This window comes from Cynocephalus volans, chromosome 13 (assembly GCF_027409185.1).
Source record: "Cynocephalus volans isolate mCynVol1 chromosome 13, mCynVol1.pri, whole genome shotgun sequence".
Taxonomy (NCBI): Eukaryota; Metazoa; Chordata; class Mammalia; order Dermoptera; family Cynocephalidae; genus Cynocephalus; species Cynocephalus volans.
Window position 1 is genome coordinate 92,730,882 of NC_084472.1, and position 72,089 is coordinate 92,802,970.

Genomic DNA, 72,089 nt, shown 5'->3' on the forward strand with positions numbered 1-72,089 from the left:
CAAACATTAATAGTTGGAAGGTAACACTAGAGAAATGTTTTCTACAAAAAACTGAAAACCTCACATGTGGTGTTTCTTTTAACTTGTTGTATATATATTTAAAGTGTACAACAAGCTGTACTTATACATGGTGAAATGATGATTATCATTAAGCAAATTAACCTATTCATCACCTTACATAGTTAGCTTTTGGGGGGGCGGGTAAGAACACCTAGAATCTACTTTCAGCAAATTTTCAGTAAATACTGTATTAACTGTTATCCGCATGCCATACATTAGGTCTCTAGTCTTAGCCTACATAACTGCAATTCTGTACCCTTTGCCTACTTCTCCCTATTTCTTCCTCTACCTCCTCACCCTAGCCACTACCATTCTACTTTCTGTTGCTATGTATTTGACTTTTCTTTTTCATTTCCACATATAAGTGAAATCCTGCAGTATTTTTTTTTTCTTTGTCTGGTTTATTTCTCTTAGCATAATATCCTCCAGATTTATCTGTGTTGTTGCAAACGGTCATATCTCCTTTTTTTAAGGCTAAATAATATTCCAGCCTGTGTGTCTGACTGTGTTATGTTTTTATATATGTGTATGGTATATGCATATCACAATTTCTCCGTCTATTCATTGATGGACACTTGGGACTTGGGTTGTTTCCATATCTTGGCTGTTGTGCAAAATGTTGCAATGAACATGGGAAGGCAGATCCATGAGGTGGTGATTTCACTTCCTTTTAATATATACCCAGCAGTTAGATTGCTGGGTCATACAGTAATCTTATTTTTAGTTTTTCGAAGAAACTCCATACTGGTTTCCACAATGGCTGTAACAGTACAAGGGTTTCCTTTTCCCCAGACACATATCTTTTGTCTTTTTCATAATGGCCATCCTAACAGGTATGAGATGTTATCTCATTTTGGTTCTGATTTGCATTTCCTTGATAATTAGTTGAGCACGTTTTCATATACCTGTTGGCCATTTGTATGTCTTCTTTTGACCCACACAAAATTCTATTCAGGTCCTTTGCTAGTTTTTTAATAGGGTTATTTGTTGTTTTGCTATTGAATTGTGTATTAATTATTTATTTTTAATATTAACCCCTTATCAGATAAACGGTTTGCAAGTATTTTCTCCCTTTCATTTTTTTGATTGTTTCCTTTGCGGTGCAGAAACTTTTTAGTTTGATATAGTCCCACCTGTTAATTTTTGCTTTTATTGCCTGAGCTTTTGATGTGATATCCAAAAAGTCATTGCCAAGGCCAATGCCGAGGAGCTTTTCCTCTGTTTTTCTTCTAGGAGTTTTACTGATTCAGGTCTTAGATTTAGGTCTTTAATCCATTTTGAGTTGATCTTTGTATATGCTGTAAGATAATGGTCCAGATTCATTCTTTTGCACATTGAATTTGTAGACCACTTTGGGTAGTATGGACATTTTAGCAATATTAATTCTTCCCATCTGTGAACAAGAGATATCTTTCCATTTATTGTGTCTTCAGTTTCTTTCAACAATGTTTACAGTGTTCAGTATATAGATTTTTCACTTGCTACGTTAAATTTGTTCCTAAGTATTTTATTCTCTTTGGTGCTATTATAAACAAGATTGTTTTCTTGGTTCTTTTTCAGATAGTTATTCATGTAAAGAAATGATTAAAATTATTAAATTATTAATTATTAAAATTATTGTGTATGTTAAAAAATGATTTAAAAACCGAAAATCTTAAGGCAAAGGCCATCACGTTCTTGTTATTACTAATACATAGGTGATAGTTAGTAGGCACTTACTAATTATAGAATGAATAAATGTGTGAAAATATAGATTTGTATGCTTTTTAAAAATTAAGTTATCAAATTAAATGATATATAATTCAAAAATGTCTAATAAAGCACTACTAGTTTTTGTATAAAATCTGATTGCTCCGAAATAAAGGTGAACAACTTTGCTAGAGTAATACATACTTATTAAAAGAAAAAAAAACCACAGAAGTATGTTGTTTGTGTATAGATACATGCACACATTCACTCTTATTCCCCAAAAGTAATTATCACTCTTAAAGAGATTTTTTGATTGTTAAAAAATTTTATTAATAGTAAAAATAGTCTTAAATCCCATTATCTTTTTTTTTTTTTCTGTCTTCCTTTTCTACAAGGGACAGGAGACTGAGGGGTCTGTTACCTCCCAATGTCTTGGATAACAAAGAACTAACCTGTGTTGAGAATTATTATTATCTACCAAGACTGTGATTAAATAGTTAAAAATGTCATACCACTTACATTCCACTTTAAATCAGTTTATCTTCTTCTCTGTGATAGGAGCACAGGTCTCCCAAGTTCTCTGACTTGTGTAGTTCACCGTAGCTACAATATACATTGGTGGACACAGGATTTTCATAATTGTATCCCAAAGCAGATTTGTCAGTTTCTTCTGTTTCTTCCTTGCTGGGTATGTGCATGTGCAGAAATTGGTGTATGCTTGTGTTTTAATTAATGCACTGGCTCTGACTGAATAAATTGCATGATTATATCCTACGCTGGACACAGAACAGTGCAAATTATATTAAAAAGCTGTTATATTTGCAACTCTGAGCAAGAGACTGTAATTAAAAGGCAATTGAATGAAATTAGCTTTGAGAGTACAAGAGTTTAAGCAAGATTTGGTCAATGAACATTAATAGTTAACGTGGTTTTTATTAGGTCTTTTGCTTCTTCTCTCCCTGACCCTGGAGTTGAATTTCTTAAGATGTCGGTGGGCCAGATTTGAGAAAATCAGTACAAAGCTATGCTTTACCATGTGGCTAAAGTTATATCAGACAAGCTAACATAACTTTTGTGACTTCAGTAAATCAAAAGTAATAGGTAGGTTAGAATGATACCCTGGACATTAATAAACTATTCTTAATACTCCTAAGATCTTAGTTACATGTCATAAAAAGCATATATGTGCTCCCTGCAACTCAAAATGTTGGCTGTAAAATACACATACACAAATCAAAGAAGTCATAAATTGAGGATTTTGATTATCATCACCATTAAATCTAAAAAAAGTTATTAAAGTTAGAAATGGTATGTATAATTGCACCTCAATCTTACCTAAGATGACCAATATGTTTGCTAGTTACTGAGGAGTCAGCTTGGTACTGATATTTTTGTGTGGGGTAAAGCTTTGTGTTTATCAAGTGTATTTGCTTAATAGGTCTTTCACCTGTGGCTGCAAATTCTTTGCTACTCTTCCCATTAAGAGATTGGGTCTATTTACCTTCTCCTTGAATAGAAGGCTGGTCTGTGACTGCTTTGATCAATAGAATATGATGTAAATGATGCTGTAATAGTTATGCCATTACCAGGCCTAGTGTGGAGGGGGCTTTTTGGCAGCAGGCCGGTACAGGGATCAAACCCTGGACCTTGGTGTTATCAGCACCAGGCCTAGTTTTTAAGAGAACCAGCAGCTACTGCCTTGCTCTCTTGAAAACCAACTTCCATTTAAGAAGTATGACTACCTTAAAACCACTATTCTGGGTAAAATTCAAGCCACATGCAAAAGCCCTTAGGATTAAGACACCACGTGGAGAGAGAGAGGCCAAGGGGTAGTAAGGTACCAGACCTGTGAGTAAAAGAGCCATCCTGGAAAGGCCATCTAGCCCTAGTCACCCCATGTGACACCACGTGAATTGGAGAAAAGCTGACTGAATGATCCCTTCCCAAGTTTCCAACCCACACGATGAACTATATAAAATGACTGTTTTAAGCCACTTAAGTTTGGTGGTCAGTCTGGCATGCTGCGATAGATAACAAAAACCCCTCTTAAGACTTATTTGAATGTTATTGTCTATGCTTTGTATTTGTGTATAAGTATACGTGTGTATATCGATAGATAAATAGATTTTATCATGTAACTAGTTTATGTCCAAATTCAAAAGGAAATCTTTGGTTGTGTTTCCCAATTTAAATACTAGATTTATTTTCAGAGCCACGTAACAGTGAGGCAGCAATTTCTCTCTTCCTAGACCAGTGGAGACTGATCTATTCAGTGGGATATGTAAGGAAACTGCAGCTGCCTTTAATGAAGCAAAAACCCAGTATTCTCACAGTTGGTGAAGGGAGACTCTCCACCTGGGGGGAACACTTTCTCTTTACAGAACTGCCCTTACCCCGCATGCGTCACTTCTCCCTTGGAGAAATCCCATTAATTACTGCTACCTCCACCTATCTTTTTAAGGAGCCATGCTCTGCATTAACACTCTGACCCAAGCCTGAGCACATAACTCTTCCTTTATTACTTGGCAGTAAAACCGAGATGAGGTTGGAACATTTAAAGACCCTATTCAGGGCAAGAAAATAACACAATACAGCTTGTTTTCTCAGGTCACAGGGTTAAGAGAGCCACCTGTTTCGGGATCCAGAGTTAAGAGGAAAAGCTCCAGTGTTTTATTTTTACCTAAGACCTGATTCAGGCTCCTGACTGAGGACCCATGTATTCCCCCAGCTTACTCAGGATGTCTCTTCCCTTCAGGAAAATTTGTACCCACACATCATGTGACTTCACATTTCTCTTAACACTCTAACAGTATAAACTCAACAGCCCCACAATGTATATAACAATGTACATATATATTCTTTATGGATTTTTTTCTCTAGAATCCCTCTGGAGGGATTAAAGTATTAGGGTATTCAATTAGAAGACCCCTAAAGTTATCCAGGATGGGAGTGTAGCATAAACAAGATAATTTTGTAGAGACTGGCAAGGAGTCAATCTTGAAGGCTTTATCAACCATCTTAAAGAGTTAGAACTTTGTCTAGTAGTCAATAAAAGAAGCATAGAAGGGATTAAGCAAGTAAATGATATGATCAGATTCACTCTTTAGAAAAGTCCTTTGGGATGCAGGGTTGAAGATGGATTGGAGAGAAGGAATACAGACAGCTGTTGCAATAATCCAGAGGAAAGATGGATGCCTTATTGGACTTTATATTCCAGCACAGGCAAAGAACACAATAAATGATTAATGGGGTTTGAATAAATGCTTGACTAGACATAACTAAAAGGATTTCTAAGCAGTAGCTAAAATAGAAAAGCGACAGGTGCACTAAACCTAAAGTCAGTGATACACAGCAATCAAATGACAAGCCAATTTAAAAATAGGTATAGGGCTTGAATAGACATTTCTCCAAAGAATATATATAAATGGTCAATAAGCACATGAAAAGATACTTCACATTATCAGTCATTAGGGAAATGCAGATCAAAACCACAATCAGATACCATTTCACACTCACTGTGATAGTGCAATCAAACCAAACACAAGTGTTGGCCAGAATATGAAGAAATTCAAATACTCATTAACTGCTAGTGAGAATGTAAAATGGCAAAGCCATTTAAGAAAACAGTATAGCAGTTTGTTGAAATGTTAAGTGTGGTTGTCATATAACCCAGCAATTTCATTCCTGGGAATATACCCAAGAGAAATTAAAAAATCTGTCCACACAAAGATTTATATGTGAATGCTTAAAACAGCATAATTAATAATAGCCCAAAAGTGGAAAACAACTCAAATGTTTAGCAATTTATGAACAGATAAGCAAGATGTGGTATATTCATATGATGAAATATTATTTCAGACATTAAGAGGGAGTACTAATACATGTTATAACATGGATGAACCTTGAAGAAATGATAAGCGAAAGAAGCTAGACACAAAAGCACCCCTATTGTAAGATCCCATTTATGTGCAATGTCCAGAATAGACAAACCCAAAGAAACTGAAAGAATAGAGAGTTTGTGGGGTGATAAAATGTGCTAAATTAGATAGTGTTGATAACTGCAGAACTCTGTGAATGTACCAAAAACCAGAGCTGTATATTTTAAAAGGGTCAATTTTACAGTATGTGAATTATAAATAATTCATATAATTGTTTTGAAAGCTGTTTTTTAATGTTTATTGATTTAATGTTGCCTCATTTCTGTTAATCTAATAAAAGATGTTTTTTTTAGAAAAAATTACTTATGCAAACTTATACAGTCTTCTTAACTATTTTACAGTCACTTTCATCAAAAGTAATAATGCAAAAATTAAACACCCAGGAAGTTATATAGTCTCTGGTAAGAACATAGACTCTGAAATCAGGCAAACTGAGTAGAGACCCAGTTTCATCACACAGAAACAATGTGACTTTGGACAAATCATAGCTTCTCTGAACTTTTTAGCCATCTCTAAAATAGGAATAATACTTATCATAGTTGCTATAAAGGTTAAATAGGATAATAGAAAAAAAAAAAAAAACTCCTTAGCTAAAGTGACTGACATGAATGTTAGGTATTATTCTTTGTATTATTAATATTATTGGTGGCTAATAATATTGTTTCCTACTAATAATATTAATACTATGATCAAGACCATGGCCCAGTCCCCTGAAGGTCTTACAATCTCGTAGCACATTCTAGGTGGTTGGTATAAATTACCCTTACGTTTTCTTAGTGCACTTATTAACTTGAAAAGTGTGTTGAAGATGAAAATATTTAAAGTCAGTATGTTGTAGTTTTGTTTGCTTGCTAAAATTAAAACACACACACACAAATGCTCTTACACACTTAAAGATTTTTCCAAGGACAGCTCTCAAATTTGTAGGTCTGATATTTACAAAGCCAAGTTCACTTCTGTCACTTACACCCTCCAGCCTCCATGGACACTTTGTTATAAAAGGAAAAAGGCAGCTCAGGGATATTTCTCTCAGTAGCACAGTCCTCTCTACTGCCCCTAGCAGTGTCCTAGGATTCTGTCATCAAAAAGAAGCAATGACATCCCTCTAGGTTTTCCCCAGATAAAGTTTTCCTTACAAATGTTAGCAGTCTTCTATTGCCAGATATTTTTGCAATAAAACTAACATGCAAAGAATATTTGTAAATTTTAAGAATTTTACCAAGTTCTCGATTTTTGCTTCATTTCTGAGGTAGTAAGTGAGTGTGGGACTCAGTGAATAACCCCTTGTCTGGATCTGCATTGTGAAGACCTTCAAGATGGCCCATCTTCCTGGTCTGTAGATGTGATTCAGGTCCAACAATAGGTGTCTTCTGACCTCTAGACTGGGTGATACCTCAGACCACTAGGTACATCTTTTACAAGTACGAATTGAGACACATAAATACACACGCTGAGTACTATAACCAAAAGCATCTTGAATGACAAGATAGAAGCAAATTTTTAAAATTATTTTTTTATTTGACAAAAATTATATATATATTTATCATGTACTACATGTTTTTGAAATACATATAAACTGGAATGACTAAATCAAGCTAATTAACATACATTACCTCGCATATTTTTTTGAGGCAAGAACACTTAAAACCTACTCACAGCAATTTTCAAGAATGCAATACTTGTTATATACTTGTTATATTGGTGACTATAGTCATCACAAGATCTTTTGAATGTATTGCTCTTATTTCTGAAACTTTGTGTCCTTTGTCCAACATCTTTGAAACCCACCCCTCCTCCATCACCCCTCCACCCTTGCCAAGTCCCTGGTAACCACCATTCTACTCTCTGCTTCCATGAGTTCAACTTTTTTAGATTCTGCATAAAAGTGAGGTCATGTGGTATTTATCATTCTGTGCCTGGCTTATTCACTAAGCATAATGTCCTCCAGATTCATCCGTGTTGTCACAAATGACAGGATTTCCTTCTTTCCTTTTGAAGGCTGAATAGTGTTCCATTGTGTACATATTCCACATATTCTTTATCCATTTATCCCTTTCTGGACACTTAGGTGGATTCCATGTCTTGGTTATTGCAAATAATGCTGCAGTGAACATGAGAGTGCAGATGTCTCTTCTACATACTGATTTAATTTCCCTTGGACATATACCTAGAAGTAGGATTGCTGAATCATATGGTAGTTCTAGTTTTAATTTTTTAAGGAACCTCCATACTGTTTTCCATAAGGGCTGTACTAATTTATATTCCCACTAACAGTGTAAAGGGTTCCCTTTTCTCCAAACCCTCACCATCATTTATTATCTCTTGTCTTTTTGATAATAGCCATTCTAACAGGTGTGAAGTGATATCTCATTGCATTTCTCTGATGATTAGCGATTTTGAGTATATTTTCATATACTTGTGATCATTTGTAGGTCTTCTCTTGAGGAATGTCTATTCAGATCTTTTGCCCATTTTTTCATCAGGTTATTTATTTTCTTACTACTGACTTATTTGAGTTCCTTATACATTTTGGATATTAACCCCTTATTAGATGTATGGTTTGCAAAAATGGTTTGTAAATATTTAACCAGTGACATCTTGAATTATAAGATTGCAAGATGCAAATTTAAAGGGTACCTTCTTAGAATATAATTCTAGGACACTTTTTAGTTCCAAAAGTCTATTCAAATTGAATGGTGCTGGCAAGTGATAAATGGATCATTTTGAGATAATATAGTAAAAGATAACAGAGAGATACATTATCTATTAATTTATTGTTTTGATTGCTATTGTTATTACTATCACTAGTGACTTTAGGACACTATTGCTAAAACCATAGCCTTGACTTTCAAGAGGATTATAGGTGGTTATTTTAGCTGTTGTTTAGATAATAAAGAAATATGGGGCAGGCTGGTTAGCTCAGTTGATTACAGTGCAGTGTTATAACACCAAGGTCAAGGGTTCAGATCCCCTTACCAGCCAGTCACCAAAAAAAAAAAAAAGAAAGAAAGAAAGAAAGAAAAGAAATACATTCACATTTTCAGACTGCTTTGAAAAAGAAATTGCTATGGGAGCATAAAAGAGCATATTATGGACTGAATTGTATCCCCTAAAATTCATATGCAGAAGTCCTAACTCTGAGTATCTCAGAATGTGACTATATTTGGAGATAGGGCTTTTAAAGAGGTGATTAAGTTAAAATGAGGTAGTTAGAAGCCCTATACCAATCTAACTGGTGTCCTCTTAAGAAGAGGAAAATTAGATGCACACAGGAGACACCAGGGATGCATATACATGCACACAGGAAAGGCCATGTGAGGACACAGAGAGAAGGCAGCCATCTGCAAGCCAAAGAGAAAGGACTCAGGAGAAACCAAACCTTCTGGCATCTTGATCTTACTCTTCCAGCTTTCAGTACTGCAAGAAATTAAATTTCTGTTGTTTAAGGCACCCAGTCTTTGGTATTTTATGTTAGCCTGAGAAAACAATACACTTTGTGGAATTCCAGTTAGAGGAAATAGCGAGAACACCATCCTGGAAGCATGAAAGCACGTTGAACAGGCCGGGAATAGCCTGTCAGGCAAGAGCTGGAGGAGAAAAGACTGGAGATGTGGGTAGGGACCTTGTATTACAGGAACTTGTATACTGTTCCTTTTAGGAGCTTTGATTTCTCGTATTTAGAACCTAAGGCCATTAAATGTAGAACTCTAGGTGGTTTTTTTTTTTAAATTGCTTATTGTTTTTATTACAAGAACTGAGCTCATTTTCAAGAAACACGGTGAAGTAAAAAGCATAAATAAAACAAATATACTAAATATGCATTAAAGATCAATGAGTTTATCAGAAGAGCAATAAATTCAGATTTGCCTGTTACATCAAAACACTGTTATCTGACTAACATATGGGAAACAGGGGAGAGGAAAAGACTGGAGAAAGGTCAATTTGCAAGCAAGAAACATCAGAAGCAGAAGAAGGCACAATTGGAGAGAGAAGAATAAGGAAATGTTGAGATAAAATGATCAGACAATGGTGATGTGCGGGGAGAGGAAGAGGAGGAAACATCTAGCAGGATCCTCGGGGTTTCAGCTTGGTGGAGTGAATGGATTGTGATGTGACTGAGAGAGATGGGAACCAGGAATGGAGGAAGAGTAGCCAGAAGAAGAAACTACATGATGATTCAGTTTAAGATAAGAATTATTTTGAAATGGCAGTTGTGCATATTGGGGGGGAAAAAAATGAAAAGTGAGCTTAATCAAATTTCACTGGGGAAGCTAAGAGTTGTACAGAACTCACATTCCAAAATGTTAATGATTTCTTAAAATAAATTAACTCTATGTTGCAAAATAAGTCAACATACACAGAGAGGAGGACAGAATTTTAACAGGTTAATGTAAAATGATTTCATTATATTTTCCACTTCCCAAATTGACTAGTAAGCTTATGACAAAATCAAAATATACAGACATATGAAAGCTATTTTCTATCTAGCAGTCAAGTATTTATTTGCACAGAAGATTGATGGTGATCAAGAATGTCCAGCCTAATCTTTGAAATAATTAGGGATTCAGAGGCCTGCTATGTAGAAATTTCTCTAGCCAAAGAAATAATCATAGTTGTAAAATAGCTGACAAGCCATTTATTAAAACAGCAGTCGACTAATGCTTCTCCTTGTTTCAAGGTTACATTATAAATCAATTTAGAGAGGCAAAAACCTTTGTAGGAGACCTGTAGGAGGATGAGCAGAACAATTTAAACTATAAAAAAAAGTTCTAAAGTGCATACCTTACTTACAGAAAGAATGAGATTTAAAAGGATGATAATGAACAGAAATTAACGCAGCTGGCATCCAGTGAGTTTCAATTGCAAAGATCATATAAATTGATTTATAGTGTTCCCATGTGACTAATGAAAGTAAATTGGTGACCATATTGTTCTAAATGATTGCATTAGAGAACATTATTACTTTAGAGAAGCCCACATTAATAATAAAATCATTATCACCAAAGAATTAACAAAACACTAATTTTCAGTATCAACATTTGAGATTCTAATACTCATATTTTATTATTAACTATCTTTCAAAGTGAGTTTTCTTAACAAAGAAAACTCTAAAGAAGCATCCGTTCTGCTCTTCATTTTATTTTTCCCCTGGAAGAAAAGGGGGACTCAAAACCTTTTGATGTCAGCACTTAGAAAGGTTAATTATTCATACAGAACAATGAAGAGGAAGCACTAGATATAATTGGACATATGCTTCTCACATTTAAAGATAGGGGAGTAGATAATGATGTCCCTTTTGTGTCCTTCCAAGAGAAATACAGAGAACCAATAATGCCTCACATAAGTCTTAAGGAAGAAAACGTACAGCATGCACTTTTGCAAATCACTCACTAATCAACAAACAGGCTCAGAAGAAATGTGGTTTCAATAAAATGTTATCCTTTCACAGAGCTTAGATGTGGTCAAAGTTAGATAACTTAGAATCCAGTAAATTTGACATTCTTAATATCTAGAGATTAACAGGAAATTCTTACATATAAATTCTTACATGTGAAGTCCCTGGATACAGAGACTTCCTGATCAAGGAAACAGTTGAAAGGAATACACACAAAAAAATGAATCACAGAACATTTCTTCAATGAATTATGGTCCAGACTTGTTTGGAAATGATGACATTAATGTTCTTTTGCTCAAAACAAAGAAACTACATTGTAAACTGTGCAAAGAGAGAGAGAACTATACCTTTTTTGTTTACCTCTGTATTCCCAGTGCCTTGTGCAGTGTCCAGCACATAGCAGGTAGATGGGACATCACTATATGTTGAGTGAATGAACTTTGGAAAGGTCAATTCTAAGCCATGTATAAATAAGAAGTAATAGATATTCTTCAAATAAAGAACTCATCCATTTGTCAAATTGGTTTTATTTAATGCAAATTCTTTATTGAAGTATTAGATACAAAAAAAGTGTCTATCATAATGTACTTGCATGCTTCTTACCCACTTCCAGATTTACCTACCCTTGCTCCAAAAGTAACCACTCTACTGACCTCTAGTACCATTTCTACTGTTGATAACATGTAAGCAGTTTCCAGATTTGGGCTATTACTAATAGTGCTGCAATGAATATTCTTGTTATATCTTTTGGAGAACAAATATGCTCAGGTCTTCCATATATAACTAGAAGTAGAATTGCTCATTCTTTGGATATGTATATGATCAGTTTTAAAAGATATTTCAAACAGCTTTCCAAAGTGAAAGAGAAAACTCAAAAAAAAATTTTTTTTAGAGAGAAAATTAGAAAATTGGAGTTCTTTCTCAGATTGGGGTGGATGGGCAATATACTGTCTTCTACTTGGTGGCTTTGATTTTCACTCTGTTAATGGTATTGGGATGAACAGAAGTTCTTAATGTACTTCAACGATTGTTGATAAAATTTTGTTGGTACCTAGTAGTAAGCAGAATTGTGTTGGATGCTGACAATGAATAGGTAAGAAAAGTGGTTTTTTCCTGCAAGTAGTTCATATTTTAAGAAATGAATACATCATGGGAGTTGCCACCATGTGCCCCGAGACACCTGTGCACCAGAGCAGGTAGGCACCGCTGCTGGTCTCCCATCCCAGCCCAGTCCCCACGGCCCAGAGAAGCCCAAGCCTCCCTCCCACAGGCACTGAGGCAGCCATACCAAATTGGCAGTCCCAGCAGGATCCTAGCCAAACAATAGAATTGAGCAAGTGGACCTTGAAATCCCCTGCCACAGTGACTAAACACCAAAGGAAAGATACCAGAAATATGAAAAATCAAGAAAATACACCACCAAAGCGTAGTAATAACTCTCAAGCTCTAGATCCTATACAACAAGAAGCCCTTGAAATGACTGACAAAGAATTTCGAGTGATAATTCTAAGGAAACTAAATGAGATCCAGGAAAACTCAGCTAGACAACACGATGAAATGAGGAAAAGTATGCAGGATCTGAAAGAAGAAATGTACAAGGAAATCAATGCCCTGAAAAAAAAAATAGCAGAGCTTGTGGAGCTGAAGAATTCTTTCAACAAAATAAAAAAAAAAACAACTGAGAGTCTAACCAGCAGGCTTGAAGAAGAAGAAGAGAGAATTTCTGACCTTGAAGATGGGCTGTTTGAAATAGCACAGGCAGACAAAAAAAAAAAAAAAAAGAAGAAGAAAGAAAGAAAAAAGAATTAAAAACATTGAGGAAAATCAAAGAGAAATCAGACAGCCTTAAATACTCAAAGATCCAAGTCACGGATATTCCAGAAGGGAAGGAAAAAGGAGATTGCATTGAAAACATATTCAACCAACCAGTAGAAGAAAACTCCCCAGGTATAGGGAAAGACACAGATCTTCAGATTCAGGAAGCTCAAAGATCCTGAAATGTATTCAACCCAAAAAGGTCCTCTCCAAGACATGTTATACTCAAATTGGCAAAACTCAAAGACAGAGAGAGAATCTTAAAAGCTGCAAGAGAGAAGCATCAAGTCACCAATAAGGGAACCCCAATCAGACTAACATCAGACTTTTCATCACAAACTCTAAAAGCCAGAAAGAAATGCGATGATATATTCAAAATACTAAAAGACAGAGATTGCCAGCCAAGAATACTTTACCCAGCAAGGCTATCCTTCTGAAATGAAGGGCAAATAGTATATTTCTCAGACAAACAAAAACTGTGGGAATTCATCACATGACCACCCTAACAAGAAATTTTCAAGGGAGTACTGGGTTTGGTACATGAAGAATAACCACCACTGCCACAAAATCTCAAGAAAACCCAAAACCCACTATTAAAATTAAAATGCTAGCAGTGAAGAGAAAAAAAGAAAAAGAAAAAGTTTATCTACCACCCCAAGAAACCAACATATACAGAAGACAAACAGTAAATCAGAAAGAAAGTAACAAAAGACACTTAAGACATCCAAACAAAAATCAATAAAATGCTAGGAGTAAATCAACACTTTTCAGTAACAACTCTTAATGTAAAAGGATTAAATTCCCCACTCAAAAGACCCAGACTGACTGACTGGATTGAAAAGGTGGACCCAACTATATGCGGCCTTCTAGAGACTCACCTCACCTGAACAGACACACATAGACTAAGAGTGAAAGGATAGAAAAAGATATACCATGCAAATAGAAATTAAAAACGAGCTGGAGTGGCTATTCTTATACCTGATAAAATAGACTTTAAACCAAAAACCATAAAAAGAGATAATGAGGGCCACTACATAATGATAAAAGGATTGATCCATCAAGAAGACATAACAATCATAAATATGTATGCACCCAATTTTGGAGCAGCCAGATTTATAAAACAAACTCTATTAGACCTAAAGAAGGAAATAGACACTAATACCATAATAATAGCAGGGGACCTGAACACCCCACTGTCAATATTGAACAGATCATCTAGGCAAAGAATCAGCAGAGAAACACAAGATCTAAACAATACTCTAGACCAATTGAACTTGGCAGATATCTACAGAACATTCCATCCAACAACCTCAGAATATTTATTCTTCTCATCAGCACATGGATAATTCTCCAGGATAGATCACATATTAGGTCACAAATCAAGTCTCAACAAATTCAAAAAAATTGGAATTATCCCATGTATTTTCTCAGATCACAGTGGATTAAAACTAGAAATGAATAACAAATGAAATTCTGGAAACTATACAAACACATGGAAATTAAACAGCATTCTACCTAATGACATATGAGTCCAAGAAGAAATTAAAAAGAAAATCAAAAAATTTATTGAAACTAATGAAAACAACGATACATCATACCAAAACCTGTGGAATACTGCAAGAGCACTATTAAGGCGGAAAATTATCACATTGAATGCTTACTTCAGAAGAAAGGAAAGATGGCAAGTAAACAACCTAGTACTTCACCTTAAAAAACTAGAAAAACAAGAATAATCCAAACCCAAAGTTAGTGATGGAAAGAAATCATTAAGACCAGAGCAGAACTTAATGAAATAGAAGCCCAAAAAACAATACAAAAGATCAATGAATCAAAAAGTTGGTTTTTTGAAAAGATAAATAAAATTGACAAACCAATAGCAAGGCTAACTAAAAAAAAGAAGAGAGAAGACCCAAGTAACAAAAATTAGAAATGAAAAAGATGATATCAGAAATACAAGAAATCATTACTGACTACTATAAACAACTATATGCCAACAAATTTGAAAATCTGAAGGAAATGGATAAATTTCTGGATGCACACAAACTACCAAAACTGAGCCAAGAAGATGTAGAAAATCTGAACAGACAAATAACAATAAAAGAGATTGAAGCTGTTATCAGAAGGCTCCCAACAAAGAAAAGCCCAGGACCAGATGGGTTCACTGCAGAATTCTACCAAACCTTCAAAGAGGAATTGATACCAATTCTCTACAAACTATTCCATAAGATTGAAATGGACGCAAATCTCCCAAACTCATTCTATGAAGCAAACATCATCCTGATACCAAAACCAGGTAAAGATATAACCAAAAAAGAAAACTACAGGCCAATATCCTTGAAGAATATAGATGCAAAAATCCTCACTAAAATACTAGCAAACAGAATACAGCAACACATACGTAAAATTATTCATCACGATCAAGTGGGATTCATCCCAGGGATGCAAGGTTGGTTCAACATGTGCAAATCAATAAATGTGATACACCATATTAATAAACTCAAATACAAGGACCATATGATCATCTCTATAGATGCTGAAAAAGCATTTGATAAAGTTCAGCACTCATTCATGACAAAGACCCTCTATAAGTTAAGTATAGAGGGAAAGTATCTCAACATAATTAAAGCCATATATGACAAACCCACTGCCAATATCATCCTGAATGGGGAAAAGCTGAAAGCTTTTCCTTTAAGAACAGGAACTAGACAAGGATGCCCACTCTCACCACTCCTATTCAACATAGTGTTGGAAGTACTAGCCAGAGCAATCAGAGAAGAGAAGGAAATAAAGGGCATCCAGATTGGAAAAGATGAAGTCAAACCATCTCTGTTTGCAGATGACATGATCCTGTATATCAAAAAGCCTTAATTCTCTACAAGAAAACTGTTAGAGTTGATAAATGATTTCAGCAAAGTTGCAGGATACAAAATCAACACACAAAAATCAGTAGCATTTCTATACTCCAGCAATGAACGTGCAGAAAAAGTCAAGAAAGCTAGTCCATTTACAATAGCCACCAAAAGAATAAAATACTTAGGAATAAAGTTAACCAAGGATGTGAAAAATCTCTGTGGTATATCTACACAATGGAGTACTACTCTTCTATAAAATATAATGAAATACTCCCCTTCGCAACAACATGGATGGACTTAGCGAAAATTATATTAAGTGAAACAAGTCAGGCACAGAAAGAGAAATACCACATGTTCTCACTTATCTCTAGGAGCCAAAAATAGATAAATAAATACACAAACAAATGGGGGATGGGAGGTTAGGCCAGGAAGAAGACACAAAAACCACAATTCCTTGAAGTTGTTAAGACAAGTGAACAGATATGAGGTTGATGGGAGGGAAGAGAGAGAGGGAGGATTTGGTAAAGGGACACAAAAATCAATCACATTGTATATTGATAAAATTAAATTAAATTACAAAAAAGAAAGAAAGAAATAAGTCAACCCAAACAAATAGAGTTGGTTAATATACAGATCAGCGATCCATAACATGACTTAGAATTTAAGTGAGCTGATCCATAAATACACATTATTTTTTAAAAGTTATGGTATACAGAACAGTTGTGGAATGAAATTTGTAAAAGTGAAGCTCATGGTTGTGAAGTCTGTCAACAGGAGAGACAAGTACAGTTCTGATTTGCTGCAGCAGCAGACTGCGTATGGTAGCATGTCCGTGCAGTGAGTGGAATTTCATCAGAGTTAACACTGTGGGGAGCAGACTTACAAAATAAGAAAGTGACCTGGAGACGGAAGGTCAGTAGTAAGGGCTGAGTGAAGTCCCTTTGCTTCACATTTTCTTGCAACTACCACTCCATTTTTCCTCTCCCTCTTCTTGCCACTTCCATTTCTGGTTTCTCCTGCACCCACTTCAATTATTCTTTTCTCTTCACACCTCCACAGAAACTATTCTTGTCGAGGTTATCGCTGATATTCAGTTTGCCAAATTAAATCAGTTCTAAGTTCATGTATTATTCACTTCTTGGGAGAGTTCACAATAGTTGATTACTATTTCCTTAAAATTCTTCATTTGGTTTTCAGGATAACATGGTTTCCTGTTTTTTTCCCAACTAACTGGCTAATTCCCTTGCTCTGTTTTTTGGATCTGATTTATTTTCCCCACCTCTAAATTTTGAAGAAATTTCAAAATCTCAGTTTTTAAACCTTTCTTAAAACTTTTCTATTGATTCACTCTTTAGCTGTTCTCATCCAATCCTACGGCTTTAAATAATAGCTCTATGCTGACGAGGTGCAAAAAGCATTATCTCCTACTTTGAGTTTGCTGTTGGACTGTAATCATGCATATCCTAATGCCTATTGAATATATTCACTTGGATGTATAATAAGCATTTCAGACTAATATGTTCAAAAAATAAAATATTAATTTTTTGTTCTAAAACCTATTCCCTGCCCAAGTGTCCCTTGTAAATGGCATCAGTTGCTCAGGTCAACACCTTTGAAGGTGTCATTAACTCTTTTTCTTTTATGTTCCACATCCAATCCATCTTGGAAAAATCCACCCTGGCCTGGCTGATTGTTTATTTCTCTTTCCATCCTGGCCCCTCATTGTCTCTTCCCCACAGAATAGCGTGTTTAAGACATAAATCATGTCTGCTTGGCTGAACATTTTCTTTGGGCATCCCAACACATTTAAAATAGAATCTGAAGTCCTTTGCATGGGGTAGCAGGTCTTGTGTGACTTGGTGACTGTCCACCCTCCTCACCCCTTCTGCTCCAGCCCACTGGCCTCTGGCCTTGCCATCGTCTGCCTGAAATGCTCTCCCATCAGGTCTCTGCAGTGCTCCCCACCTCCTCACTTCCTTCTGTCCTCTGCTCATGCTCTGCCCCCTCATTTCCCTTACTCCCCATTACTTGATGAAAAATCGCAACCTCATCCCTGTCAACATCATTCTCTTCACCTTTCTTGTCACTATTTCACATGATGTATCTATTTGTGTCTTTGTATATTGTCTGTCTGCTTCTGCTGGAACATTATCTCTAAAAAGGCATCATTTTTTTCTGCCCCCCCCCCCACTTTTTTTTACTGCATACACAACACGGAAAACAGTACCTAGCACAGGATAGGCTTTCAGTACATAGTGTTCCATGAATAAGACACGACAATTACTCACAAACCGTGAGTCAGTATGAGCCAGTTACTTCACATTCATAAAAATAAGAGCAGGAGAAAACTCAGCCACTATAGGTTTTTGTTGTTGTTTAACAGCAATTTATATTTTTTGCCAAGAAATTAGCTCAGTGGCTGAATCAGGTGTCGCTGCAGGGTAGAGTGGTTTTAGCTTTGCCCCCACCTATCTGACCCCCACTGTCGTTGCAGCCAGGTTGGGGCTGGCACTGCTGTACTCTGGGGTCTTCAAAGCCTTCTGGGCCTACGCCCTGGTCGTGGGACTCTCCTACACCATTTTTGACTTAGGTTTCCGCTTTGGTGTGGCATCGTTCCTGACCCTGGGCGCTGGCCTGGCTATCTCCCTGTCTGTGGTTGGGGCAGCCAGGGGCTTCTATGTCACTGGCTCGTCAGTCACTGGAGGAGGGGTGAGGGCCTGCAGGATCAAGACCAAGAACCTGGTCAGCATCATCTTCTGGGAGGCTGTGGCCATCTATGGCATCATCATGGCAATTGTCATTAGCAACATGGCTGAGCCTTTCAGTGCCACTGACCCTCATGCCATCGGACAGTGAAACTACCATGCAGGCTACTCCATGTTTGGGGCTGGCCTCACAGTGGGCCTGTCCTACCTCTTCTGTGGTGTCTGCATGGGCATCGTGGGCAGTGGGGCTGCCCTGGCTGATGCTCAGAAGCCCAGCCTCTGGCAAGATTCTCATTGTGGAGATCTTTGGCAGCACCATTGGCCTCTTTGAAGTCTTCATCTCAGTCCTCAGACTTCCAGTGTGAAGATGGGTGATTAGATGATCAGAGTGGGTGGGGCTGTGCTCCACTATTATTTATTGCTGGTTTTCCTGGGACAGCTGGAGCTTTCAGGGGGCTTGGTGTTCAGGGCCCTCCCTGCACTCACCTCTCACTGCCTGTTGACTTGGAGGCTCTGCAGTCCAGGCTGAATCCTCAGCGTGGGGAGTGGGCCAATGATGGCGACTGTGTGTGCAGCTGTGCACCTATGATCCCACCTCCACCCCCAACCCATCTTCCCTGTATTTGTGAAATAAACGTGGTATCTGTCCAGGTCAGTGAAAAAAAAAAATTAGTTCAAATTGGCTGCCTGCTTAGCTCAGTTGGTTAGAGTGCTGCCTTGTAACACCAAGGTCAAGTGTTTGGATCCCCATGCCGAAGAAATAGCTCAAATTAAGTACAATGAAATTTTTAACTCTTTCGTGTCAACCGAAGGTGGTCCTTCATTGGCAGATACAGTGAGAGCTATTTTCTTTAATCTCAAGCCTTTTTCTCACATTGTGTATGATAAGCTTTGTTATAGACTTTCACATTAAGATAACTGCTTTGACATTTCATGTACAATGTACATTGTCTTAAAATTTTGGAATTATTAAGCAAATTTTCAAAAGGTAACAAATTTTTAAATGGCTCAGTAAGTTTTTAAAAACTTTTAGAGTGTTTTTAGTAGTATTGTTAGTTTTCATCTCAATCCAAAATGTTTTTTGCAAATTTATTTTGTCCTCTAAACTCTGAAATAGTTAATCCCTTCCTCTTCTTTGAAACACTCTGTTCACTTGACTTCCAGAATGAGAAACTCTCCTGGTTTCCTCCCACCCACAAGCCAATCCTTCTCAATCTCCTTGGCTCATTTCCCTGTCCCAGGACTCAATTTTGGGACATTCTCTTCTAGGTCTACTCTTATTCCTTTGGTGATCTCGTCCAGTTTCGTGCCTTTAAATACCTTCTGAGTGATGATATAACTCCTCAGATTCACAATGTGTACTCATCTCCCCTGAAATGTCTTACGTGCACCTCAAACTCTACGTGTCCATGTCTCCCCACCTCAGCTTCCCTCTTTCCACAATCTTATCTTGCTCTTTCTCCAAAGCTGTCATCACCATCTAACATACAATATATTTTACTTATTTATTTGGTTTATTGTCTCTCTCCTCTCAAATGTAAGTTCCAGGAGAAGCTCCACAAGGACAGAAATTTTTGTTCACTTTTGTATGCTCCATGCTTTCAGTAACTTTGTCTGCTTTTTACTGTATCCCAAGACCAAGGAGAGAGCACATTAGGCACACAGTAAAGATGTGCCAAGTCGGTAAATGAACATACTGAAGTTTTATCTGACAGTCTGTCACTGAATAGCCTAGAATTAGATAAGATACTACAAATGCAGTCTTATAAGTAGCCCACAGAAAGAAATTATAATCTCCTGTTTATATAAGGTGATGACACAAAACAGATTAGAACATTGGTTTCTGTAGTAGACTTTCATTATCTTTTGAGTTTTTACATACTTCGACCTTTCTTGGTGTTTTTCTTGAATCAAAATACTCACTGAACAACTTTGCCTACTCACTACACTATGATCAAACCAAAATTCCAGTTTTAGACTCTTTCCGTATTTTAGTAAACTCTAGTTAGTACCAGATATGAGATATTTTCCATGTCCTAAGAATTTTAAAAATCTAAAGAAAGAAATAACAAGGAAGAGTTTATTTATCACAAAATAACAAACAAACAAAAGCGCATATAGAGTGGTAAGTAAATGAGTGGTTAAGTTATCTATCTTAGCTTTCAATAAAATTCTAACTTCTCCTTCTTCTGTTGTAATATAGAGGAAAAGAGCTACCAGTTAAATTATCTCACTCTTAAAATTCTTTCCAGCAAACAATATTTAATTCATCAGTTGGATAAAACTCTGTGAGTACTAACTTGCTATTTGTTAAAATTTTAATACCAAAAGTAATAAATGACTATTACTCATTAAGAAAAAACATACAGAATGAAGAATTAGTCTTATCACTTCCATCCCCACTTCTTTTCTCATACGTCCGCGTTGTTAAGTTTGTGGTATGTTTCCTGTCCTTATACTGTGCATTTGTGTGTGTATAGGTGTCTGTGAAAGTATCTACGTTTGTAATACATTTTATAACAGGCATGATATGATCTTATTTCTCTGATAAAAGTCTTGTTATATGTGTCTAGATATATTTGGAATTTTTTAAATGGGATGATGTAAATACCGTGTGACGATGTTTTTCTAGCAGCACTATACAAATGCTCCTCAGTTTATGACAGAGTTGCATCCCCATAAACCCATCATAAGTTGAAAATATTGCAGGTTGAAAATGCATGTGATATACCTAACCTACCAAACATCACAGCTTAGCCTAGCCTACCTTAAACGTGCTCAGAACACTTAATATTTATCTACAGTTGGGCAAAATCATCTAATAAAAAGCCTATTTGATAATAAAGTGTTGAATATCCCATGTAATTTATTGATGTTCTACTGAATGCATATCACTTTAGCCATCATAAAGCTGAAAAATCATAAGTCAAACTATCATAAGTTGGGGGCCATCTGTATTCTAGACAGTCATCTCCCAACATAAAAGTCTACACATTCTTTTTGATGGCTGTGTAGTATCCCTTAATATAAACGCATTGTATTTTGTTTAGTAATTCCCTATTGAAAGTTATTTAAGTTGTTCACTTCTTGTTATTATAGGAAATATTACAGTAAACATTCTGACACATGACTTGTTCATAAGATGTAAATATTTCTCTAGGTCAGTGGTTCTCAGAGTGCACATATGGGTTATTTTAATTTTCCGTGTCAACATTTACATTTAAAGTGCAAAAGCAATAATGGATAAACTAGTTGGTGCCTTAGAACAAATCTAGGCAGTGTCACCAAACTGTACTAATAGTCATTTTTTTCACCATACATCAAAGAAAACAAAGCCACTTTTATTTTAAAATGTCTTGATGAAGCACTAAAAATGATCAACTTTATTAAATATCAACCCTTGAGTTTACATTACTTTAATACACTGTCTGATGAAACAAACTTATGCATAAAGCACATCTTTAAGACAGCCAAGTACAATGGTTGTCTTGAAGAAAAGCATCTACAGAATTGGTTAATTTGAGAGCTGAACTAGTTGGAATTTTCATGCAACACAAATGTTACTTGAAAAAACAAGTCAAATACAAAGTATGGTTGTTTAGACGTGGGTATTTCTAAAAAAGTAAATACATGGCATACTCTCAAAAACAAATGAAGTGAGCCTGTCATCTCAAAGAAAAAAATTATTTTTGGTCAGTGATAAAATTTGAGTTTCATATGAAAATTATAATTTTGGAAAACTTAAATCCGCCACTGTGACGTGGCAGCTTGCACCAACTTCTAGACTTTCTGATGAGATTAATGCTACTATTCATGAATATGATTTTTTTTTAACATTGTCTAATGAAATGTGTCAACATTTGGAAAGTCTGCATAACTCAGTGAACCAATATTTTTAGTGCATTATATTACAAAATTATGCATGAGAAAAGATCCATTCAAAGTGCAAGACGTGACAATGGATTTAATGTAATGAAGCACAAAAAAGCTTATCAACACTTTTAGATTACACAATACAAACAACCTTAACAAAACTACACTTGTAGAGTTTTAGTGTAAATTAAAAGAATACCTACAATTGTCTGAAATAGCTGTTAAACTATTTCTTTCTGAGCTGGCCAGTTAGCTCACTTGGTAGAGCATGGTGCTGACAGCACCAAAGTCAAAGGTTCGGATCCCCATACTGGCCACCCGCCAAAGAAAAGGAACTACTCCCTTTTCTAACGAGGTGTTTGTGTAAGGCTGGATTTTCTTAGTATACTTCACTCAAATCAACATATTAATACAGATTGAATGCAGATGCAAATAGGAGAATCCAGCTGTCTTCTATAAATCCTATTAAGTGACACTTCCATTTTCAAAAAGAGGACACATACAATAATCTTTCTAGAAACCACAAGGGCAAAACTTACATTTTAAATGTGTCTAACATTTTTTTTAAATAAGAGTTCTTTAATTAGTCCAATCAGAAACAAAATTTCATTGAGATTCAAATATGGTATAATGAAATACATTAAAAATTATTTTTTTTTCTGGAAGCTGGCTGGATCCAAACCCTTAACCTTGGTATCTGACTAATGTCGGCTTGGAATCCTCACAGCACCAATTATCTAGCTCTTAATCCTATTTGTGATGCCAATTGCTAGTTGTCGGGCTCTTTTACTTGCCGGTAATCCTGCACTGACTGTGCCAATTGCTGAGCTAGGGCTGGGTCTGGTGCTCCCAGACCCTTCAAGCCCATTGTCCAGACTGGGTCACAAACCCTTCACATGCCAGGCTGGGTCCCCAGACCCTTTACACGCAGGTCTATGAGCTAGGTAACTGGCCAAAAGATCCTTGGAGCCATAGGTTGGAAAGCATGGCTGCACGGGGAGGACTCCTGAGGCCAACGCCTGCCCACCTGCTTCACCAAACTCCTCTCTCTCTCTCTCTCTCTCTCCAAAGAACACACAAATAGCAACAAAACTAAAAAAATACATTGGCACACATGCGCACTAACTCCACAGACGCACACACACACAATTTATTTACAAAGGATGTGCTAAAACCACACCCAACCGGACCCAAGGCAAGGGCCCTGACCAAACTATTCTATTTTCCCAACACTCGGTGTTATAACATCGTGCTCTAACCAACTGAGCTAACCAACCAGCCCTGATACATAAAAATTTTAAAAGCATAGCCAATTATTTATTTCACCTGTAACATTATACAGTGTTCCAAGTAATTTGTTAAAGATCTTTAGAGTTGGTGTCTGCAGGAATCAGATTATAGCTGAAAGATTGTAGTTGAAAGAAGGATACAGCAGGAGAATATGAGATGATAGAAATACAGAGTTGTAGAATCAATCAGTAATAAAAATGTCACAAGAAAAACTTCAAGATCTCACTTTACCTGTTAACCTTTTCGAAGTCAGGGTCCCCTATGGTAATGTAGTGGACATTAATGTAAGGTTTGTTGACTGACTGATTAATTTTGATTATCATTCTCATTTACACATACAGTCACAAAAAACAATTACACATTGCCTCCACTTCGCTCTTCTGGCACCCTGTCACCACTGCACAGTTCCCACTTATGCAGTGATTCCCAGCCTTTTGAGTCTAACTAACTACTCTTAAAACCCTCTCTTAAAAAAAAAAACTTGGGTCCAGGGAAAGATATTAAAGAACACTACAGGAGGCAGTCAGCCAAATTATCAACTGTGAATTTAAAGAAATTTTTTTAGGTTTGCCAGTTTATTATGTAATAAAGGATATGATAAAAGATGCACATGAACAGCCAGGTGAAGAGATAGACAGGGGGAGGTCCGGAAGGGTCCCAAGCACAGGAGCTTCTGTACCCAGGAAGTTGGGGGGGGCATCCTCCTGGCATTCTGATATGTTCAGCAACCTGGAAGCTCCCTGAACCCTAGTTCGGGATGTTTACAGAGGCTTCATCAAATAGGCATGATCGCTTATTAACTCAATATCCATCCCCTCTTTCTCTCCTGGAGGATGGGGGGCGGGGTGGCAGGGAGCCGAAATTTCCAAGCTTCTTGGATTGCAAAAATTGAATAGGCATTATCAGCTAAATGCGGTATGTGAACTTGTTTGGATTTAGATTGAAAAAAACAACTGTGAAAAGATATTTCTGAGATTATCAGAGAAATTCGAACACTGACTAGATATCAGATGATCTTAAGATTGTTATTAATTGCTCAAGGTACAAAAATAGTATTATAGTTAAAATGTTTTAAAAGTCTTTATCTCTAAATGATACTTACTAAGGTTTTTAGAGACAAAATTATGATGCCTGGAATTTGCTTTTTAAAAAATCCAACAGATGTCTGCTTAAGGGTAAGTGAAGATGTAGAAATAAAAAATGATTTGTCATAAGTTGATGATTGTTGCTGCTGGTGATGGGTACATAAGGAATGTTATACTTTTTTTTCTACTTTTCTGTACATTTTACATTTTTCATAATAAGAGATATTGAAACAAAAACAAAAAATAGGACTCCTAGAATGAAAAAAGAGATGTCATTCACATTTTTGACATTTGTGAGCATTCTGTAGTATTTACGGTTGATGGAAAACTTAAATAAAATAAAATGCAATACTACCATTGCATGGAACTTAAAGATCTTTAGAATGTGGTTTCAGCCGGTTTATATACAATGTTTCTGAGTTGAGAAGGCAGACATTATAAAAAAAATTACAGGTTTCAACAGGTCCAGTGACAGAATGATAAAGATTTAGCAGTACACTGTTTATCAGTCGCAGCTGTAGTTAGGGTGGCTGCAATGACAGGCACACATTACATGGATAATTCTAATAGCTTGATTCTGAGGGAAAATTGAATGAATTCTTCCACACAGGTCCATGTGGCCGGAGCAATGGAACCGTACCTGAGGCAGAGACGGTATGATCCACCAACCTCCATTCTCCCCATGAGCCTGCACGCTCCTTTTTCTCTTTTATTCAAAAGTCCATTTTACCAATGGTCTTCCAGTAGCTGACAACAAAACAAGTTTAAATCCTAAGAAATGGCTCAAGCCAGGACACCCTATCTGATGCTTTTATAATGAACAAGTAATTTATAGTAAACTGCACCTAAACTGCAATTATAAATGATGGTTCTGAACCCATATACATAAGAAATTATGTTAATTTCCTTTCAAATTAAAATTCTTTTGACATTTCATATGCTAATATATCTGAATTATACTCTTAAAGAGGTATGTTCAAAGCCATCTAAATGATTTGAGTTTAGCTTTGAGGTAGATAACCTTAAAGTATGGCTGCCAACAATTCTTCCCATTCCTGGGAAGCCACTTAAAGAAACAGCAGGTTTCATTTTCTCTCCACCTGAATCTGGGCTGGACTGTGACTTGCTTCTAACAATATGAGGAATCTTCATGGAAAGATTTGTATTATCTTTTAATTTTATTTTTCCATGAACTCTTTGAAGTACCCTGGTAGAATGCCATGGAAGAGACATTCTAGGACTTCTGAACCCAGGCTTTAAGGGACAGGCAGTTTTTGCTTTTCCCTATTGGTGTCATCTTCTATCTGTAAAGAAGCTCGAGCTAAACTACTAAATAAAGAGAAGCCCTAGGAATGAATGCCCATTGTGGATGTTTCAGCTATTGTTGAGCTTCCAGTTATATGCAGCAGAATGAATACCCCTAGCTTGTGCATTGTGGAGCAGAAGAACTGCCCAGCAGAACTCAGTCCACCCTCAGGATCACAAAAAAATAAATAAATTTTGGCATTTTATGCTATTAAGTTGGAATTTTTTATTACTCAGCAACTGATAGAGGCTTTAATTTTTCAAGATAACTAATGAATAATTGATCACTCAACCATTATATTTGAGTGTCTAACACCAAACTGCATAAAGTTTATTTCAGAGGAGGGTAGTTTGGGGGTAATTATTTATTTTGATATAATTTAAAACTCACAGAAAATTTGTGAGAACAGAGCGAACTCTCATATACTTTTTATATTTTGTTATCTTTGTTCACTCATGCTCTCTCTCTCTCTCCCCTCTCTGCTTCTCTGTCACTTTTCCCTTACCATTTGAGAGTAGCTTAGAAATATCATATCCCTTTACCCCTGAATATTTGTGGTTATTTCCTAAGAACAAGGATATGTGCTTACATATACATAGTATGGCTATCAAATTTTATTCATACAGTAAAAAAAACTATGATCTGATTCATAATCTACATTTCAAATTCTGTGAACTTTCCCAGAAATGTCCTTTATAGCTACAACCTTCCCTCTTCCCTGGGTTGAGGATCTAATCCAGGACCATGTATTACATTACATAGCGATTGTCATGTCTTTTTGGTGTCTCTCTCTCTCTTTCTCTCTCTTTTTTTTTAACAAGGGAAATCTTTTAGCTATGTGCAATTTCAAAATGCAGATTATTATCAAATACAAAGAACAATTAAAAATAGTAGTACTTAACCTTTTTTTTTGCCATGAATTCGGGATTTAGGATTTAGTCTGTTAATACAGAAAAGTTTCTTAGCCTTTCTTTGTGTTTCTTGACCTTGACATTTTTGAAGAGTACAGGCCAGTTATTTTATAGAATGTCTCTCAATTTGTCTGATGTTTTCTGATAATTAGATTCAGGCTGTGCTTTTTGACAGAAATACAACTATCACAATGTTGTGACCTTAACCTTTCTTCATATGAAAAGGCACACGATGTTGGTTCGTTCCAAGATATACTATCTTTAAGCACTTTGTTAAGGTGCCTTTGCTGTTTTTTGACTGGCAAGTTTATTTTTCCTTTGTTATTGGTAAGTAATTTGTAGCAAAATACTTAGAGACTATGCACACATCTTGCTCTCTATCATACTTTCACCCAGTAGTTTTAGTATCCACTGATGAAAGAGACATATTATGTATGTTTGTGTGTATATATATACATATACATAAAATAATAATTAACTATTAAGATATGTCTTGAAGCAGAATGTTAGTTGTACCTTAAATATAAATGAACCAGAAATGTATGGGCTCAATTTTCTGTAAAACATGTTTACTTAGAAAATAGTGAAAAACGTGCTTTTCAAAATGAGTTTTGGGTTTTTATTGAACAAAATGTATTTGAAAAAAAACAGTTTAAGACATTCAAAAATTAAAAGAGCAGCCAAAGTCACCCAAACCTACTAAAAAAAATTCTAACTTTTCAGCAAATTTTCCAATTCATTCAAGAGATAGATAGATAGATAGATAGATAGATAGATAGATAGATAGATAGATAAATAAATAAATAATGAACTGACCATGTAAAGAGTAAAAGGAATGTTAGTGTATAATATATGTGGACAGAAAATAGTAGTTTGAACTGAATCTACAACAAAATTAAAAAGCTGTCATATTGTGACTCTGAGAAAGTTCAGATTTCATATTCAACTAACATTTATTGAATGTCTGTTGCCTGCTAAGCATTTTGATATATAAGCATATTCATACACATCATTTTATTTTACTATTACAATTGTAATATACCTATATTTAGTTGTACTATGCCTTTATTTCACATTAAGAAAATCTTTAAGAGGTTTATTTACTTAGCAAATATTACTACCATGTGCCAGGTATTAATCACTGGAAATACAATCTGGAACAAGATAGATATGATTTCTCTTACAATCTTGGCAAAAGAGACACATAAATAGCCAATTATAACACACTGTGCTCCATATTTAATATACGGGAAGACTGAGGTCTGTGCAATGTGCTGAGAGAGGCATATAAACCAGACTTGATATTTTAGGGAGAACTTTGCTGATGGATCTTCTGATCAGCTGAGAAATGAAAGCTGACTAGGAGCTAAGTGTAGAGGAGGGAATTGTGTTGGTGGAGAAAGGACCCAAACATTCCTAGCAGAGGGAACATTTTCAAAGATCCTAAGGCTATTCAGCATTTTCATTAAAATTGGAACATTGAAAGCCAGATGAGGTGGCTAGCGATGGGGTTAGCAGAGATAAGCAGGGTAAGTGAAGTCAGAGCGCTTGGACAGCTGCACCCTCTCTACCCACAGCTTGATTAACATTGCCCAAAGATTGCTCTTATCACCCCGAGATGCTTTTGACGTAGTTTACATTGATTTTAGTTTGTTCACTTCAAGATCAAAGTGTCTGTTGCATCCAGGATGATATGAATCATTAAAATGCTGAAACCACTTTTATCAGTTTATTCTGGTCCTGGCCAGAAGTCACTAACCTAGCTGAAACTTCAAATACAATGCTAATTTGGTCTGTAAATAAATAATAGATGACATTCATACAGACAGAGATTAGGTAATGAGAAACGGCTTCTTAGCACAGTGGCATATTGAGTAGTTTGTTTATGAATCAAAATGAAGCAAGAAGAAAGACTGATCCTAAAATCACTCTGTTAGGTGTTCATAATATACTATAAATTATAAATTAAGATAAATGAGACAAAAACTCTATATTACAAAGAGTTCATTTTGTAATCATATCTTTTTCTCATTTCCTGCCACAGTACACAAATATTATTAGCCAACACTTATTGAACACTTACTATAGGCAGTTACTCAATTCTAAATATTTAACATCCATACGTATACTAACTCAAACATCTTTACCATGCTAAAATGTAGGTACCACTTGGACAGATAGGGAAACTGAGGCACAGACTGGTTTAATATTCTGCCCAAGGAAACACAACTGGTAGGTTAAGGACTTGGGACTAAAACTTTTCTGACCTCATTCGGTGACAAAATGTGTGTGAAGCTTTTTACAATCGTAATTTATCCCATTAAGTGTGGACATTTATATATTTTCCTGCACAAATGTTTATAATTATAAAATACTGCCTCACATACCCCTTAGGAGAACTGATAATATGGTGCGTATATTGTCTTATGTTCTTAAAAACCATTGTACTCTGAACCATATCTGGCTTCAAGGGTTTTGGAAAAGGGATTTTTGTACCTGTACAATTTATATACAAATTAATAGTTACTGTATGTAGTAACATATTAGTAACTAACTTAGTATACCCAGTAAAATTAAAATTTGCACTTTCTAGGTATCGATGTAAAGAAATTGGAGAATCTCAAATTTGACTCAGTTGGCACATGGTTTAGAGATAATTATATTACTCCTATCAGACTCTGGCTGAAACCTAGGTGTCTGCCCTCTGGGTGTCAACAGTGTCTATGGATTATAGTCTAGAGTTTAGTGTACCTGGAAATGTGAAACACCAAACTAAGCAAGGTCATGACAAGGGATCCAGTTTGAATCTTTTTCTACAATTGAATGAATTATGTGACTCTGAGCAATTTACCAAGCATCCCAAGCCCTAATTCCTTTTTTTGTAATATTGTGATAACAGTTTATATCTCCAGGTTATTGTTAGATTGAATAATAAGATAATGTGAGGCTTTATACCTGACCCCTTAGTAGGCATGTAGCAAATGGCAGCTTAAGCCACATAATTATACATAGTGGTAACACTTTTCTATCAAAACAAATGAGATAGACTAGATAAATATCTCCATTTAAGTATACTTAAATATATAAGAAGCATACCTCACATGAGAAGTACCCTTAGTGCTTTATAAGATAACAAGCCCCGAAATTGTGGAGCTTACCTTCTGGAAGGGCGGGAGTTGGAGAATGACTTTTTGTTATGTAGCTTTGAAACGATTCTAAACATGTAATTTGAGTAACCAATGTTTTCTATGATAGGAACATAGAGTGCAACCCCCTTCCCTGCAAGAATGTTATATCACGCCTTATCCAACCACATACGAGTACGTGAGTTATTGGTCTCAACTACTGGATTCCAAAAGACATACACCCAAGATTTTGGCAAACACATTGAGAACTTACACTGAGGCAGTGCTAATCTCCGCCAGCCTTTGAGCGATTTTCTGAAGCTTTGCCCTCTAACTACAGTACCACATGCTAGCTCAGAGGGACCTTGTGTATCATTGTGGATCTTTGCTGTGTTGGTCAAACCACCTCTGATGAGAACCACTCATGGAAAGGTACATTTCAAACTTCAATTTGACTTTACATCCAGGGACCTGCTTCCATCCTAATTGAGGAACTAGACTTTAATAATTGGACTCTACGTGAAACTGGAACTCACTCACTACGTGGTGACTGTATCTCTTTGATGGAGTCTATTTCCTGCGAGTTTTGCTCCTGTGATTCTGCACCTCTCTGAGGACAGAAAAAAGAATCTCTTTGGCAATAACCATGTGATTTGTGATATTATACTTGGTTATCTCCTTATTTTAACCATACAAAACACTTTCTAAAAACTAAATTAATTTCTGTACTGGCAAGCTGTCACAAAAGAAAAAAGAAAAACCTAAATTAAAATGTATGTTGAAATATAAGTGCTATGGAGAAAGACAAAAAGAAAAAGGTAGAATTGGCTTAAAGTCGGTTTTGAAGTAGTGAGCAGGCATTAGTTACAAAGTTACAAAGGTAGTAAATATAGGTGCATTAAGAAAGTGGCATTTGATTTGAGATTTTAAGTAAGGGCAAGTGCATATCTGTAAAGACTATTCCAGACAAAGAACATCCAGGGTAAAAGCCCTAAGACAAGAACTGCCTGCTACATTAGATAACCATCTAAAGCATGCCTGGAGTCCTGAGATGAGGGGAATGGGAGATATAGTAGGGTAGATGGATTCAGAGAGGGGGAGTGGTAAAGATTCACAAAGACTATGTAAGATATTACAGGCTCTTCAAACACCTCCTCTGAATGTTATGTGTCTTTGCTTCCATTTAAAATATTTGTGGCCCAGGTGTCAGCAAACTTTTTTTTTTACACAGGGCCAGGTAGTGAATATTTAAAACTTTATGGTCTATATGATCTCTTTTGCACTATTCAACTCAGCTCCTGTAGCATGAAAGCCATAGGTAATATGTCAATGAATGAGTATGGCTGTGTTCCAATAAAATTTTATTTACAAATACAGGCATTTGGCCACATTTTGCCCACTGGCCGTAGTTTGTTAACCCCTGCTTTGGCCTAATTAATAAATACAAAGATGTTTTCCCTCTGTTTTCTTCTAGAAGTTTTATAGTTTTATTTCATATTTGGGTCTATGACCCATTTTGATTTTATTTGTGTCTATGGTGTTAGCTAGAAATTGAGTTTATCTATATCTACAGATACGCATGTGTTTTACTTTAACATATTTCTAGCCAATGAATATCTGATTGTTCAGCACTATTTGTTGAAATGATTATCCTTTCCCTTTCCCTTGGCATTTCTGTCAAAAATCAATTGAATGTGTGTGCATCTATTTTGGACTCTATTCTTTTCCATTGATTTCTATGTCTAGTCTTACACAAATACAACAGTCTTGATTACTGTAGCTTTCTATATAGTAAATCTTGACATCAGGTAATCTAACTTCTTCAATTTTATTCTTATTCAGAATTGTTTTGGCTATTCTATGTCCTTTGTGTTTATATGTATGTTTTAGGACCAGCTTATCAATTTCCACAAAAAAAAAAAAAAAAAAGCCTGTTAGGGTATTGATCTGGATTTCATTGACCCTATGGATCAATTTGGGCTGAATTTACTTCTTAACAATGTTTCTTAGATTGGATAGCAGAAGTACAAAACATAAAAGAAAAATACTGATAAACTGCACTTTGCCAAAATTCAAAAGGCATAAAATCCAAGAAAGACATGCTATAATCTGGGAGAAAATATATGCAAAACATATATCTAATAAATATATGTATCCAGAATGTATAAAGCATTTTTACAACTCAATAACAAAATAACAATCAACCTAATTAAAAACTGGGCAAAAGATTTGAATAGACAATTCACCAATGAATATGTACAAATGGCAAATAAGTACATAAAAATATGCTGAATATCATTAGTTATTGGGAAAATGCAAATTAAATTCTCAATGAGATACCACTGCACAGCCACTGCAATGGCTGAATTTAAAAAGACTGGAAATACCAAGCTTTGACAAGGGTATGAAGAAATTGGAACTCACAAAATTTGCTAATGGTAATGTCAAATGAAAAGAGCAGTTTCTTAAAAAGTTTACCATGTCCTCATATAAGACTCAACCAACTCAGTCCTAAGTACTCACCCAACTGAAATGGAAATATATTCACACAAAGACTTGCATTGGGATATTCATAGAGGCTTTATTCAAAATTGCTGAAAACTGTAAATAACCAAATGCCAATCAACTGATGAATGGATAAACAAATTTTGGTATATTCCTACAATGGAATATTTCTGAGCAATCCAAAGAAATGAGTCACTGATATGTATAACAACCTAAATGAATCTCAAAAACAGTTGCTGAGTGAAAGAAGCCATACACAAAAGGGTACATGCTGTATGATCCCATCTAAATAAAATGGATTCTAGAAAAGGCAGATCAGTGGTTTCCAGGTGCTGATGGTGGGAGTGGTAGGAGGATTTACTGACAAGGAGCAGGAAGAAAGTTTCTGGGGTGATGGAACTGTTCTACTTGGTGATTCCTATTGTTGCAGGCAAGCTTTGATGGAGGCTTGGACCTGGATGGTAGAAGAAGTTGGTGGTGAAAAGTGTTGAGATTCTATATTTATTTTGGAGGTAGAGTCACAGGATCTTTTGATGGATTGGGCATGGAATTTGAGAAAAAGAAAGGAGATCAAAAGGGGGAAATAACCTCCAATGACATAAGACTCTCTTTTCTCAACCTGAGTTGGAGACTACACTCTTACAGGGAAAATCCATTTGGCAACACTCCAGTTCAGGAGTGTATAAACCACATATTGCTCTGGTTTGCAGAGAGCCCTGCAAATCACTTAACCCCTCTCAGCCTCCTCTTTTTCATTTGTAAAATGGGGTTAATCCAGTGCCTACCTCATGGAGTATTAGGAGTATGAAGTGAGTTAATACATGAAATGTTTGCAAAATGGGCTTGGTACCCAGAAAGCCTTCAATCACCATTATCTCTTCTTTCTGAAAATCAGGTTCGAGAAACTCTGATCTAAAGGAGCTATGAAAAAAAAGAAATTTTTAAAGGAAAACAATGCTTACTCCACCTAAAGCTGTTCATCTTGGGGGAACAGAATTCTCTGTGCTTGACCAACTACTGGACCTTCCCATCTTGAACATCAGTCTGCAAGTTCTGATTGCTCTTGAACCTGGTCCAGCCTACCTTTAACACCTGCCCAGCCTGGCTGACTGGCTTAGGCATGGCTCAAACTAGTTCTTTTCCTTCCTATCATTTACTGTAATTGACCCCAATTACTGTAAGCAGGCCAGGATATTTTTTTAAAAATAGACTATTTTCATAACAGTTTTAGATTTAGAGAAAAATTGAGAAATAGTACAGATATTTCTCATATGACAGCAGCCAAAAAAAAAAAAAAAAGAGTACATAGTATGTCTTACCACAGTTAATATTAGCCTTGACTGCTGGCTGAGGTAATGTTTGTCAGGTTTCTTCATCATAAAGGTACTTTTTTCATACTCTACTCTTTGGGAAGAAATTGGTCTGTGTAGCCCATACTTGAGGAATATGGAGTTATACTCTCTCTATTCATGATATTTTTAAAACTGAAGATTTCAGTCATTTGAAATCAACTAAAAATTCTCTTTTCTTACATAATTTTATTCCATTGGTTCCTCTTGAAGTTAGATGATATTATAAACTCATGATTCCAGTCCAGAGCTCTGATTCAATAGGTCTGGGGTGCAGCCCAAGAAGTTTAACAAGTGCCCGTACATGATTCAGATGCAAATATTCTATCAGGCCACTTTAAAAAGCTAATCACTTACTAATGATAATTACTCTGAACCGAGAGACCTTTTTACTGACTCTGAAGCTATTTTTCTCTTGGTTAAAGGTTTTTGTCATTAGTTTCCTGTCAGAGTGGGGGGACACCTTTCTGCTCTCGTCTACCTGTTTAACATTCAAACTAACTTGGCAACCACATAATTATTATTCATCGTCCGTGTGGAAATTCGGATGAGGCACACTTGTGTTGCTCCACTGCACCAAAACATCCCAAATATATGCACACGATTGCATAAACTATTAAGAATGCACTTTAAATTAGTCCCACAACTCCTAGAAATAGCCAAATCAAGGCTATTGGCAAGGATTCTCCCCCCAAAAAAGAAAAGAAAAACAACAGAAGATGCTCAGCCAGGACAGTACTTTCCTCAAAGGACAATAAGGGAAAGAGTCTGATGCTCAGAGAATTGGGTTCCTGAATGGCCTTTCCCTCCAACTAGCTGTGTGACCTTGGGCAATACACTTAACTGTTGTGCTTCCATTTCTCATCTGTAAAACACAAACAATAACACCTGCCTTACTTTGTTTGGGTTTAAGGTAAAATGGGACACCGTGTGAGGATCAGAGAATTAAAGTTATCACCCATGTGAAATTTTTTTCTAAAATGCACTATTTTTTTACAAACTGTTTATGGGATCAAAAAATTTGACCTTTAATTTTTAATATCATCATGATTGCATGTCCATATCTAGGTTAAAAAAACAAAGTTGGAGAAACAAATTGTTTCTCCCAGTAGATAATGAAACAAGTCAAGGTGTATAATATATAAAACTATGCACACTTAAAACTTATAGATAATAGGAGTATTCTTATTATATTTAGTTGCTTGAAATAATTATTTTAGCATTAAAAAAATCTGTAAAATAGCATTTCTGAAAATTTAACATTGACCAATTGCCATTTCATTTGAGAAGCTGTAAACCTGTAAAGGCTTTTGCCTCAGACTTTGTGGTTTTAAATCCTGATTCTGCCACTTACTGGCTGGTGATCGTGGGCAAGTTTCTCAACTATCAAGTTTTCTTACTGGCAAAATGAAGATAAGAACAGTACCTATATCGTGGGTTATTTGTGAATGACAAGTGTCAACATGTGTAAAAGTCTTTAGAACGGTGCTATACGTGTTTGCTATATTTTTTATTACTATTAGTTTTAGAGGAGTAAGAATTTATGGAAACCAATGAGAGTAATCTTTAATACAAAGCAAAAAACCTGGAGAAATGTTTGCATTCAAATAATTTGTTTCTACTTTATGTAAGAACTGAAAATTATTTGGATTTTATCAAAATGGTAAATTTGAAATAAAAATACCTATGCCTACTTCCTCAAGCCTCTCAGGCTAAGCACCAAATGGAAAATGGATATTTGATAGAAAGAGAATTAATTGAATTACCAATGGACAGCAGGTGACCCCAAATACTTTTGTTTATTAATTATAGCAAAGTCTGAACCATGAAATTGGAAAGATTTTCCTGCAATGAGAAATTTAGCTCATCACTGAGCTACACAATTCTACATTTTCATTTCAACTGGAACAGAAGGTCTTGGTCTCATATGATAGTATATCATAACAACCATGTGATATGATACAGAGCCACTCAGCTCCTGGCTTGCTTGCCAAAATTTATTACCCCAGGGCATTCAGCTCCTGGCTTGGCTTGTCAAAAATTTGTTACTGGGCATACTCAGCTCCCTGGCTGAGGCGCTCCAAAATCTGTTACCCATCCCAGGTCCAGCTGCCTGCCCCCAGACAAATAAACAGACTCAACTCAAAAGTCAAATGTTGGTGAAAACGGAAGTCAGCTTTTATTCAGGAATACCAGTGTTCTGAGGAGAGATGTTAGGCGAACGCATTTTTCAGGTAAACCTGAAGGAGAACGGGCAGACGAAAGCCATCTCAAAGATCCAGATTTACAAAGGTGTTTCTAAAGAGGGGGTTGAGGAAATGAAACAAGGGTAATGAAAAGCAGGAGGGAGGGAGACATGAGTTGTGGAGGGCTCCGTGTAAGGAACCAGGTGCAAGGTCTCACCAAGATTCTGTTCCCATCTTTTCTGTTATCAAAAGGCCTGCATAAGTACATGCCTCCTAGCAATTCTGCAAGTTTGCAGCTTCAGACTGGCTAGAAAACAATGTTATGCCACAACCAAGGTTAAAAATATCAAATAACCATGGGAAAAGAGGGAAATCATAGAAATACATGACCAGCAAAAAACTGTGTTCTTTTAAAATGTTTTAGAACCCATACGGTTTTAGGTCCCAATTTGGCTTTCAGTCCTGCTCACTCCAACAAAATATACTATCCTATTGACTAATATTTGAAATTGCAAATCAGTTGTCAAAATCTAATTTTTTAAAGATTAAATTCATATCTGAATGCTTGACAAAGATGCCTTTACTACCCCATGGAGAAATGAGTTATCCCTCCCTATGCTCAGATGCAGATGGGGTATTTGTAATTCACATGATGATGAAATTTATTATAACCACTGGTTTAATCTCATATGGCATCTACAAAAAAGGACTTTGTCTTGTATATTTTTGTGAGTCCCCACTCCTCTGAGCACAGAAGAATAATGGGATCTGTCCACAGGTAAACAGGTAGACACTGTTAAAAGATAAATTTAGGCATATTAAAATTTTAAAGATTATCTGAGCAAATAGCGCATGAATCGGGCAGCACCAGACAGCAAGAAATTGGACATCACCGAAAGGGGTGGTGGGTGATGGGAAAACTTTTGTAAGATGTTTGCAGAAGCAAGATAAGTAAAATATTTGATTGGTTAAAGCAGAGAGTCACTAGTTAGAGATTAATTGGCAGCATCTGATTGGTTAAGCTTAAGTTTCAGTTTACTGTGTACATCGAGTTGGGTTTTGGTTTCCTTACATAGGGACCCCAGGTGCTGGGGCATCTCAGCCTAATGGCCTCCCAATTAATTTTTAACAACACCTACATAGGACTACAACCCAAATCTGGCACTATTTCAAATATGCTTTTCCCCACATTTTTACAGCTGTCCTGAAATTCCATGGTTTGGTTGGAATTCCAGTGAGAAGCTAATTTATTTAATAATATTAATAAAAAAGAAAAGACGCTTTTTCTTTTTTCTTTTTCTTTTAAAGATGACTGGTAAGGGAATCTTAACCCTTGACTTGGTGTTGTCAGCACCACGCTCTTCCATTGAGCTAACCAGACATCCCTATATAGGGATCCAAACCCATGGCCTTGGCGTTATCAGCACCACACTCTCCCAAGTGAGCCACGGGCTGGCCCAGACATTTTTTCATTTGTTCAGATTCTTTTTTGTACATGACTACACAATCATGGTACAAGTGAGGTGACAATATCCATCATCTCCAATAATGAAATACATTGCACAATATAAAATCCGTAAGTCTTAACCGGGGGTTCATTAAAAATTCAAGTATTTAATTCTACTATGGCCGATGTGTATATGAATTTAATTTCAGTTTGATATTAAACACATAAAGGTGATTTGTATGAAGAGAATATATTTTTATATTCAGGGATTCTGCTGAATTCCTGATTTTGAGATCCATTAATGGTACATTAGCATTCTGGTTCTCAAAGGTATTCTCCTCTTTACCTTTCATATCTCATTTATGCACTGAATTATCCATGCTCAAAAGTTCAAGTCTACCTAACATCAGACACTTACTGCTAACTACCACAGCTATCTTTATTTCATTTAAATTTGTATATCAGTTTGATTTTTGCTGTATTTACCTTAAGATCTTTATTAGTCCCATGCTTTAATTTTAAATAGTTTATGATGTAAAGAAATGCTTTAGTTAATCTTTCTGTTAATGTAGGTAATATTTTTGAAAAGCAAAAAATCCTTTTGTAATACAAATTATCTTCTCCAAATAGTCTTTTTTTTATTACACCTTTGTTTTGTTTTCATTTATTTATCAAATTCTTAAAAGGTAGGAGAAATGGATGGATCATTTAGATTTTTGTATCATGCATTCATATTTTCAAGTCACATATGTACTTTTAGGTCAAGCTCCTCTGTTTATGCCAACACTAAGTAAAAAAGGAAAAAAAAGATTTGTTTTATCATAAAGTGAAAAAAAATGTCATGCGCATTGCTTTGTGTTTACTGTGCAACTTTCAGTGTTGTCTGACTGCAAGTATGAATATTTACCTGGGTTTTGTTTTGTTTAACAAAGCTTTTCTCCAAGATACAGCAAAGCCAAGGGCAAAGCCATGTACTTTTTTCATGAGGTAAAGAAAGAAAAGTGCATGTTTATACAATGGGAGTGTTTACTGATTGGAGGAAATGAAGTTTTAAGAGGTGTATTCAATATGTTGAGAAAAAAAAATATGCTCAAACTACTTCTATTCACTTTCTAACAAAGTAGTTTGGGAATTCCAGATTAGTCTTCCTGTATTTATGAAGTATGACCTTCCATTCAGGTAAAAATTTACATATACAGGAAAATGTGCCATCATTTGCCACACATTGAAACTTATTTAAATATTTGTGGTATGGGCTGAATGTTTGTGTCTCCCTAAAATTCTTATGTTGGAGCCTTATTCCCCCGTGTGGCTCTATTTGACCTCCACAGAAGTAATAAAGGTTCAGCAAGGTCACAAGGGTGAGCCCTGATCCAATAGGATTAGTCTCTCCCTGTGGGTACACACAGAGAAATAGCAATGTGTTAACATAGCTAGAAGGCAGCTGTCTACAAGCCAGATAGAGTTCTCACCAGAAACTGAATTTGCTAGTGATTTGATCTTGGACTTCCAGTTTCCAGAACTGTGAGATAATAAATTTCTGTGGCTTAAGGAAACTGTCTGTGGTATTTTGTTATGGCAGCCTAACACAATTTGAGATCTAAAATGTGTTTACTCTCTGTAAATGCATGTGTAGCTCTTAGAGGAAACAGTAAGTATACATAATAGCACAAAGTTCCTTAAATGCTGTTTTATTTTTAAAGGATTCAAGAACTTATATGAGTATCTTACATGACACTTAGACTTTGATGGGTAAAAATATATTTGCAATTTCTTAATAGAACAGGTCATAGTGCAATTTTTATACCCAAGGATATGAAGGAACCATATTCTATGTTATTTTTATCATATATGTAATGAATATTAATTTTATTAGAAAATAGAGATTTCTTACGAAAAACATTTCTTCAAGATTGGGAAGTGAGGTATAAATATTCAAAGAGTTTGAGGTAGAGCAAAACTACTAATTTATGAAAGTTCAGATTATTCACTGCTCTGGGCCTATGGACATATGGATATTGTAACTTCAGGGATAGAAAAAAAATGAAAAATTCATGAGAGAGAGAAGATTTTTAAAAAAGAGAAAGCAGCATGCTAGGTTTTTTGTTTGTTTGTCTTTGTTTTTTGTTTTCTTTCTGTGTTTGGAAGTGATTATGCTACCATAGGCTATTCTTTTTTCTTTTGTTGTTACTTATTTATTAAACAATGTTTATAATAAACATAAGGTCCAAATATCAAGAAACCTATTGTCAAAAGTTAAAAGCATGTCTTTCATAAACATAAATGGGCATGTGCCAAAAATTTATTTAACTCAATGAGGGAATCAATAAGATCGTTTAGCTTGTTCTGAAGGCATTTAAGAAACTTGGCATTTATAGGCATTTAGAAAAAAAAAAAAAAGAAATGTTAGAATAAGATTGGCAGTTGAGGTTTTTCAAAAGTCTGGTTAATGTCTTACAGGGCAATAAATTATAATCTTTGCATCATATTTTTTACGAGACAGAAATCATTTGCATCTGTAGGGGAGAGAAAAATATATTTTCATTACTTATCCTAGGTTCATGGCTGAGGCCTTTATAACAAAAGACAGATTAACAAGAGAAAAACATACAAATTTATTTAATATAAGTTTGATATGACTTGGGGAACTTCATAAGGAAATGAAGACCTAAAGAAATGATTAAATTTGTGTATTTTTATGCTAGGTTTGATAAAGAGCAGGCAGATACAGAGAAATATGATTGGACAATGAGTAGGATCTAATAGTAATAAACTCTCGGAACTTAGCAAGGTCTGTTTGTTCAGAGTCTTCTTTGTGTCCCTGTGTCTTCAGAGATAACAATGTCCCTTTCCTTGGGGTATATAGAGGGTACCTTTCATATAAGGTCATATGATGACCTGCTTTTAGCAAAGGTCAGAAAATCTTTCTAAGATTTTATGACCTGCTTCAGGGGATAAAGCAGGGGGAAGGTGAGCGTGACCTTCTTAATTGTGCTGTTCACTCAGATGCCGAGGTGCCGTATTTTGGAGTAGTATGTTCTGAACCCCCTCACATATCTACCAGAAACGAATCCATGAAGTAACATTAAATGTTGCAGAGATTGAACCCTTAATAGTAAGTAGCAAAGGTGAAAAATGGCATGTCCTGCTGGTAAATTAGCATCATGGCATAATACTAATTTTATGAAGCCATATATTGGTCAACTGACCTCCAGAAAGACTACTAGTTTATCTTTCTTCCAGGAGTGAATGGGATGCCTTGTCTTTGAAATATTTAATATTACTTATATTTCTTTGACAATCTTATCAGCCAAAACACAGAAAATTAAAAGTTATGAAGTTTTCCGAAGCCATATGTATTATAAAGCCAAGACTAGGATTCATGCCAGTGCTGTATTCCACATGACCGTGGATTCCAAATAGGTTGTTGGTCTTTGACATCTTTCATTCATCAGCTTTCTTCCAACTCCGAACATCCCTGGAATAATCCTGATGCTCTCCAATTACCCAGTGTCAAACCTTGCCGCAGCTTACCTTCTCCTGGTAATATTTTTCTCTTTCATTAAATTTTATGGAAATTTTGTTGTTCCTACCTGACTTAGTACATTGAAACTTTTAAGTCTATAATTTTAAACCCAAGGGGGAAAAAAAATATCAAACAAGTAGGAGGTTTTAGAAAGGAAGGGCTGTGTTGGGAAGAATGCAAGACTGGGGACTGAAAGACTTTCCCCAAATCCTTTAAATAACATCATATAAGCCAGAAAATTATCCTTTTCATATTCACTAGACTGGCTGAAACTCTTTTATTTCCGATTATAGAAACCCATAAGGCATTACAAGGATAACTGCTCTAGTTTATATATGACATGATTTTCAATTGTTAATAAGAAAATACCAATCCCACAGTTGAGCAAGACAAATCTCTGTACTGCTACACCGAATTTGAAAGCTGCTTGTAGAACCATCTGCTCCTAAACTCGCCTTGCTACCTGTTCCTACAATCTTCAGAATTTTTACCAATCTTCATTCACCAATTCACCATTTCACCATGATGGTCCCAAGTCCATTTGAAGGATGTGTTTTTGGACAGCACCATTTAATATCTCTGGGACTCATTTTGTGGTTTAAAAAAAAAAAAAAAAAAAAAAAACACAGTTGCTCTGACCCTAGAGCCTACCATCCTGTGGGTAAATGAGGAGTGTAGGGGAAAATCAATATCTTTTCTTTCCACCTTAGGTTCATGGCTGAGGCCCCACAACAAAAAACAGATTAACAAAAGAAAAGCATGCAAACTTATTCAATGGAAGTTTTATGTGACATGAGAGCCTTCAGAAGCAAAAACCCAAAGAAACTGGGAAACCTGTGTATTGCCTCTGCAACATTTGATGAAAAAGTGTATAGCTGTGGAGAAGTATGATTGGACAAAGTGGTGTGATCTAATGGTAGGTAATAACCAGGAGGGAGCAGGGGAGAGGATTTACCAAGGCCAATTTGTTCAGATTCTTCTCTGTGTCCCTGTGTCTTCAGACACAAGGATGTTCCTTTTCTCCAGGTACAGAGAAGGCACCTCTCGAAGAGGGTATTATGACCTACTTTAGGTAGGTCACAAGTGTAGAATAGTCAGAGATCTTCCCTTCTCTGTAGTTTTCTCAAATCCCATATGGGGCAGTGTGACCTGAATGCCATCAGGTGTCGTTAGCATGTATAGCTACCTACTTTTTGTCACCTCATCTTGCCCAATCTCCTCAACCTCTTCACTGGGACCTAAGCCTGTGTAGATTCATTTTTAAGTGGTTTTTTGGGAGTTTTTTTTTGCAACTGGCAGTATGGGGATCTGAACCTGTGACCTTGGGGTTATAAGGCTGTGCTCTAACAAATTTAGCTAACCAGCCACCCTTGAAAGTGTTTTAGAAATTTCCCAATCAAGTAATCAGATGGTCTAAAACAGAAAAAGAAATAAGAAAAAATTCTTACACATTTGAATAGTAAAATTTTTAAGGGCATGTGATGTTATGAAATATTGATACCCCTCTGTGCTATATTATACAGTAGACTGCACAGTGTTTATGATGTCCCATCATAACATAATGAGAATTACTTAATTTGAGGAGGAAAAATGTATATGCCTAATCTTTTTTAACTGAACAGAAATCCCCATGGAATATTTTCTTTGTGTTCAAGAGTAACCCCACATGCATGCTCTCTCTCCCTGCCTCATCTGGCCTCCACCATTTTCCCAGTTGCTGTTTTTCGGAGATAACACTTTCCTACCCAGGATGGAACGCCCTAAAGCTATAAAACCCTCATGATACCAAAACTGTGCTTGGCTCCCTTTCATCCTCAGTGTGTTGACCCACACTGGGTTTCTTACAGAAATGGGAGAATGCACACTTTCTGATACATAGATCAGAGGTCTCTCATCTATTTCATTCTGCTTCTCTCTTTGCATCATAAAAGGATGAGAAACAGCCACATTGATAAACTCAGGCAAACATTGTAGGGTGAAGAATAGCAAGTCATAAGACAGACAAGTTTGAAACCTTTTTGAGACATTTTAAATAGTTTGAAACGTTTTATATACAGTCAAGGCTCTCAGCCTCTTTGCCCCCCAATACATTTGTATCCCAACTCCACTATGTACTATCTGTAAGTCTTTATTCAGTTATTATACTTTTATTCAGTTACATTATACTTCATTTTCATTATCTGGAAAATGAGGATAATAGTATCTACCTAATAGGGTTCTTAAGAAGATTAAGTATTTGATAAGTACCCTATAAGTAATTCATTCCATTGTTTAACAGTCTTACTTTTGAGAGGAAGGTTATCATATTTTAGTGAGACCATTCCTATTCACCCTCCTTTTTTTTAAAGTTAAAATAGAGGTAAATATATTTTATAAATCTTCAATGTACATGCATTGCTTTTTAATTTAAAAAATCAATTCATATTTAAAAATGTTACTCCAAAGGTAAAATAAGTACTGAATTAGAAATAAAAGTAAACATTGGGAAAATACTTTGTTTTTTGTGGTTTATGGAAATAGGAGTCTTATGGTAAATAGAAAGTTAAAAAAATAAGTTGAAGTAAAAAAGCATGTAGGTCCTTCTCCAAACCCTAGTTTTGGTAGCTTTTACTAAATTAGTATTTTCTCTTCTGTCCAGCACTAACTGAAAAATCCTAGGTGGTAATAAAAATGTAGAGTCCTAGGCTCTACCCATGTTGGATTAAATTAAAATATCTAGAATTACATGCAATTGGTGGTAATTTGAAATTTCAATAGGCTCTCCAGTTGATACTTCAAGTTTAGAACTATTGTCTTAAAAAGATGATCACACAAGTGTGAAAAGTTAGTCATTGGAGTCATTGTTTATAACAGTGCAATATTGGGTACTATGTACCAGTCCAACAAAATGACATTAATTTTAACACAACCTGGGAAATATCTTTATTAAAATTTTTATCATGAATCTAATCCTGAGGAAACAGTTAAACAAACACAGATTGGGGATATTCTATAGGACAATGGCCTCAATTCTTTATGGCAATGTCATTAAAAAAAAGAAAGAAAAAGAAAAAGTTAGTCATGTAAACTATTCTTGCCCACAGAAATGCTAATTGTGTCCAGTGGAATGCAACTGATTACTGGTGTATGGATATCAACCAATTCTGCCAGTTTCTACATCTACTTGTAAGTTTGTTACGACATTCCTTATTTGACATATATGTGTGACACTTTGAATTCTTCTTTGAACTGCTTCTAATATCTTACAATTTACTGTTGCTTCATAAATTAATAAGTTAAATGAAATTTCCCATGCTTATTTTGGATGTGTATTAGAGTCATGATTTTATTATCTTTTGAGATTTATCTTTTGACACATTTTTTAGAATGAGCATGTATAAATTAAAAAGTAATATCTTTATTTTTAAACAGAAAGACTATTGCACAAAAATTTTAAATACTTGAAATATGATTACAGTTTTCTTTCTTTTTTCCTAAAAATAAGTTTTTACTGCAAGATAAACACATAGACAAACACGCGTACACAACGGTACTTCAAAAAGTTCATGGAAAAATTCATATTTTCTTTCGATTCTATTTTTCCACAAACTTTTTGAAGTACCCTCATATGTTATTAAGATATAAAATGAATTCATAAAATAACTTAAATATAAAATGTAACATATATAAGATAAAATACATAAAATGTAAAGTAAGATTATAAAACCAGGAGTCTATGTTACGTGTCTAGGGCTGTTAAAACAAAGCCCAAAGCTAGAGTTCCTTAAGCAGAAAGCACTGATAAGTAGATTCTGGAAAGAAACACACCCCATTAAAGGTAAAAGAGTAGCTTAGATATTTTGCAGTCCTTACTGCCTAGCACAGTGACAACTCGTATTATGAGGAGTGTATTGGTTATTTATTGCTGCATAATAAATTGCACCAAAATTGGCTTAAGATAACAATAATTGTTTATTATCTCCCAGTTTCTGTTGGTCAGGAATTCAGACAGGGCCCAGTGGCGGTGGGTTCTCTTTGCTCCACAACATCAGGGTCTCAGCTGGAAGACTGAAAGGTTGGGATGCTGAAGGCTTAGTTGAGGCTGGAGGATCTGCTTCCCAGTTGGCTCAGTCCCATGGCTTGGTGCTGGAAAGTTGGCTGCTCTCCACATGGGACCTCTCTATAGGGCTGCTTGATTATCCTCATGACAAGGTTCCTGGCTTTGTCCACCGCCACGCAAGAAAGAGAGCTAAGTGGACATTATCCTTTCTATGACCTACCCTTCAACATCCCACAGCATCACTTCCACTATATTCTAATAATTAGAAGTGAGTCACTAAGTGCACATTCAAGCAAAGGGGAATCGGGTTCTGCTTGTCAAAGGGCAGTGTGTCAAAAAGTTTGAGGACGTGTTTTAAAATCATTACAAGGATATTGAGCAAATACTTAAGTCTACCAACAAACTGAACTCAGATGGTAAGCAAGGAAAGGAAAAGAAGCTAGGTTTCAGCTCCATAAAAGCCATTGCTTTCAATTCCTTTAACCAACGCCCCCCATCTGGATGATACATTCTTGTTTCAGTAGCCCAACCTTTCAAAACCCTGTTACAGTTATTAGAAAGGGCTGTTGAAAGGTTTAGTGTCAGACAATGACATGATGAAAGTGGAATTTTAGAAAGACAAATTTGTGGAGAATGAATTGGATTGAGGAGAAGCTTGAGGTAAAAACAGCCAGTTGTACGACTCTGGTAATAGTTGAAATGGGAGATGTTTAGGTAAAAATTAATATGACAATGATAAATTATAAACTGTAAGATTTTTAAAATTTGAGTTTTGGTATTAAAATTTTTTATGAACAAGAATGACTCAAAGTCGTCTGAAATTCTTCAGTACAAGTCAATCATCTTAACCAGGCCAAGTGTAGATTACTGAAGAAAAATTTGACTTCTTTTTTTATTGTGACTGGCTAGAAATAGCAATTATTTTTATTTAGGCAAATTAGAAAAATGTTAATACCTAGAAGCAAAACCCAACTAGCAATCTTTAACAAATAATCAAGTGAGATACTACCTGAGTAATCAAATTCCTTTGTGGAAAAAAATAAAAACAGAAGCTTGGCAAAAAATTTATGCCACAGAAAGTGTTAAAATAGCCTCAAAATAGGTGCTATAACAATCCTATTTTCTTGCATGCATTGAGTGAATAAAAATGGGTAGAATATATCTGTCAAGATAAATAACGACTCTTTTCTCAAGTGTCTTTGATTCTAAATTGAATATGGTTATATCTAATAATCTGAGAAGTCAGTTGGACACTGCAAAGAAAAGGACAGGTTTCTCCAGGAAGATGTAACACAACAGTTGAAAGATTGCACAGCTCTCTCAGTCTAGCTTCCTGCTTAATCTCTTCCAGTAGGGACAGAAAGAATTACTTTGACTTGAAAAATGTCCTGGTAGGTGAACATGATACTCTTTCTCTTTCAAATCCCACTAGATAAAAAGCAAATGAGAGGAATGGTAAAAACAGAAATCATAAGAGAGGTTAATAAAGTGCTGGAAGCCAAATTCATCTTGATAAATGATCATTTTGAAACCTGTGAATGATATAATTGTACTCCACAAATAAGTACAACTATCATGGGTCAATTAAGAAAAAATAAATTAAATAGGAAAAAAAAATTCAGAGATGGAAGCAGATTAGAGGTTACCAGAAATGGTGGGGAAGTAATAATGAAAAGTTTCTGCTTAGAGGGTGTAGAGTTTACATACAGGAAGACAGAAACACACACCTGTGAGTGCATAGGTGTGTCGCTGAGGATAGCAGTGCAAGTGAGTTCTTAAAGACTAGGCAGCTTCTGAAGTATTATTTTTAGAAACGTTTACTAGGATACTGTAAGCTTGATTCCTTTTTGTCTTCCTCCATCTTTTCATTCCTTTAAATTTCAATTAATTGCATTCATTTTTACTTACATGATGACCTGTGGTAAACTGAATTGAGAAGCTATTGCTGAAATGAGTCTTGTTTTTTAATGTTTGTCTTAGCATAGGTCTTAGCAAATTTCTTATTTTAAAAAATTATTTTTATAACTATATAATAATTCAAATACTTCAAAAATCAGAAAAAATATCCTCTTCATTTTTTTTGTTTATGCATATGCAACATATTACATGCTGTCCTTTTACATCTTGATTTTTCATCTAATGATGTGTCCTGGAGTTCTTTGGAGTCCCTTGACAGCATTCTTATACTCTGTGCAGGTACCTCCTGTGACTTTTTACAGACATACCATAATTTGGATTTAGAAACTATTTCTCCCAATAACCACAAAATAATATTTGTGACTTCTCAAATTACTTTATTCAGAGATCACAGGAAAAAGAGATTTAGCATGTTTTATATTGTTTTATATTTAATTTTTTCTTAGCTAAATATACTGAACAGTTTCATTCAGTAAAACATTCTTCTCTATTCAAAATTTTGTCCTCTATTCAGGATAGATTATCACTTGAATCCAGTGTGATACAATAAACTTTTTCATAGTAGGATCAAGATAGAATCAACTAGAAATGCCTTAATACAAATTTAAAAGGATTTTTCAAATAGATGTTGTAAGGCTAATCAGTTAGAATCTCCCACTGAAATCATATTTTAGTTGAACTTTTTTCCTTCTTCTAAATCATTCTTTCTCTGTGACTATTCACTGTAGCAGAAAACACGTCAAGTATTCGTTTGATTATTTGCTCAATATAAGCTTGTATATACTTTTGTAGGTTTCACAAAGTTAAAAAGTTTTTACTTAAAAAAGCTTATATCTTTCTTTAGAATTTCAAATTAGATTTATTAAAACATAAAGTATGTGTAACTCAATTTCTAAGCTCAATTACAGTGTTGAAAGATTGAAAGTTTACTAAATTTAGTGATATCAGAGTAACATTACCAAAGTATTATTACAAAGAAATTTTTTAAAAATTTGCTATGCATTAAAATGTCTTTAGAAGCAGATATGGAAATGTATGCATAAAAATAACATGTAATTTACAGACTTTAAATATTAATATTTGACTTCTCTATATAAGCACTCAAATATGTAGGTATACATAAAAATAATTTTAGTTCCCTTTGTACTAAAGATTGTGGTGAGGGTTTTTGTAGAAGTATGTTTATGTACACTGATGTTCTTATATAGGAATAGATACATAAAAAGGTGATATTTTAAAAAGTACCTTTCCACTGGCTTAAATAAAATGTGAAGCTTTATTTCTCTTTTCTACAGTCTCCAGGTAAACTGTCCAGATTATTGTGGTAGCTCTGCTCCATGAGGCCATTAAGGGTTTCAAGATTCTTCAGTTCTTTTGTTCCTATCACCTATATAGCTAAGGCTGACATATTAGTCAGGGTTCTCTAGAGAAACAGAACCAATAGAATATGAATATACAGAGATAAATATAAGAGATTTTTATGGAAATTGGCTCATGTGAACCAAGAAGTCCCAGGGTGTGCCTTCTGCAAGCCAGAGAAGCAGGAAAGCCAGTGGTGTAATTCAGTCTGAGTCCAAGGGACTGAGACTCAGGGTGAGCCAATGGAGTAATTCCCAGTCTAAGTCCAAAGGCCTGAGAACTGGGAGGGTGGGGGCGGGGGTGTGATCTGCTGGTATAAGTCCTGGAGTCCGAAGAATCAGGAATGCTGATGTAAGAGTGCGAGAAAACACAGACTGCCCAGCTCAAGGAGAGAGAGTAAATTCACCCTTCCTTTCCCTTTATGTTCTATCCAAGACCTCAATGGATTGGATGATGACCACCCACATTTGAGGGTGATCTTCTTTACTTAGAATACTGATTCAAATGCTAATCTCTTCTGACAACGCCCTCACAGACATACCCAGAAATGTCTTACCAGCTATCGGAGCACTCTTTCAACCCAGTCAAGCTGACACATAAAATTAATCATCACAACTGGGTTGCTACCACTTCTCTGCTGTAGCTATTGTTAAGGGAAAATGAGTCTGAAAACTCAGTCCCACAGGTGGCAGTAAGTACTTCCCCTCACACTGCATTGTGAAGTACTTAGTAATGTGGCCATACCTAACAGCGAGACAGGGTCTCCATCACTAATGAAGAAAGAGAAAATGAATTTCAGTAATCAGTTAGTAATCTTCACAATTCCTTGCATGCTTTTTTATTTCATATTGTTGCTGTGTACATATGTATACATAAATAATATGTGAAAAATAGAGAATCAGCACAGGCCACTGGTTTCCTTCCACAGCTAAATGCTACTACAGATGCCGAAGTAACTGATGGAAGGCATCCTATTTTTGGTCCTAAATTTAATCTTGCATATAGGTGTCACATTTGCGTCAGGTTTTTTTGGTGTGTGTGTGCATGTGTGTGTGTGTGTTTACTATGGAAAAATTTAAAAATATAGAAAAGTTAAAAGAAGAGTAATCTCCCTGCACCTATACCCTGCTTAATTAATGATGAGCATTCTGCTCTTTTATTTCATCTAATGTAGCAAAAATCTTTTTTTTTTTGAGGGAGTATATTGAAGAAAATTTTAGATCATACCATCTGTAACTATTTTAATATGTATCTCTAACAGATAAGGAATATTTAAAAACACAATCACAATTTCATTATCACAGGACACAAAATTAAAATAATTCACTCCAAGTGATCTTTTCTAGAAATATTTTTATCACTTAAAATTTTTTTTTCTATGTAGTACTCTCAAATACTCTTGGTGAGAAAACAAATTAGTCATTTTCCTGGAGATATAAACCTACGAAACAAGCAAGTCGAGAGAGGAAGGGTTGAAAATCACTTCACTACAAAGCCTTCTCTTCTGCTCGAGCCCTCAGTGCCTTGAACTCACACCATTCCCAGTCCCTGCAACACAACTTAGCTCTTAATAATGAATTACCTTTAATTCTTATGTTAGGTTTGTTCCCCAATTATGTGGCAAATTTCCTAAAGATAATGACTTTTTTATAAAGCCTTGTTTTACACAGAGCTAAACTCAAGCTCCCAACATTGTTTCCTTCTTTCCAAATGTTCCTCGAAATCTCTCATCTCCTTTATTTGTAATTCTTTTTAGTCATTTTAGAATGCATAGAAAACAAAAAAGCAAAATCAAGTATTCATGTTTTACTGAGATATTTCTGTTTATTTTTATAAGCAGGGGAAAAATAAAGCTGTTTATTTTGGAAGGAGAAGTTGTTTGCTTTTCAGAGTGGAAATGAACATATAAAAATGATAGCATCAAAATACCTATATCAAAATGTCAAGTGCCCTCTGTAGGACACTAGAGTAGTGAATTACTGAAATATTGTCAGTTGCATTTCTCTCACCCCCACTGATGTAAACAGCAAGGGCAACAAGGAAATCTGGAAAGATCTTATTCCTTAAAAGAAAAAAAAAAAAAAATCCCAAACAAATACCACAGAGGTCCTTAGTAAGCATCTTTCATTCAGAAATCACTATTATCCTATTATTAGTAGAATGCATGATTTCCATTTTTGAATCCAAAGCCCAAGAATAATTCTGCATAATAAATAATAACTGAGGCCATCTAGTTAAGGATGACTGTGGCAAGACCGCATTGGGGAAAAGTAGTTTACAAATACTGTTAATACCTACAGATAGTAAAGAATTGTTTTAGCCAAAGCTAATACATAAAAACAAATTATTCCAGGTATGGCAATGCACCAGGGAAAATAGGATTTGTTGGACTGAAGTTCTTAACCTAAGGTCTGAATATTGGTGTCCCCCAAAATTCAAATGTTGAAGCCTAATAGTATTAAGAGGTGGGCCCTTTCAGAAGGTAATTAATTGGTATTGCCTGGGTTCTTGTTTATCATAGCTTTCCTTATCACCGTCATCCCTAGAATTGGCTACTGATACTCTCAGCTCCAGCTTCATGCCCCTTTTCCTTGGTTTCCAAACTTGATCTCTCCAACCAGTGTTGATATAAGTGGAAACATGGATAAAATTAGCTTGAATCAGGAAACATCTCCAAAATGTTATAGTCTATGGTCAATGTTCGGATAGGGATACTTCATTGGGAATGTTGACTCATAGAATATACTATGGGAGGAAAATTGTCATGGAATCAAGGGGTAGAGACTTGTTTTTTAAGATGGTAGATAGGCATCGTCTCTCTCCTTTGATTAATTCCAGTTTCTTTCTCTTAAGACTCAAAACTTCTCCCATGACTTCATTTGTATTAAATTGGTTCACTTCCCTCAGACCTCTTTTCTACCTCTGTATTTTTATATCAAGGTCTGTACTGAGAATATAAGTGAATGACAAATGTGTATTTAATGATAGGTATATATACATTCCTTGCAAGGCAATCTGTTAAGAAACTTGGATGCTAGTTCTGTTTACCAAGTATGTGCTGGGTGATCATGAACAGGTTATCTAACTTCTATGGCTCTTAGATTTTTTCATCTGTGAAATAAAGGGACTTAACTAAGTTATTCCTAAAATCTATTTCTATTCTAAAATCCTACAAGTTCTTGGAAACTTTCAAATTTTGAGGGGTTACAGGATTTTCTTATTTTGGTCATATTCCAATAGTCATGAGAGAGTAGAGGTTTCCTTGTTACTATTATCACAAGGAATTAATAAACTATGGAGATACAGCAACCATGCAGTTAGCAACTGCTCAAGAATAGAACTAAACCTATACATGTTAGTAAATTTTCTGGAGTCTTGGAAAACATTTGTGTAAATAAGATCACACTTTGAGTAATTTAGAAAAGCTTTCAGTTTATAACATTCCTTGTTAATCTACAAGCTAATGAAAATTTCCAAACCTTATGATTATAAAGCACAAGAAGACTGAGTGTATGTCAATCTGGTGTTCAGAGACCACCATCATTAAGGTGATATTTTTGGATAGGCGCTGTCTTGGGAATATAAAAGTACATTTTAAAGTTTTAGTTAATTGCTAAAGGTCCACGCTAATTAATACCATCAAATTGCATTTTTATTCTGCTAATATTTAATTTTCATGATAGAAAATTATCTGGCATGAGTCAGATGTTGTGGTAGGGTCAATTTTGAAATTCTGCCAGGCATAAAAAAGCATTCTGCTCTCTAGCTTAATTTGCCTGGCCAGTGTTTGTATAGCTTACCAGGATTAATCTTGTCATTTTTGGCTGAAAGAGCAGATTTTCACCCACATACAGAGTCTTAGCTATATTTGTTTTTTTCCAAACAGGGCCAACTGTTAATTTTTTAAGAGCGGGTAATACGTGCATGCACATAATACAGAATTTGAAAGACGAAATATCTAGCAAAGATAGCTCCTGGAAAAAAATAAAATAAAATAAAATAAAGGAAGACAAAATAATTTACAATAAAAAATAATCTCTCTCTCATACCAATCCCTAGCTACCCAGTCTCCCTCCAGTTCACATAACTTTGGCAAACTGAGATCAGTTTACAACTCTTTATTGTTTTTGTAACCTCTTGGAAAATCATAAAAACTGAAAAATGTGGCAGCATTTTTAACCCCGATCTGTTTTCCTAAATAAGTCACATTCTCTGAAGTTTCTATGACTTTTCTTAATTTAAGATCGGCTTATATCTCACTTTATAAATAAATCTCAAGGTGCCATTTATTCTTTTAATAATCACTTCTTGTCACTTCAGGAAATCATCTGCTTCAGAACTTAAAGTGAATATATTCCTTTTTTCTTGTTTGTAAGCTATGGTAGTTTCTAAGTTTTAAATAAATTTTCTATTTTAGAATAGTTTTAGGTTTACAGCAAAGTTGGAAATATAGTAGAGAGACCCTATATACCCACACCCAGTTTTCCCTATTGTTTTCATCTTACATGATGATGATGTATTTGTCACAACTAAAGACCAACATTAATATGTCACTATTTACTGAATTCCACACTTTATTCCATTTCACTCGTTTTTCCCTATGTTTTTTTTTCTGTTCTGGGATGTTATCAGGATACAACATTACATTTAGTGGTCACGTATCCTTAGATGAATGTGGTTTGGGATGATTTGTCAGACTTGCCACGCTTTTGATAACCTTGGTGGTTTTCAGGAGTAATGGCTATGCATTTTGTACAAAGTTTTTCTTGATTTGATGTTTTTCTCATGACTACACTGAAGTTATGGGTTGTGGGGTAGAGTATCACAAAGATGAAAGAAATATCATTCTTATATCATATCCAGGGTACAGCTATCAATAAGAATGATCACTAATGATGCTAACCTTGATCACCTGGATGAGAAAGTGTTTATTAGGTTTCTCCACTGTCAAATTACCACTATTCCTACCTTTTCATACACTGACATTGAGAACAAGTCACTAAACACAACCCACACTCAAGAGGGAAAAGAATTTGGGTCCACCTCACAGAGGCGGGATTATTTACATAAATTATTTGGAATTTTCTAGGGAGGTTTGTCTCTTCTCCACCTTCGTATACTTCATTAATAGGGTCTTTTTTATATATGTTAGGAAAAACTGCCTACATCTAAACATTTTAATCTGAAGTATTTCCATTAACATTTTAGATAAAATTAAACGAATTTAATTAAATAAGTTAAAATGAAAGTAAATGCTAACAGCTGTTAACTGTTCCTTCGTTTAACTAGTTTGCATTGAACATTCTTATATGAGCTCCGCTGTTAGTTACCTCATATACACAACATGGCACACTGAATGCTCATGACGGAGCTTATGGTCTAATAGACAATCACAATATGGTGTGATTGATGACCAGCTGAATGTGTGTGTGTGTGTGTGTGTGTGTGTGTGTGTGTGTGTGTGTGTGTGTGTGTGTGTGTGTGTGTGTGTGTGTGTGTGTGTGTGTGTGTGTGTGTGTGTGTGTGTGTGTGTGTGTGTGTGTGTGCGCGCGCGCGCGCGCGCACAAAGCAGCCTACAGGACTTCTACACAGGAGGAGCTTAGGGTCAGCAAACATCTCAAAAGGAAGGAAATACCAGGCAGTTTAAATTGTGTTTGTGTAGATCTTTACATGATATTGCACAAATGTCTACTGATATTTGAATAGGGAGAGAATAGGTCCCTCCTAGCACTATAACTTTGTGGATTGGCAATTTGGCCAAAAAACAAACAAACAAACAAACAAAATACAAATAGTCTTTGGGAACTGATATAAATTGTTTGACACCAATGCCACCGCCAGGTGCCATCTGATCTTAGATGAATAACTTTTACTCCCTGAGCTTGACTTTCCTTATTTTCTCAGGGTTTTTATGAATTTCAAGCTAAGTCAGCAATAATGGATACATATTTTTCGCATTCCTTGTGCATGCACCTTTGCAATGTGGTTTTACATCTTCTCCCATCAATAGATGAAGTCCATTTTTCTATCCCTTCAACCCAGGCTTGACCACATGTGACTTGCCTTTTGATAATGGGAAATTCAGGATGAAGAGGCTTAAAGAGAATTTGTGTTGGGGTTTGCTTTCTCAGTGTTTCTGTAACCCTGCTGGCATGTGAACAGAGTTGAGTCTTTTTGCTGGAGGATGAGACTAGGGGAGGAAAACTTAGCTACCCTAGCCAATAGATAGCCACTTCTGGATAGGTGAGTGAGACCATCTGGGTAAACCAGTGCCCAGCAAGTCCACTGACTGACCACAGAATTGACAACTGACAACAAATACACGAGTGAGCCTTGCCAAAAGCAGCAGAAAAAGTGTCTTGATGAGCCCATCTCAAAATGATCATCTATGGAATCATTAGCTCAATAAATGATTGTTGTGTTGGGACACTGAGTTTTGGAATGGTTTATCACACAACAATGGATAACAGATAAAGACACATATACATCTAGGATGGTGGCGGGAACACAGTAAATGTTCCTAGTTCATGGATAATGCTGTGGTTTTGTTTTTCTTTGAGAAGTTAGATAGCTGTACCCACCTAAGTCTAAAATGATAAGGATATTCCTAAACAGCCACTAGTTTGTCCCCAAAAGTCTCTTTCATGTTCATCTGGTCTCCTACAAAACCTTGACTAGTGGGGTTCACAGTCTGATGATTACCCCATGTAACCTATTTTCCTATCATCAAACAATTGCATATGTGCGTGTTTGGGGTAGGGAGTGCTTTCACACTCTAAAACCCTTTTTCTATGGTGAAATTGATCTGGTTGTTTTCCTCCAAAGATGAAATATGTTTTTGTTGATCCCGGTCTAGAGTTCAACAAGTGACTCTGATCACGAACGTATCATAGTTGGTCACTGTGATTAGAACAAGAAAATGCTGTGATTTTTCTCTGCAACAGTAAGGCTGACTTTTCCTGAAAATCAAAGTTCTTCCCAATGAAAGGAAAAGGTGCACTGGGTGATTCCTATTACTAAGAATAACATGGATCCAGAAGGTAAATATATCATTCAATAATTCAGTACACATCATTGGGTCACCATTGGGGATATAATAACAAATGCCCTACTCTGAATCCTCTGGAGTTAAATTGAGGGTTTAGGATACAAAACCCATAAAAAATTGGCAGTTGTATCATGACATGCCATGGTGATAAGTCTATGAACAGAACAGATGGGAACCCGTATATCAAGTAAAATTTCAAAGGTTCCCCAGTACACGCCTCCTGCTTGTTCTAACATGATTGCCATTGCTTGGAATGTTGTTAGTGTTCTTCATGGGGACACCATGAGGAAGATGTCAGATCATGTTACAGCCTGACCTTGTGGTGGGAAGCATATCCAAGATGCAATGAGAAAGTCAGCCCTATAAAGATCAGTGGCAGAGAAAAGAGATGGGCTTTTTGTTTTCTGTTTTTCCCAAAATGAGAGGATTTGACAACTATCCCCTCTCTGGTAAACTTGGAAGATAAATACCAGGAACTCTAGTTTTCCTGGCAACTACACTGTCTTTTGGTACACAGTTACTTAAAATATTTTGCATGTCTTGTTGCAGGTGCTACTTGAGCAAACCTTAAAGGAAATAGTTCTACTTCTCAAGCTAATTGCTTATATACATTCTCTCTCACCTCTGCCCAAACCAAAAAATACAGAAATACCCAACAACCAATCACAAGTAAACATTATTAAAATAATAGATTATAAGTTAGACTGAAGGAATCAACAGGCTCATAGGATTTAAATATCACTCTTCCTAGGTTTACACTTTCAATTTTTAAATCCTGGTACTTTCTCCTTTTGCTGGGTTCTTCTGCTTTGCTGTGATGAAAGGCAAATCCCATGGGAAAATCCATGTGGAGCAGACAATAAAGGTGGCTGCATTCAACTGGATTCCGAGGACCGAGAAGTTCTGCAGTGCCCTGCAGGTGCTAAACTCTCAGGACATGAATGTTTATTAAGTTGTTTGTATGTAGCTCCTTAATATACAGGACTGTTAGGTGTTTCTTTTATGTAAGAGTGCTTCAAAGAAAAAACTACTGAGACACTAAAGGCACCCGGACGTGAGAAAATTTAGGAGATACACCTGTTAAGGATTTTGGGCTTATTTCAAGTGTTACAGGAAGCTATGAAAAGATTTTAAACAGAGACAGTGACATGGACGCTTTAATATTTTCTAGTAAAATGGTATTTTAAAAATCTAAACATTTTATCTGAAGTGATTTTTGTTTTCATTTACTTGTTCAGTTATCACAGTGTGTTAGGTTTAAATTTTAAAACTTTAATTAAGGGCTTGTATGGTCCATTTCAGTTGCTTATAACAAAATGCCTGGAACTGGGCAATTTATAAAAAAATGAAATTTATTGCTTACAGTTTTGGAGGCTGGGAAGTCCAAAGTCCAGGAAACACACCTGGTGAGGGTCTTCTTTGGTGGCGTCTTTATAGCAGTGGAGGGTCTCACATGGCAGGGGATGGCAGAGCAAAGAGAGAGAGACTCTCACCTGCTCTCCTTTTGGGGCCCTCGGTACCATGCCTCTGACCACCATTATTAATCTATTCACTACAAAAAAATAAAAATAAATAAATAAATAAATAAATATCACTCTTCTTCAGAAATCTAGATATTCATTTATTCTCATCCTGTTATGTGTCTGTGTTTTGCATGAGTTTACTAGCTAAAATTCAACTTATTTTAATGAAAAGGGAGCAGGATCTCCCCTCACTCCTGCAACAGTTAGTTAAGAACTAGTTAAAATTCATTACATGCCCAAGAAATTAGTGAAAGTGATAAAGTAATTGAGATCTAAGCAGCTGCAAAAGCTAATAAGCTAGAATACAGAGGGTGGGGATATAAGAGGTATAGATTAAGAACAGATATGAAGTTTACCCTATCCTGTCTGCGATGATGTCCATAAATTATACACAAAGTTGAGTATTTTTTTTTAACTTGTCTAAATCTACTTTTATTTAAATATAAAACCGAAATACTTCTCAGGTTGTATTTTAAAGGTGAGTTTAAAATTTAAGCAAACAAACATAAAAAAAATCCTCAAAAATAATGCTTGAAATATTAGCTACAGAAAGAATTTTACACCCACTGATCAGAAAAAAACACATTAATTTTTCAAGCACACATGGAATATTAAAACAAAATATGTCCATGTGCCAGGACACCAAGAAAATTCTGAAGATTCATATTATACAAATGATGATCTGCTGATGGAACTGCAAATTTAAAATCATTAACAGATGATTGATTTAAAATATTATGTCTGGGAAATTAACAACATGCTATTGAAAAACACCTGAAAGCCTCTGCCCAGACACGAGGGCACCCCATCGGCCTGGACAGAGGCCGGGTGTGCGCATAACTCGTGTCTGTGGGTGCGAAGGGCGTGTCCCTGCAGCCAGGCTTGGAAGGGGACACCCTGTCCTCAGGGCCACAGCCCTGGCTTCCTCAGACACTGTCCCCCCGTAGGTGCCCTGCGACTGGAGCGATGAGCGCCAATGAAGACCAGGAGATGGACTGGAAGTGTTATGTTCTATCTATGAAGGAGATGCAAGTTTCTGGGAATGAAGTCCTGTTTCATTTTTAATATAGGGTGAAAACGGAGATCCCAACACCTTCTTATTAGAGATTACATATCCCCAAACACCTCCAATTATAAGTATGAATGCTTTTTTTTTTTTTTTAAGTCACCACATCATCAGCTGTAAAGCAGAGTATATTTGCCAAGTTTCAGGGAGCAGCAGAAGTTAATCTTGGAACCACTGTGACCTGTACATGGTTTGAATAGGCCAAGGACAGTAAAGAGCAGTTCATAGAGAATCACCATCCTGTTAATTCTACAACTTCCTTAAGCAATATCATCTCGGTTGAAACTCCTAGTACAACTTCGTCAAGTAAGGAAAAAGACAATGTTCAAAAGCCCAGAAATGTAAGCTGGCAGATAAAACAGATCACAAAGGGGAGCTTCCTCGAGGCTGGAACTGGGTTGATGTCGTGAATTGTTTAAGCAAAACTGGCTCTAAAGATGGTGAATAGCGTTTGGAATTTAAGACAAGGAAAGTGCATCCTTTAAGAAGTAAACTGGGTTCAAAATCTGACGTTACCATTTTCTGTTACTAAGGTGGCTTTTTATAAAACACAATTTTTGTATGTTTCTTACATAAAATTTTGTTAGTTGAAAGTTCATGAAGAGATCTGGTGTATTAAATTATTTTCGTTTGCCTTAGTAAAAGGTGAAAAGGCTACTGTTTCGTATACTTTAGGAAGCCTGTTGAACTTTGTAAGTGGACAAATATGGAGAAAAATAAATAATCAGTGTCAATTTATATGAACAAAATTTAAAAAACACAAAACACCTGAGCAAAATAAGAATCGTTTTGAAGAATTTTTTTTCCCCCCCTGGGTGGCTGGCTGGTTCAGGGAATCCAAACCCTTGACCTTGGTGTTACAAGGTTGTGTGTGCTGTAACCAATTTAGCTAACTGGCCAGAACATAACTAATGCAGTATCTAGAGGGAAATAAATAACTTTAAATATATGAATCAAGGAATAAGAAAGATTGACAACAAATAAGTTCAAAGATTTGACCCAGAATTAATATTTTAGTTATCTTGATGTACAGTTCATATAAGAAAGATGGAATGTATGCTTAATTCTTTTATTTACTAGACATTAGAATAATACATTGATTAAACACTGAATATGATGTGTAAGGGTTCACTTCACTTATATTTTTATTTCTGAAAATTTTTTAACAGAAAAGTCTAACTTTATAATCTGAAAAAAATACTTTTGAAAACACAATCAAGTAATAAAGATATATTTGCAACTAAGTAAAATTCCTGTGATCTTCTGAAGTATTAAAACTTTTGTATGCATGTGAAAAAAAAATTTAAGACAGCTCATGAAATCTGAAACTGGGTGATTTCTGGATGTTTTAAATGAAAGAGTCTCATACTAAAGTTAAGGTCTCTGTTTTATGTCATTTTCAAAAAGATAGCACCTCTTGTGCTGGGGCACTGGTTCAATACTCCCTGAGAGGAATGAACATCACTTCCTGAGTCACCAATACCTTTTTCTACAGAGCCTAAGTTTTCTCTCGAGGTTTCACATCCGCGCAGAGGCAACACTGACAATACTCAGAGATTATAAAACTTGACAAATCACAGCTTGAGGTGAAAAAGCTCTACGACTGAAAACTATCAAGAAGAATGGGAAATGAAAGGTGTTGCAATGATAATCCTTTAATTTATAGCTAAATTATAATAGTAAAAACCTCAAAATAGAAACATTACAAAATCTGAAGACTGTGATTGTAACAATTAACAGTATCATAATGTTGACATACTTTGAATATCCTTTCTCAGTGAGACATGAAATTTAATATGTTAATAAAGAAGCTATGACTTTTTGGAAAATAATGGGGGAGTTTTCAATGTTGCATTTCAAAACGGAGCTTCAGTTTCCAGGATATTTTTAGTGTGTGTGTGTGTGTGTGTGTGTGTGTGTGTGTGTGTGTGTGTGTGTGTGTGTGTGTGTGTGTGTGTGTGTGTGTGTGTGTGTGTGTGTGTGTGTGTGTGTGTGTGTGTGTGTGTGTGTGTGTGTGTGTGTGTGTGTGTGTGTGTGTGTGTAGGGGGATTGTTGATATGAGATATTTTCCTTTCCCTTTCCAGACCAGGCTGACAGATAGAAATTGACTAACACAGTCCAGCTTCTGTTCTTTTTCTTTCAAAAAGAATAAGAAAATTTTCCCTATAATGTAATACACAGCTTGTCTAAGTAATTTAGCCTCCAGCACGTGCTGAAATATTTCTGATTCTCAAAATGATTTGATTTTTAGAGAGTTAGATAGGGATCAGCCAGGTCCTTAATTTTTTTCTCCCAATTCTTATTTTGAAAATGTTCAAACCTACAGAAAAGCTGCAAATAGTCCAATGAATATCCATTGTTACAGGTTGAACTGTGTCACTTCAAAATTCATATGTGGCAGTTCTAAATGCAATACCTCAGAATGTGACTGTTTTTGAAGATAAGGTCTTTGAAAAAGTGATGAAATTAAAACAAGGCCATTCGTATGGGGTCCTACTCCAATCTGACTGTTGTCCTTATGAGAAGAGGAAATCTGGACACACACAAAGACACTAAGGGACATATGCCCAATGGGATGACCATGTGAAGAGGCAGCAAGAGCTGGAGAGAAGCCTCGGAGAAAACAAAACCTGCTGACACCTTGATCTTGGACTTCCATCCTCCAGAACTGTAAGAAAATAAATGTCTCTCATTAAAGCCACCCAGTCTATGGTAGTTTATTATGGCAGCCAAAGCAAACTGATACACCCATATACCTTTCATATAGATACACAAACTGTTAACATTTTGACATACTTGTACAGTCTCTCTCTCCACACACAAACAAACACACATATAGTAACATATAGAGTATACACACACAGATTCACACACATTACGCATACATGCATACATGCACACGCGTATGTATAGCACACTTTTGGCAAGGGCAGGGGGAAAGGGTGAACCATCTGAATGTTAGCTGTAGGCACCATACCATTCTTCCTCTAACTACTTCAGTGGGCACCTCCCAAGGGTCAGTACACTGTCTTATAAAACCACATTTCTAGTTTCACATTTAGGAAATATAAAGAGTGATATAATACATTTATCAAACATATAGTCATAATTAAACTTTCCCATTAGTCCTAATATAGCTAGATTTTTTGTTGTTTTTCCTCAAACCCAAAATTTAATCAAGGCACACACATTGCATTTAATTGCCAAGTCTCTTTAATCTTTTGTAATCTAGATAGTTATCCAGGTGTTTTTAAAGTCTTTCATGACATTAATCTTTTTAAAGAGCAATTGTTTTGCAAAACGTTTCTCAGTTTGAATTGTCTGATGGTTGCTTCTTCATTAGATTCAGGTACAACATTTCTGGCAGGAATATCACATAGATGATGCTGTGTCCTTCTCGTCGTTGTCATATCGGGAAGTGTACAATATTTGTCCTATTATTGAGGATGTCAAATTTGACTATTTGGTTAAAATGGTGTCTTCCACATCTCACCATTAAAAAATACTCTTTTATTTTTTCAATTAATAAGTTATTGTTTCGTTGATAATTTGATACTGTGTGAATATTGTATTCTCTGACAATCTTTTACTCAATGGTTTTAGGTCACTGATGATTCTTGTCAGAATCAATTATTATGGTGATGACTGTAATATGGTGATTTTATAGAAAAAAATTACTATTTGGAATTTTTCTTCAAAAAAGAACTTTCCCTATTCTCCCTTCCCTTTTTATTTTTCTGGCAATGTGGACTCATGGATTTATTTTATTAAGATTTTCTAATATGCCCCTATCATTATCCATTTGGATGCTCAAATTGTCCCAAATTTCACAAGTGGGCATGCTTTTAAGTTGACTCCCATATCCTTGTGACATGTCCCTATAGGTTTTTGAGCCACGTTCTTGATTCCTGGCACAAGAAGATGTTTGTTCAAAACAGTATACAATAAATAGCAAGTTTTTCATTTTGTTGTTATGTCTGTTAAGTACACTTTAACTTAGAAGAGTAGTCCCTCTTTATTTTAAAATCATATTGACATATTAAAGAGATGGGCCTGGGGCTGACCTGTTAGCTCAGCTGGTTAGAGACTATGTTATAACACCAAGGTCAAGGGTTCAGATCTCCACGCTGGCCAGCCACTGTAAAAAATAAAAAATAAAAAAATAATTTAAAAAGAAGCAGGTCCAGTTCTGATAAGGTTCCAACTTCTAGATTTGCCTGATTGTTTCCTCATAATATCATTTAGCTTTCTTTATCACCTGTGAAAGTGAAACCTAAAGGTTTCATTAGTTACAGGGTAAGTGATTTGGGCAAGAACAGGTCATAAGTTGTACTATACTTTATATCAAATCACATTAGAATATAATATTTAGATGCCCTACTGTTAAATTGAGATGTAATTTCATCATATGTGTGTATAATAAAATGTTTTTTTAACCACAGTCACGAAGCTCATTTATTTTTTTATTCAAATGAAATATTATTACCTAGTGATTCACCAATTTCAATGAACATTTTTCATGGCTTCTTGTGAGAACACACCTTTAAATATTGGGAAATTGCAAGTAAGAAATGAAGTACCAAAACATTTTGAAATTAGATTCTAAAACTCCGGCATTTTCCTTTGCCCCACCAACTTCACATCTAGAAATATTCTACCGACACTTGTCAAGCTAATAATTATAATATATGAAGTCATTCAAGACAGAAATATTTGTAGTCATAAAAATGTAGAAACAGCCAAAGGTTTATCAGGAAGAGACTTAATAAACCTAATGTGGAACATTTGTCATATAACTATTATGTAACCATTAGAGACAAGTAGATCTCTGTGTAAGGATACTGAATACTAATCAAAATTTTAATGAGGAAGGCAAGTTTCAGAACCTTATATATAGTAAAATTCCATTTATGTTTAAAAATAAAATAACTGAATAAATGATAAGAGAATATCTGGAAACATATACGGGAAACTTTTATAAGAAAATGTTAGAGAATAACTATGACAAAGTTAGACAAGGTTTTCTTTTTAAAGTTTCCATTTTGAATAAACATTCATTCAGGTTAAGGCCTATTTCTGAATCTTTACATTCATTTTGACTACTTTTCAAGTATATTTTGCATGATGTGTCCACATCTGACATCTTCAAAAATTTAAGAATAAGGAACTAGCTTTTGCAGCATTCAGATTATTCATTTGCTATAAGAAAAGCAAACAAGGTATCCTAAGTTTCCATCTAAGTGGGTCACCCTTAAGGCATCCTCTGGTCAATCTGAACACAAATATGACTTCAAAATTAAAGACTGACCAAAGTTACCTAATCTTGTTACAGAAATATTGAAGTGCAGAAATCAGAAAACTTCATAAATCAGAGAACATGTATAACACAGAGATGAAAATTACAACAGCAAAAACAAATAAAAGGAGAATAAACAAGCAAACAATAACAAGAAAATGAACTTCGCTTTATTAGAAGAATCGTCTATACTGAATAACCATGATCATTACCAAAATAATAATAATTAAACTAATAGCACACCGCTGGCTAAAGGTTCTTATTTCCCAAAACAATATTATCTGGAGAGAGCGCCTCTTGCATACACTTTTTTTAAAGTATATTCTATTTTGGAGACTCCCCAATTTAAGATCAGACATATATTGGCAGCTGTTGAATTTCAGGAGAACACTCTTTCCTGTTCGTATATTCTTGTATATGATACATTCTGTTAGCCTGAGGATCTGCTCGCTCCTTGTATTTCCCAGCAATGTTTTGTGCCTTTCCCTTTGGGAAGCACTTAAGGAGCCACAGACTCCTGGAAGTGGAAAGAGAGCACAAAAATGCCTCTGGACCTGCAGACAGAATAATTTCCACTGTGCCTGGTGGTTTTTGATTTTCACATTGGATTCACTTTACCTTTCATCAAAGAAAGTGAGATTGGTTCGTTTTCATATGATTTTGGTCATCTTCTCCAAATTAACCTAAAGTTTTGTCTGTCAAACAGAAAATTAACATTTACTCACATTAGAAACATGGGAGCTAGTTTTCCCTTTCTCACAGATATTCTTGAGATATTTGGCAAAAGCTGCCACTACATTCCAAGACTTCTGGTTTGATTATATAGTTTAAACAAACTGAACAACTAATTATTTATGGCATCTTCAGATATGACTGACCCACACAACCGTCTTTCTTATTCATTTGTATGGTACATAGAGTTAGCAATAGACAAAACTGCACCCTCCTTTTATGTTATATTAGCTCAACTGCAGAGTCACCCAGTGACCCCAGCTATCCCAGGACTGCAAGGTTCAACAACACTGTAATGACTCCAGCCCCCTCAATGCACCTCCAGCAGGGAAGTTCTACTATGCATTTCTCCTACTCAGATTTCAGTGGACACTTGGAAAGTCACCTAACAAACACTCCATCCATCCGTATTAATGTAACTTCTTTGTGGTTTAATTTAATAGAATTCACCTCCCCAACCAATCCAATTTCAACACAAAAACAGGTACATTTCTACTTCAGTGAAAACGAGGCTATCATGCCTATGCTTTGCTTATCTCTGTGGGCTATTCCATTGTATTCTATCACAAGGACACCAGTCTTTGGGGGGATACATAGACATTATAATGAAGCAATTAGAAAGCTCTATCAAATAAAAAGGGATTCAATCAACTAAAAACAAGGAGAAGAATCACATTCACTATAGTACTGTGTATAGTGTGTCAAATATTATTCCAGCATTTGCAAGCCTCCTGATACACAACAAAGCGCATTCAAGTGAAGGTATTTTAAGGCTCCTAGTTAATGGATCTGCAAGAAATGTGTGAAATAAACATTACTAGCTCATTTCTATTTTGACCTCACAATAATCATATAGATTATTGTTTCTACTTTGCTTTCTTGCTGTCTTCCCTTATAGTTCACTGCTTAAATAAACCTTTAACAAAATGCCTTCCACCCTCAGAACTCTTCTAAAATGATGTCACTAGTGTCAGATTTTCCTTTTATCTAGCTCCTCTTGGCCCTACACAATTTGACCCTGATACCTACGTCGTCCTTCTTATAAAACTCATCTCCCTGGTTCCTTTGTCTCTCGACTCTTTGTTTCCCTCTTAATCTATTCACTTCACCTACTAGCTCCAAGGCTCCTCTTCTAGATATTACCCAAAAAGGTATGCCTTCTTTCTGTGGGCCTGATTCTGGTAGTTATATAGTCACCTTGTGTGTAAGGTAAGTTAAACTCTAAAAATTAAATTTCAAAGCCGGACCTGTCTGCTTCCCTCTGGACCTTGATTCTCCTTCTCAGCTACAGCAGTTCTCTCCTTATCCGCGGTTTTAGTTTCCATGGTCTCAATTACCTGCAGTCAACCATAGTCCAAAAATATTAAACGTAAAATTTCAGAAATAAACAAATCGTAAGTTTTAAACTGTGCACTGTTCAGAGTAGTGTGCTGGAATCTACTGTCATCTGGCTCCATCCCGCCCAGAAAGTGAATCGCCCCTTAGTCCCTGGATCCACCTGTAAATGCTCCTGCCCATTAGTCACTGAGTAGCCCTCTTGGTCATCAGACCCACTGTCACCATATAGCAGTGCTTGTGCTCAAGTCACCTTTATTTTACTTCATAATGGCCCCAAAGTAGTGATGCTGGCAAATCGCATAGGCCAAAGAGAAGTGGTAAAGTGCTTCTTTTAGGGGAAAAGGTGAAAGTTCTCAATAAGGACAAAAAGTTCAGTATCATGTGCAATTGCAGCCATCCACTGGGGGTCTGGGTACGTGTCCCCCTGAAGATGAGGGGGCACTACTGTATTTCCAACTGTAAATCCAGAAATCATCTGGAACTGAACATGTCCCAAACTGAGCTCCACATTTGACTTTCCCTCCCATCTTGGCACATCTCCCCTCAGAGTCAACAAGACTCTCATCTTCAGGATTGTGATGGAGACCTTGTTCTTCAAACCACCGAACCTAAGATGGGATCATTCTACTTGGGCAGGCTGTCTGTCTGTCCGTCTTTCCTTGTTTCCCCTGCTTCACCTACACTACCGCCTGGGTCATTCAGCATTATAGAACCTGTTGAAAACCTACTGTAATCATCTTTAAATTAATCAACCAAACTTGAAACTTTTATTCTTAAACTTCTAAGTCTATTGTCCAAACTGTGGCATCCTTTATTTGAGCACTAACTTTTTAACTTAAGATTTGGCTTCCTAATTTTTAAATATTTATAACAGAAAATAATTTAAAATACATAGTTTTACTTGCACTTAAAAGTGATGTGAAAAGAACAATTTTTTTTTTGGCTGCTATCCAGTAAGGAGATCTGAACCCTTGATCTTGGTTTTATAACAGCTGAGCTAACCAGCTAACCCAAGAACAATTAATTTTTAATGCTTATGTTTTATTGTAAAAACCAATATGATTTTAGAATTGAAAGAAAGCAAGGGTTAAACTAATTATTTTGTAATTTACATAGAGAAAAAAATTTTAGCTGTATTATACCAACCATATTTGTCCTGTGAGCTTTTCATTTTTTCATGACATGTGCATGTATAATATAACCTCCAGGAGAGTAGGGGCTTTATCTCCAATACCTACAAAAGTGCCTAATATTGAATAGGTACACAGTAAATATTTGCTGACTCAATGACTATAAAATTCAACAGTTACAAAATGGTGTAATGTGCAAAGTAAGTTTTCTTTCTCTCTCTAGATACCTAGGTTCTACCCCACAGGCCATCACCACTTTCCTAGTTTCTTTTGTATTTTTCTAGAGATATTATAATCTCACCTAAGCATGTGTGTATCTGTATAGGTAGATAGATATGTGTGTGCTTGTTTTTGTGTATGTATGTGTATGTGTATGTATGTATGTGTGTGTGTGTATATATATATAGCCATTAGTTTTATATATATAAAAATTAGTTTTTCTCCCCTTAAATAGGGACATACTATATACATTTCCTGTATCTTGGGGTTGGCTGGTTAGTTCAGTCGGTTAGAGTGTTGTGTTATAACACTAAGGTCAAGGGTTCAGATCCCCATACCAGCCAGCCACCAAAAAAAAAAGAAAGAAAGAAAAAAAAAAAAACAAAAACATTTCCTGTACCTTAACTTTTGCATCAACTATATTTTGGGTATAATTTCATATTAACTTTTGAAAAACTCTCTCATCTTTCTAAAGATGACATAATATTTCTTGTATAATCATGTCCTCAATTTATTTGAACAGTCTATTATTTATGATATTTAGGTTTCTAGGATTTTGTTATTTTAAGCAATGTTACAATAAAAGTTGTTATATGGATGAAATTGCTCATAGGTATGAGTATCTGGACAATAATTTCTGTCTAAGTCAATTTGTGCTGCTATAACCAAACACCTGAGACTGGGTAATTTATAAAGAACAGAAATTTATTTCTCATAGTTCTGGAGTCTGGGAAGTCCAAGATCAAGGCACTGGCAGGTTTGGTTGCCTGGTGAGGGCTGCTCTCTGCTTCCAAGGTGGTGCCTTGATGCTGTAAACTCCAAAGAGGAACACTGTGTCTTCACATAAGGGAAGGTGGAAAGGAAAGCCAGCCAAAAGCTTCCTGAAGCCTCTTTTATAATGGCCTTAATCCCATTTGCAAAGGGAAGAGCCCTCATGACCTAATCACCTCTTCTACATCCCACCTCTTAATATCATCGCATTGGTCATTAAGTTTCAACACCTGAATTTTGGAGGAGACACATTCAAACTATAGCTATATCTTAAAAGTGGAATCCTTGGATCAAAGAGAAAAGACATTTAAAATTTGAATGTATACTGGCAAATTTCCTTCCATAGATATTATACTGATTTATACATTCACCAACAATGTATAAGAGCACCGTTTTCCTTCACATTGGCCAACACATTGTTATTCAAATTTGAGATCATTATAATTTAAAGTTGAAAAATGGTATCATGTAATTTTAATGTTTTTTTCTTTAAATATAAAGGAAGTAAACTATATTAATTATTCTCACATTTTAAAGATACTAGTAATTTCATCTCTATATTGTCAGAAACTGTTCATGTGCTATTAACTTACCGTTAATGCTATTTTCCTCTCTATTGTAATTTCAATCATTAAACATTTCCTCACTTTCTCTCTTCACAGGCTTTGCACTTGCAACTCTCCTTCTGAAATGACTTTCTCCAGCCTCTCATTAAATCAATCAGAATCTTAACTCCATATGCACTGAATATATCCAGGTGGTGGTAAAGGAGAGAAACAGGTAACAGGGCTCCTTTCTGATTGGAAGAATTGGGTAAATGGAAACAGAGATTTGGGGGAGACTTACTTTTCACTGCAACACCTTTGTACAATTGAATTTCATACCAATTGTATACGTAACCTATGTACAAGCAAACACATGCGTAAATACACACACATTGCCAATGCACATCCTTGTCTTTCAAGGTATGGCTTGTATGTAATTTTCAGCTGAAAGTTATTTATCTTTATTATTATTAACATTTATGAAAATTAAGCATAATATACCTATAAATTGTGAAACATGAACATTTTTATAGAAAAATAGAAGTATTTCTTTTGCAGCTTGCTATTTTCTTGACTGAGAATCTGTGTCTGATAATTTTTTGAGTTCTGCTAACATGCCCAGCACATTCCTTAATCAATGTAGGTATTCAAAAACTGCTTAATTCATTTAGCAAACATTTATTGAGCTGCTGTTCTAGGAAATTATCTTGGTAATCACTGGCAATAGAATTTACAGTCACAATCCTTGACCCTAGAGAACCAAGTTAATGATGAAGATAAACACAGAGATAAATAATTCTAATAGGTGCAATTTAGAGACATGCATAGAAGAGAACTGATAAACATCAAGTGATTATTTATCTCAGCATTTCCTGAAGATTGAGTCAAGCAGCATCTTCTCATGATGATTTTAGGTGATCACCAGGAACATTTTTTATTAGATAATTATTTATTATAGAAAATACATTACAAAAATGAATACTTTGTGGAGATTAATTTAGTATGAGGTTAAAGTAGACATTTAATTTTAAGAAGTCAGTCACTGTAAAGAAAAATATTAAGTAAATAAGAGTTTAGCTAGAACATAGCTACTGCAACAGTAGTGAAGCAGAGATAAGAATGACAAGGTTGGCAATTGTTTGTCATATACTGATCAGGTACACATTGCCTTGGTAATGATAATGATAATCAAATGTTAGAAGAGCTTCCCTTTTTTTTGAGTTTACTCCGTGTCAAGCATTATGTTGGGTACGTTGTGATATCTCATCTAATAGTCACAATATCCCAAAGAGACATGTATTTTCTTGAAGAAACAGAGCTGAGAGAGGTTAATTAAATAGCTTGCATAATTAAAAGTTTGTTCTTTAATTGCTATGCAGTTGACCCACTAGGAGCAAGGTATTAAAAGAAATGATAGCTAAGGACTCTGACCTTGTTAATCTTGAATTTAAGTGAAGAAAACAAACACTTGATGAAAAAATACCCTTTATGAGAGGTGCTGTGAAAGAGTATTATGAGTATTTATGGCAGAAGAAGTATTAGGAGAGGGAGGAAAGGTCAGAGAAGCCTTCCTTCAGGAGGTCATGCTAAATTGAGCTCTGACAAATGACTAGTAGTTAACTGGGCACTACACAAAGGAAACTTCAGGTGTAATTCCCGAGGAAGAACATAAAAGAAAGTCAGTGTGATAGAGGACAGAGAACTTCACAGTCCCACAAACAATGATAGGAGCCCTACTAAGAGTAGGTTGTCAAAATTTTGAATTATTGCCAATTTCATGGGTAAGAAATGTTATCTCAGGGTAGATTTATTTGCATTTCCTTTATTATGAACATCTTTTATAAGGTTAAGAACTACCTACATTTTTTTTCCTGTAAGCAGCTACTTATATCTTCGCATATTTTCTTATTTTTTCTTATTCATTTCAAGAAGTTTCTTATAGACTAAGTAAATTTGTTTTCCAATTTGCCATGTATCTTTCATTTTTATTTTCAATTTTAGTCATGTAGAAAGTGTTAATTATTTTTTAAATGAAATCATTCTGTGATTTTGCAGTTTTTTGAGTTTAATATAATACTGAGAAGTCTGATGTAATCCTGTCTTATGAAAACATTAAATTGTGTTTTCTTCTAGTACTTTTATGGTATCAATTTTCAAGTGTAAACATGTCAACCATTGGAATTTTGGGGGGAATAAAGTATGGGGTATAAATACAATTAGATTTTTTTTTAAATGTTTTTACTTGTTATAACACCATTTGTTAAATAATCTATCTTTTCCTGATTGATTTGAAACATCTCCTTTATCAACTACTAGATTTTTATATGTATTTGAGTCCTTTACTGGACTCTCTATTCTGTCCTATTGATGAGTATGAATATATAGATATTCATACCCTAGTAAAAGTGTTTTAATTATTATTGTTTATACTATTTTATTATCTTGTAGGGCTAATTACTTGTATAGCATATTCTTCTTATTTAGAATTTTTCTAAATTATTTTTATTTATTTTTCCATATATACTTTAGAATCAGCTTTCTAGTTTAGAAATTTTCTTTTAAAACTTTTATTGAGCATGAGATTGAAGGAAGCAAGGGAGGGATCCATGGCGCTATTTTAGGGAGAGTTTTCCAGGCCAAGGTGACAGTGTGTGCAGAGCCTAGCCTGGGAGTGTATGTCCTGTGTTTGAAAAACAGAGAAGAAGCTGACGTTGCTGCAACAGAGAGAATGAGGAGTTGAGTCATAGGAGACAAAATAGAGCTAATGGTGAGGTGAAATGAGGGTGAGGCATGAGGGACCACATTGGTCCCTCTGGACCATTATAAGACTTTGGCTTTTAGTCCAAATGAGATGAAAAGTCACTGGCAGATTTAAAGCACTGAAGTAACATACACAAAAATTTTGAATTTTTATATGTGTAAAATGTCCAATCAATTGATTTCTGGGTAACTACCTGAAAGAAATAGTCAACATATGCAATAAATAAATAAATTAATTAATAAATTAATAAATAAATAAATTAATTAAATAGCATTGTACAAAGATATTTATTGCAGCACTGCTTGTTACAGTGAAAAAATGACAACTGAAATGAATATTAATAAAGAAATGAGTTTTTTAAAAGATCTGTGCTATATCCATACTATAAAATACTAAGAGGCAGTTAAATGCACAGAGTAAGTTTGAAAGCACAGAAAAAAACTAATAGACCTATCATCTTGAAGGCAAAGTGGTACAGTAAGGGGGGCACTGGCTTGTCTTTTGCAGCCTCACTGAAATGTTTGTGGATGAAGGGATGTGAAGTCTGAGATTTGGTTCCAAGTGCTCCAGCACGGCAGGAGTAAGTGGGGATACAGCTGAAGCAAGATCAGCAATCCACTGGTACTCACTGAGGCTAAGTTGCTGGCATAGGAGGATTAATTTCCTTTTCTGTCTACTTTTGATATGTTTGAAAATTCCACAAAAGTAAAAATACAAAAAGAATACAAACTCATTAAAGATTAAAGCATAAAAATTAGAAAATTATTCCACAACAGCCTTGGCTGTTGCTTTATAGTGCATTTAAGGCAGCTCTTCTTGAAGAAACATATTTGTAATAAATGTTTAGATATGCTAGACAATCAGGGCTCTGAGGATTAAATGAGATGATCTGTGTAAATTATTTAGCCCAGAATTCTCAATACATATAAACCTAAAAGTTTTTTTTCTGAAAGTTGATTTTATCACTCAAAATATATTACAGTAATTTTTAAATCTATCTATCTATCTAACTATAATTTGCTTTCTGTTTAACAGCCACATAATGGTTCATAATTTATTTAGCTTTGATATTTTTCCCTCTCACAACAATTTTACAATGATTGTCTTGTAATACATATTTGTGTACCTGCCCAATTATTTCCAAGCCCTAGAAGTGGACTTGCTGGATCAAAACCAATACATTTAAATAAAGTTTTTTTCCAGTTTGCCCTACAAAGAGATTGTACTCACATGCACTATCTCCAAATAATTGTAAATATGCCTGTTTTGCCAACAAGGCATTAAATAT

At 35.4% G+C, this 72,089-nt stretch overlaps 2 pseudogenes; both read left to right on the plus strand.

Moving 5' to 3' along the window:
* Window positions 1-16,476: 16,476 nt before the first annotated feature.
* On the plus strand, window positions 16,477-18,833 carry LOC134361727 (V-type proton ATPase 21 kDa proteolipid subunit c''-like; annotated as a pseudogene).
* Window positions 18,834-57,909: 39,076 nt separating this feature from the next.
* Window positions 57,910-58,457, plus strand: LOC134362231 (RWD domain-containing protein 4-like; annotated as a pseudogene).
* Window positions 58,458-72,089: the final 13,632 nt, after the last annotated feature.